Raw genomic sequence first — 72,089 nt, forward strand, 5'->3', positions numbered from 1 at the left:
TCACAATTTCTGTCTTTATTCCTACCTCTCATTCAACATGCCCCATTTGTAACTTTGGGGTTAATCTTTGCTACTTTACTACCCATCATCTCAGCACAGGGTTGCTGTGAGGACCACATAAGAAAACACATTAAATACTTTGTAGACCTTAAAGCAACATATAAATGCCAACTATTAATCACTTAACAAGTGTATTGCTTCCATTTTCTAAATCTGTTTCTGTCTTCCAACTTCCACCTCACTGATATATGTTCTCTGCACCCCCCAACACTGCAGTGCTAAATAATTCTCATCTTCACTCTTCCCTAGACCCTCTCAGTTGCTATTTATCTATTCTTTGCAGCAGTGACAAAATATCCTTTTCATGAATAGATTTGGTCATTTCATTCATCTGCTCAAAACACTCCCCATACTACTTGAGTAAAATGAAAATTTTTCTCCTTGGCATTCAACTCCCTAACCATCACTTCTCCCTGCCCCCCCATACACACATAACCTTTTCTTTTTACAGTCTTATCTTTTTCTCCTCCCAACATTCTATATCTTAATTTATATGGATACCTCATTAATAAAGTTTGATAGTGATGATATATCTCTGTTGGAATTCTTATTATTTCTGTTTTTTCCATTCTACAGGAAAGTCTACAGGAAGTTCAATAGGAGAAGGAAAAAGTGGAGGATTAAGATTCTCTATTCTCAGTCTAAATTCAGCAACCCAAATTTACCTTTCCTGTAAAATAGGTTTCACAAACTGATTTGAGCAATGAAAGCTTCAATTCCTTGTCTGTGTCTTCCCTAGAAAAATAGATTAGTGATAATTTCTTTCTCCATGCTTTCCCCTTTGAAAAAGGTTATTTGATTGAGGTTTTTTCAGAATTTAACATTTTCACTCTTCTTCTAAGATGGAGACATCTTGGTGACTACAAAGGTGAAAGTATGGAAAAATCAGGTTTCCAGATTCTGACTAGAGTAAAGAGTAAAGTATGAAGTGTTTTGGGTGGTAAGAGCACATTCTGGTTCGTCTGAGAAAAGAGTGGTGGAGATGATGGAATTTGGGGGGGGAATGGGAGGAACATAAATCATATACTGGGATAAAAAGGATCTTGGCAAGATTTCAGAAATTTACCTTTTCACATATTGTCCTTGGGAAAAATCAATTCCCCTTCTCTGCTTGAATGAATGTTAGTTAGTGGTGAAAACTTGGGAAGCACTTACTATTTTTGAGCCTCAGTTTTTTTCTCAACAGTAAAAAGGAAGTAATAGATGTTTTACCTTCCTTCTTAAGGTGATGCTATAGGGTATTAATTTCATACTACTCATATTGGATTTTAAAGCCAAAAACATGCAAAAACTTTTCTTTTTTCTATGGATATATAGGCCTTGTTTGTTGCCAATTTAAAAGAGAATATATTTTCTTCTAGATCAAACCACCAGCACTTCAATATATTGCTCCCATCCTTATAGAAGTATCCTCTCATGGCCTATAACAACCAGACATGGGTGAATGAGTTCATCCTCTTAGGGTTATCTAATGACTGGAAGATTCAGATTTACCTCTTTGTCCTCTTCCTGGTCATGTATTTGGTGACTATGCTGGGAAACTTCCTTATCATCCACCTGATCAGGTTGGACACCCGACTCCATACCCCAATGTACTTCTTCCTCAGTATCCTTTCTTTTGTGGATATCTGCTACATAAACAGCACTGTCCCACAAATGCTTATTCATTTTCTGTCTTCAAGGAAGTCTATCCCATTTTATAGCTGTGTGCTTCAGCTCTATATCTCACTGGCACTGGGTGGGACTGAGTTCTTCCTACTGGGAGCAATGGCCTATGACCGCTATGTAGCAGTGTGCTATCCCCTACACTACACAGTCATCATGCATGGAGGGCTGTGCATGGCTTTGGCAGCTACCTGTTGGGCTGCTGGTTTCTTGAACTCACTCATGGAGACAATCATCACCTTTCGACTCCCCCTATGTAAGAATATTATTAATCACTTTGTCTGTGAGACACTAGCAGTGCTACGTTTGGTTTGTGTGGACATTTCTGTCAACAAGATCATGGTGACCTTCTCAGGTTTTGTGGTCATTATGTTACCCTGTTCTTTGGTCTTGTTCTCCTATGCCCAAATTGTTAAAGCCATTCTGCATATCCGTTCTACTCAAGGACGTCGCAAAGCCTTTGGGACTTGTGCTTCCCATCTCACTGTGGTCTCCCTTTGTTTTGGGGCCACTATATTCACCTACATGTGTCCCCAGGCCACCTCCTCAGCAGAACAAGAAAAGATGGTTGCCTTATTCTACGCTACAGTGGCCCCTATGCTAAACCCTATGATCTATAGCCTGAGGAACAAGGAAGTGATGGGTGCTATGAGAAGAGCAATAGGAAGATTTTCTTGAGAAGCACGAAAATTCCAAGATTTATCCATTCTCTTCCCTATCAATTACAAGAAAGAGAACATAAGTGAAAGAAAGTAACAGGACTCTAATTTCTCATCATAGAGCTATACCTATTTGGTATCCTAGGGACTCTCATTTGTTATTCTTCCCTTCTGAAGGAGGAAGAGTCAGGTCTTGGGGTTGTCATGGCAGCACTTAACCACCAATATTGACATGGGGTGGGAAATGGGATTGAATTTTTGTGCCCTGCAGATTTCCCCTTTTACCTTTGTTTGAAGGGAACAGTAAGGAAATGGGGAATCTTTGTGTCCCCATTAGAGGCTTTCTTGGCAAAGATACTGGAGAGTTTGACATTTCCTACTCTGCACATTTTACAGAGGAGGAAATTGAAGCAAATAAGGTTAATTGATTTGCCAAGGATCACAATACTAGCAAACATATGAGGCCAGATTTGAATTCAGGAAGATGAGCCAACCAGATTCTAGGTTCGGTATTCTATTCACTGTGCCTCATAGTTACCCCTAAACATCCTCATTTCCTTTAACATACTTTCGTTTCATGGTCATTCAGTATTCTGATTGTCCTTCTCTGGGTTCTTTCCAGTTATCTATATCTTTCCTAAAATGTGGCACTAAATCTCTAGATGTAGTCTAAACAGATTAGAAGACAGGTGAACTTTCACCTTTTCTTGTTCTGGACACTCTTGTTCTGGTAATACAGTTCAAGATTCCTTTTTTTTGACTGTCCTATCGGATTGTTGACTCATATTGAGTATGCAGTTCACTGTCAATTCTTGATACATTCATAACTTATGTTTTCTTTCCTCATTTGATTTACCATTCAGATTTTTGCATCTTCTTGCCTATGATATCAGAGATTTAAAGCCAACAGAACTAGTACTTAGAGTGGGGGTGATCATGACACTGAAATTCAGAGGAAACAGACATTTTTAAAATTATTTTTGAAATTTATCTTTACAATTTGTTACATTTTTATTTTCACTGAATTTTCATTCTTCAAAAATATTGAAAATATCCAATTGAAAAATATCCGATTTTTTAAAATTAGAAAATAATGAGATGGCATAATTCCTTTGGGCACCAAAATTATTATTTGCCACTTCAGAACCTGACTTATGAGACTATAAAACCTATTACATTTGCTTCCTCGTTGAGCCACTGTGTTGAGATGAGAGAAATGCAGCTGCCCTGTCCATCAATGAGGAAGTCATCAAAACCTTAGCTAAACTGTGACAAGTTCAAGGTAGCCTCTTCAAAAGACCATCAATCATGTCTCTCTCTCTTGCTTCTCCTGTGATTTCTCCTGCCTTGGCCTGAAGATCACCACATCTGAGATTTTTATAAATTTCTTTGTCTATCTTCACCCCAATACCCATACTCTTCACATGCTCTTATTAAATTTAAGATTATGGACTTTCCTGGGTTAGCTAAAAAGCACCATAATAAAGGCATAGGCATTATTGCCCTGTTTGATACTTTTGTGAAATCATTCCCCCCTACCACCAAGTTTCCTAACTTCTAATATATACCATGATAACACATGACTCTCAAATGAACATATCAAAAGCCTTGATCTCTATTCTAAACTCTATTATTGGCATGATGATTAAGATGATGATGGCCAGTATTTAGATGATATTTTAACATGTGCTAAGTGCTATCTATATAGTTCTAATCTGGTGCCTACTAATAATAATGTTTGTCCTTCATTTTTGAAGAAGACCATGACATCAAGGGGAGGTGATGCCATGACAAGTGCTTAAATTATATTTGAGTGAGAGGAGTGCTATGCTAAGTCACCAGCCTCACCTCTGCCTCCAGACCCATCTGGCTACAGTGGTCAGATATGAATCAGGACAACTGGAGATGGACCTTGGTACTAAACCATGAGGATTAAGTGACTTGCCCAAGGTTACACAACTAGTAGGTGTCTGAGGCTAGGTTCAAATTCCTATCTTTCTGACTCTAAGACCAGCGCTCTATCCACTGAGCTTCCCAGCTGCTCTTGGTGCCTCCTAGATGCCTCCTCAACATCTCAAAATCAAGGTGATAAAAATGGAACTTATCTATAATCCACCCCATAATTCCATATTTCCTTTTTAGCGTACCACAAGTCCCTGAATTCACTAGGTTATTAACTTGGAAATCTTCCTTAATTCTTTTTTTTAGGTTTTTGCAAGGCAAATGGGGTTAAGTGGCTTGCCACACAGCTAGGTAATTGTTAAATGTCTGAGGACAGATTTGAACCCAGGTACTCCTGACTACAGGGCCAGTGCTCTATCCACTGTGCCACTTGGCTGCCCCATCTTCCTTAATTCTTCAGTCTTCTTTACCTCCCTTCACCCTCTCAATCCCATATCCAATCAGGTGATAAGTCTTTTCAATTCCCTCTCCACAATATGTCTCATTTGCATTCCAGTTTCTCTGTTCACAGGATCATTACCCTACTACATTCCAGGGCCATATTCTGTTGTCCTGATTCATATCTGGCCACTGGTACCAGATGACTGTGGAAAAGGAAGTGAGGCTGGTGACTTAGCACAGCACCCCCCCCCCACTCAAATTCAATTCATGAACTTGTCATGGCATCACCTTCCTGATGTCATGGTCTTCTTTGAAAATAAAATACTATCACCCTACTACATTAGGTCCTTATCTCTTGTCAGGACTATTGTAATAGCCTACTATTTTTTTTATTCTTCCAGTCTTTCATTTTTCTAATAGATTCTTCATGTAGTTTAATAAAATGCTCATCTTGTGACTGATCATATCACTCCCTCACTCAAAAAATTTTAGCAACTCCCTTTTTTCTCTAGGATGTAATACAAACTACTCCAACTGGTATTTAAAGTCTTCCATGACTCAGTTTCAACCTACTTTTCCAGACTTATTGAATATAAGTTCATATATTATGAATAAATATATGTATATATATGTATACATACACACACATACATATATATATATATATTTATAAAATAGCATTTTTCAATTTTCCATTCCATCTCTTGTCTTCATGTATTTGGTCAAGTTGTTTAGGATTGAAATTAAGATCCTTATCTTGGCTCTCAATATCCATTTTTTTTTCTTCAGGATTCAGATCAAAAAACCAACTATAGCATTGTGTCCTTTCATATCCCTAATTAATGCTCTCTCATTTTTTCAAATCGTCTTGGATTTAATACCTTACAGGAATAAAGTGAGGCTCTGGAGGAGAGTTTTTCTTTTTGTCTTTGAATCTTCCAACTTTATACAACTCTGCCTCACATCAATTCAATTCACACTCAAGTCAGGACAACACCAGTGATGTCAATTGATGTCTTTCAAAATCAAGATCAAACAGCAAAGTCTTGATAATATTATGCACATTGTAACCAAGTACATAATATATGTTGTATACTTCCTAAGGTTGTGTGAAACTACATTAATGGATTATAGAGTTCTTACCATCATGGATGTTAGAATATGATGGGAAAGATGTAATAATTTTTGTCCTTCATTCCCAAAGAAGACCACAGCATTAGGGAAGTGAAGCCCCGACAAGCACATGAATTGGATTTGAGTGAGGGGATTCTGTGCTAAGTTACCAGTCTCACCTTCTCCTCCAAACCATCTGGGTCCAGGGGGCAGATATGGGTCAGGATAACTGGAGATGGCCCTGAATGTGAGACAGTGTTAAGTGACTTGCCCAAAGTCAGTTGTCTATCCACTGCAAATAACCATAATACCAATATAGAACAGAAGGGCATAAGAAAGATATGAAGTAATGGAAGTCAATATACACAAATATTTTTATGATTATCATTAGTAATAAATCATTTTTGGAATCAATGCTCAGTTACTTATGTGTTACTTATTCATGACACAATTTCAAACCCAAGCAATCTTCTCTAAGACATTGCAGAGAAACGACCTACTCTTACTGGATTATTTGATCCGGGAATGGGTATATTTGTATTTACATTTGTAATTCACAATTACAAATAAAAATTTTCTTTACTCCCCTTTCCCAAATACAAAAAATAACAATAAATATTATTTTAAAATTATCATAGATTTAGAGGTACAAGATGCTTTACAAGACACTTAGACCAATCCTTTTATTTTATAGCAGAGGACATTGTAATCCAGGGAAGTTGGAGGGATTAGCACCATCCTCAGAAATAGCATTTGAATTCAGGTCCTTTGACTCCAATAACAGAATTCTTTTCACTGTACCACATTGCCTCCTATGACAATTAAAGTTATTAAAAATGTTTTTAAATGCTAAAAGCTATTACCTCTTCATCCTCTATTATTACCCCCTAAACATTTGAATAGAGAATCACCAGTAAACTATTGTATTTAGTAAATTACTTTCAGCTTCTAAGCCCTAAGTTAGTTCCTCACTTCTAAATGTCCCTTTTATGAAAAAAAGAAGCAATTAACATGGGGCAATCATCTTATTTGTCCTTTGACAAAATGCCCATTGACAGAATGCCCTTTCTCATAGGAGGGCATCTCCTCCAGTTAGTTGTTTAGGCATTTTTCTCAAAAAGAACCAGAGAATTAAATGACTGTATTAACTGATTTTCAAAGTGTAATATTTGTCCATGTGACTAAACCTTTCTCATAAGAACACATTCTCAACTGAAGAGAAATCATTTTTATTAGACAAGAATACTTCTATACAACTATGCTACAAAATAAGAACAAAGGAGCTATCACTAGGAGGCAATAGAGAGTTTAATTTATAATCAACTCTGAGTCCAATTCTATTTCCAATGCAACATACCCAATGTGGGGAAAGTAACAGAAAAGTAAACTTTGGCATTGTATAATGAAATGTTTCTAAAGCACCAGAACTATTCAACAGTGAACTAGACTGCTTCCTAAGGTGGTGAACTTTCCATCAAAAGAAATATTCAAACCTAAATTAGCCACAGACCTTAGCATCTAGGAAAACAGAGGAAAAGTTCTAATGACCAATAGCTTTTTCTAACAAGTGTAGTTTTCATTATAATTGAATTTGGTCATACTGCTACTTGCTGAATAACTTCAACCTCTTGCCTTCTTCTCTTGCAGCTGCTTGTGGAGCCAGAGAGTCTAGTGTCCAGGAAAACAAAAGGAATAATTTACTAATAGAATTATTAAGCAGCCAAGAAGATTGTAGACCCCTTATACTCTTCATAGTGAGATCACATCTGAACTTCAGTGTTCAGTTCTGGTGACCCTATCAGGGGAAAATCATTGCAGAACTGGAGAATTGTGCAATATAGTGGGTGACATATGGGGAACAGTACCAAGGAGAAATTAGGTGGAAAAAATATCAGGTAAGTAGATTTCAATATATGTCCATATGTTTTATATATGTTTAGTTTTTAAAGAAATTATATTCAGTTCTTAAGTGAGTCTAGAGAACTAGAATCTATGGAAGTAGGGAGAATATTAGAAGTAGAATTAGAATAGACCTAATTTTAAATCTAGACTCAGATACTTTCTGACTGTGTGACCCTGGGCAAATCACTTAACCTCTTTCTGCCTCAGGTTTTTATCTGTAAAATGAGGTAATAATAATAATAATAATGCCAACCTTCTCAGGTTGTTGTGAAGATCTAATAAGCTAATAGCTATTATTATTTGATAATAGCTAGTATCTATTTAATGCTTTAAGGTTTGCAAAGTCCTTTACAGCCATTACCTCATTTGATCCTCACAACAATGCTAGAAGATTGGTCCTATTAATATGTTCATTTTACAGATGGGGAAACTGAAGGAGCAGAAACTAAGCGAAGCAATATCTGAGAATTGGCAAGGATTGAACTACATCTAATAGCCATTAAAAATTCCTGAGAAGCAGTAATGTTTCAAAATTAAAAAAAATTTCTACATAAATCCCATAAGTCTGATGCTATAAATAGGTACTTAGCAGATAATTCCCAGGGAAAGGCCTAAAACCCTTCTAGGATCACAGGTGATAGTATGATTTTTAACTTTTTTGTGATGTCCTGGACCTTAGGTAGTCTGGTGAAAACTATGGGCCCTTTCTTCAAAAAAAAATGGTTTTAAGTGCCCAAGACAATATCCATAGAATTAAAAAAGAAACCCAATTATATGAAAATGTAGTCATGAAAACTATAAAAGCCCTAATTCATAGACACTCCCTCCATTATGAACCTAGAGACATTCAGAGCTTCATTTTATATTGGAAAATTTGAGTGTCTTTGACTCAGTGGGTCCTAAATTTAGAGCTAGAGATCATCTAAAGAGTTAAAGTTCATCTAGTCTAATACTTTGATTTTCCAGCTGAGAAAACTGGAGTCAAGAGATAATGAGTAACTTTTCCAATGTAAGATAAGTATTGGAAGTGTCATAATTTGAACCTAAGTCCTCTGACTCCACATGCAAAAAATTTCCCCTATAACATGAAACCCAGGTTCATATAACTGGTAAATTTTAAAAGATGGAATTTGAACAAAGATCTCCCTGACTTTGAGTCTAGCCCTCTATTCACCATGCCATGTTGCCTGTATTCTAGACTGATGAATACATAATCAATTTTGTCTTTTGATTATAATTACCATTAAGTCCTAATCACAATTATTCATTACTTGTCAGCTCATATTGCTTACCACAATTTCATCTGCTCTTAGAGACCAAAATTCATTAAAAGAAAGAAATAAACAAAACCTTCTTGCATTGTATCTTTTAGGTGTGTACAGACAAGTCAAGACTTTCCAAGACTGGATGATTGGTTGCATTGTGCTCAATGTCATCATCACCCTCTGAATCTCTCCTTGCTGAGGAAAAAGACAAGAGTGTAGGTTTTACTGTAAACAGCAGAGGGCAGCAGTGGGCTTCATCTGAAACAAACCATAGAGTAATCATCTGTTTTGATGAAGGAGAAAGCATGGAGAATAAGAGGGCGAAGTCAGGCAGGCTAGAGATGGGAATGCAGTCAGAGTGAGTCAGTCAGAGCATTCCTTTGATGAATCAGACAGGAAGAAAATGATAAGGAAATTTATAGATCCTGCTAGTACAAGGTACTATCCCAAGCCCAGGGCTACAAAATCAAAAATTTACTATGATCCCCCTCCCCATCTTAAAAAAGCTTACATTAGAGTTGGTCAATAGCATTATGTACACCTACTATGTCCAGGCACTGTGCAAAGCTCTGGGAATGCATAGCAAAAAGAAAAAGAAAGAATGGAAAGAAGAGTGTGTGTGTGAGAGAGAGAATGAAAAAAGAATGAAGAATAAAAGGAAGGAAGGGAAAAAGGAAAATAGGAAGGAAAAATAAAAAGAAAGGAGGAAAGGAAGAAGAGAAGAAAGGAGGAAAGGGAAAAATGAGAAAGAGAAAGAAAGGAAGAAGAAAAAGAAAAAGAAAAGAAAGAAAAATAATCCCTTAACTTAAAGGAGATCACAGTCCACTTGTAGAGATGTTGAGCAGAAAATATAATCAAGCATCATAGATTTCAAGATGATAAGATTTTACAGATGATCTAATGCAATCCTATCATTGAAACCAAACCTGTAAGAGTGTAACTTGCCTTAGGTCACAGAAGTTATGGTATTTGTTATTCTGCAAGCTCCAAGAGGACATATCACTATGACCAGGTCATGGTACAGTGTATCTAACTGTGGTTGATCAGAACATTACAAACTCAAGCTGGAAAAGGCCCTATCTATCACAGGAGTACAAGTAGTTCATGTGATCTTTTTGGGAGTGAGATGTCTCTAATTTTGTGCATCCCACATTTGTTTTGAGTTTTTGCAATTCTGCTTTGCTCATAGAGCATAGCAAATTCTTTGTTGTGGGATTTGCACTCTGGTCCAAATCCATGACTCTTTCTGCTCTACCACACATATCCACAGAAAAATAAAAGCAAAGAAATTTGAAGAACAAGAAAGCATTAAAATATTGGGAGATCAAATTATAAAGTAGGTACCAGATGAGGCTTCATAAGACCAGGGACATCATCTTAAATTTAGAGCTGAAAGGAACCTAGGAAAATGTTTAGCTAAACTTTAGTTTACTTATGAGGAAACTGAGACCTTGAGAGAGCAAATGGCTTATCCAAGGTCATACAGGTTGTAAAAAGCAGAGCTAGCATTCAAACCCAGGGAATTTTGATAATCCAAATGTGGTGCCTTTCTGCAACACTACTCTGTAATACTTTCTCCTACACAGAAAAGCTAAGATATCAATATCCTTCTTTAATCAACATAACAGAATATTGGCATTTCAGATACTCAGAGAATTCAGATGTGGATCAACTATAACCCAGGACTTGCCAAAAGTCTGTAGCTACTTGAAAGAGACAGTAAAACACAAATTAACTCTGCATTCCTCTAGGTTTCTAAGCTCTTAGATCTATCCCTGTATTAAGTTAGCTATGTATCTCTGATTTATTATCTTAGCTCCCCACAGAAATACCTTCTCCAAGTTAAAATTTAAAGCTATGTCCTCAGTTTTGAACATTGTTTTAAGAAACATATATTTGACTAACATTTCCAGATTTTTTTTAAAACCACGATTGAAGATTGGTATTATCTAATGTTTTATATATATATATATATATATGTATACATATATGTATACATATATATGTATGTATATAGACCCACATGATAAATTCTTCTCAGAATTCTATGCCGGGGGAAATAGTTTCTCTTCAATTGAAATTTTAGCCTCATCTTATTTTGATTTTATTTTTTCAATTAAAATAAAAAAACCAAAACTTTCCCTTTCCCTCCTACAGCTTTCCCTTTCCAACAGACTGAAAATCAAGACCCTCATAATAAATATTTTATTCCACAATTAAAAAATCAGATACTACAAACTATATAAACCATTATATTTCCCTTTTTACCCAGTTTACAATAAGCTCTCTTTGTGTTTTAAACTTTGGCCCTTACCTTTGACTAAAAGCAATAAAACCATATCCTTGAACTTGATTAGGCTGTACCTGAAAATGGTTGAGAATAAGGTATATCTTAATAATCAAATGCTAAGAATCCAGGCATTTTCTAAAAGCAGTCTATCAGTTACCAATAAATGAACTGGAAAAACACTTCAATAGCATATGGTTTCATAGTGGATAGAGCACTGAACCTGAAGTCTGGAAAATCTAGGTTCAAATATGGCCTCAGGCCCTTACTAGTTTTATGATCCTAGGCAAGTCACTTAACCCTGTTTGCTTCGGATTATTCATCTGTAAAATCAGCTGGAGAAGAAAAAGTGACACTTCACAATTTTTGCCAAGAAAATCCTAAATGGGATCAGGATGAGTCAGATACAGTTAAAAAGAATAAACACTATCAAAAGCTAATCATGGAGCCAAATTCAATTCAACAACCTTTTTTTTTCATACTGGTATTTCACAGTATGAGAAATTATAAAGTCCCTGGTTTCAAGGAGTTTATATTCTAGTGACAGGAAATAATAGTGATAGATAAAATTTACCCATTTGTTTATGTTAGAAAATAAAGACTCTATAGTTCTCTTTGTCTTGATTTAGTGATAAATGAGGGGATTTTAAGCACTGGCAAAGGAACTGCTAGTTTGTACAATTGAGCTGTAAACTAGTAGAAAAAGTCTTGGAGTTTTATTAAACGAGTTTGATCCCTTCCCCAAATAATAGCCTTTTACACTGGGTAAGATCTTGGAAAAATAAAATATGATCTGACTTAAAACAAACAAAACAATTTTATCTGGAGTATATATGAAGAAGGAAGAAAAAAATGTTATGCTTTTCTTCTTGCTTTTCTAATACAAAAAAACAAAGAGAAAGGAAGAAATGTCATCTGAATAAAGACAGATCTAAGTTTTTTTATGTTAAAATATTAAAGAGAGAATTTTAACATATGAATATTAAGTACATGACTTTACATATTGGTTCTCCATAATAAAATATTTATGACACATTGGCAAATGACCAGCCTGAATGTTGCTAACAAGTCGTTTCAGTATGACAAGTAAAAGACTAAGAGAGAATAATTGCTGAAGCAATCATTAACAGAGAACATTTCAAAGAGTGTCTGCTTATGATGGCACTGAACAAAGAGCTAGTGATGCTAAGAACTTGGGGGCAGTGTGGCATGTTTTTGTTGGGAGAACAGTGATTGGGAATCAGGGTAGCTTCAGAAATGCAAAGCAAAGAGAGTCAGCTCCACCCTGCCCCTTCCAATCTTGCTAGATAAAGTAATATACTTGGCCTTATTGCTTGACACCAAAAATTTAGAATCATAGATAGAGAAATAAGGGATGTACAAGGTCATCTAGTCCAACCTCCTTATTTTATAGATGAGAAACTGATACAGAAACTAAGTGACCTCCAAATTCATGCAAGTATTAAACAATGGATTTTGGCTTTAAAACTCAGTTCCTTTGACCCCATTGTCAATTCTCTTTCTGTTATGCCCAAATTGCCTGGGTGTTAGTAGCTGAAAATAATTTATTCCAATCTAAATAGAAAGTAGAACTGGAAGATTTGTCTCTGAGAGAAGTGGAAAACACAGATTTGGATTGATGGACTCTTGCTGGGAAACCTGTGGAGGGTCTGGCTAAGATTCAGAAAAGAATCAATAAATTATTTGGGCTACATGCTATGCACGAAGAAGGTTACAATTTCTTCTATGTCAAGAAGAGGTCACAAAGCAGCTACAATTTAGTAACTAAAAAGTAGGAATTCTTTGGTTTGTTTTTCACTAGCGCTACCACAGGCTATAGAATCAAGGGCAAACAGAAATCAAGATACAGAACCATGTCAGTAGAGTCCATTAGTCCATAACAGAAAGGTTCTGCAAAAAGTCACAGAAAGGAGATTCAGATGAAGAGAGATATTCTGAGTTGCTAAGGACTCAACATTTTTGATTTCTACTTCTACTCTTCTGGACTTGGGGGGAATAAAATTAAACCATGCTCCATGTGACTGCTTTTCAGATACTCAGTTATTCCATCATTCCCAACTAAGTAGTCTTTTCTATAGGAAACTGATATTTTGGTGGCATGGCCTCCATTCTATTCCTTTCTCTGTTTGATCTTATTAATATCCTTCCTACAATGTGACACAGTTTTCCTGAGGTTGTCTTTCCAAGGTGTTGTTTTGCTGTTCATTTTTGAAGAGGACAAATGATATCATGTTGTGATGATGACTTGTGTGTGAATTAGACTTAAGTGAGGCAAAATTGTGCAACTTCTCCTGACCTGGACACTTACTTTCTTTCCACTCCAGGTAGATCCTCCTTAAGCTTCTCATAACAGAAGAGATAAGATGTAGTGCCTGTCTGCAGTCTCTTATACCAGCACTCACCAGGCCATGACTTTACAATTACCTGGCTATTATGTTGAGGGAAAAAATCCCACCAAAAAAAACCCCACCAGGAAGTGTTGGTAGTATAAAGGAATCATCACCTAATTTAAACTGACAAGGATTAGAGATTAGAGATTCCCAAATCACATTTTGGTCAGGTCCCAAAACTCTTCATGAACAGATTCCAAAGTGAATCCATATTATTTCCCACTCACTCCCTTAAGAAACAAAGATAATGATCTTCTATACTTGCAACAGCAAATTAGTTGGCCTGAAAGTTATGAAGCAAAATCCAATCTCTATTTCTGAAACAAATTTTGAAACCATGATATAATCTTCTAGGAGAAGTGTAACAAGACACCATCCCTGATCTAAAGTTCTAAAAATGTAATTGAGATTAAAACAACTATGAGGTATCACCTCACACCTATCAGATTGGCTAAAATGACAAAAAAGAGAAAACTATCAATGTCGGAGAGGTTATAGGAGGATAGAGACATTAAAGCATTGTTGTTGGAGTTTTGAAGTGATCCAACCATTCTGGAGAGCAATATGGAACTATGACCAAAGAGCAATAAAACTGATCTTACCCTTTGATGCAACAATTCCAATACTAGACCTACATTCAGAAGAAATCATAAAAAATGGAAAAGTTCCACATGTTCCAAAATACTCTCTTTTTTTTTGTAGTGGCAAGGAATCAGAAACTGAGGAGATGTCCTTCAATTGGGGAATGGTTGAACAAGTTATGGTATATAAATGTTATTGAATAATATTGTTCTGTAAGAAACAACAAATGATCAGACTCTAGAGAATGCATGGAATGAATTACAGAAACTCATGCTGAGAGAAGGGAGAGAACCAAGAGAACATTTTACACCTTAACAACAGCATTGTGAGTTGATCAGCCTTGATGGATGCAGTTCCTCTCAGCAGTTCAGAGAGTTAGGACAACCCTAGGAGACCAGATATGGACAATGCTATCCCTATCTGGAGGAAGAAAAACAAAACAAAACCAAAAGTCCCTACAAATTATGAATGAATATAACATTTGTTTTAAAAAATTACTTGCATATTTCTTTCCTATCTCATGATTTTCTTTCCTTTTTCTTAATCTTAATTTCTCATACTGAAAATGACTAATCTGTAAACATATTAAACACAAATATGTATGTACAATATTTACTTGACTGTGGATGTAGATATGCATGTGGATGAATGATGAAAAACTTTCATAACATGTAATTGGAAAAATAAAATAAAAAATCAATTGGAAAAAAAATCTAATTGGGGAAATGGAATATAAACATGAAAAATAAAAAATAAAAAAAAATTACATGATATCATCTTAAGTGCAGAAGACATAAAGGCAATAATATTGAAGTTCAAGAGAAGAAAAGTAACTCATGGGGGGAAGGCTTGTTAAAGTAGGTAAGAAGATCTGAGTTTGAAAGATGCATAGAACTTAGACAAAGTAGTGAGGAAGTGGAAAAATATCCCAGGCAGAAGGTAGGAATGTACACAATGAATTCACTGCTTTGGCTGGAGATGAGAGTTATTTTTTCTATTGGAGAGTATTGTGAGATTAAAAAACTGAAAGGGAGGTTCGGGCTAGATTGTAAAAGGTTTCAATGCTTGGATAAAGAGTTTACACTTTATTCTGTAGGCAATGGGGAATAACTGAAGGTTTTAGTGATAGCAGAAAACAGTGCTTCAGAAAAATTTCTCTATCAAATGGGCAGATTGGGTGGGATTGTTTGGAAAAGAGAGACAAGAGGTGTAAGGTAAAAACTTGGTTTAGGATAAAGAAGACACAAGACCAAGTGACAATATTATGGAAGATTATGTAAAACTTGGTGATATAACATGGGAGATGAGAGAGAATAAGGAAGGCTGAAGTTTTGTGACTGGTGAAGCATAGGTTTATGAAAGTTTTAGTTGGAAAGGAATTTAGAAATAGTTCAGCCAAATTCTGATTTGTACAGATGAGGAAACTGAGGCCTAAGAAATGGAAATATGACTGCTTGAATTGCAATCTTGTTTTCAGAGCATAACTCAGTTCCCACCAGCTACAAAGAAAGGCTTCTGCATCTTGTTATTTTCTTTTAGCACTCTCTTCCTCTTGATACTTAGTCTATGCTTTGTCCTTGCTTATCCATGAATAGTACACCATAACCCTTTTCAGAAAGATAAACTCTTGACATATTTTGGTTTGGAACAATTTAACTGTTTCATTTTTGGAGCCTCAGAAGCTCATAGAATGCCCAAGAGTAGTTACTCATATAAACTAGCCCAGAAAGGAAGCTGGTAAAAAAATCTAATTTTGTAGCTTCCCTATCTTAACTTTTCTAAATCATTCTCATTATCCTGGCCAGGTTGCCATACCTGTTATGATTTTCTTTTCTAACCAAGGAATTTCTGTAAGGATTCTACAGCACTATCCAGTCTGATATTTCAGATCTTACTGTTTACATCATTCCTCACTTAGAATGTGCACAATGTTTCTCTTTCCTTACTCTTCACCTCCATTTTCAACAGGCTTTAAAGTTAAGAAGCACAAGAATCAATTCCTTAACCCCTGACAACCCAATCTTTGAGATACTAGTTCTCAGGTCCTTGATTTTGCCAAGCATTCCAGTTCACCCACACAGTAAGCTTCTTGCACAGGAAGTATTTACATACTCTGGCTAGAGTTTACAATCTCTTCTTTCCCCATTTTAAATCTTGAATTGAATAGGCTGGGTAATTTCAGTGATGCCTTCATGGAATTTTAACAAGGCTTTTATTATATATGATTTGTATTTTATTTGCACTCTTGGTTTTCCAGTAATGTTTAGTTAAAAACAAAACAAAACAACCTGGATACCTGGCAATTAGTCAGATCAGCATGTTTCAGAGGGAGCCTAAATTTCCTATAGATACTATGTTCCAACTATTCCCAAGAGCCCCCATTACTTAATACACCTAAAACCCTCCTCTGTAATCCTATTGCTTTATCAACACGGGCATTCCAAAGCACCCTAGGAAGCCATCCATTTTGTCATGGGCAGCTAGATGGAGCAAGAGTGCCAGGCCTACAATCTGTTAGACCCCAGTTCAAATCTGCCCTCAGCTTCTTATTAGCTATATGACCCTGGGTGAGTCACTTAACTCTGTCTCAGTTTCCTTATCTGTAAAATGAACTGGAGAAGGAAATGGCAAACTACTCAGTATCTTTGTCAAGAAAACCCCAAATGAGGTCATGAAGAGTTGGGTTTGATATATAGTGCTTTAAGGTTGGCTTGAAGGACACTTCACAAATACAATCTCATTTTATCCTCTCCTCAACCCTTGGAAGCAGGCGTTATCCCCATTTCAGGTGATAGAAAACTGAGGTGGACAAGTTATATGATGTATCTCAGGATTATACAACCACTAAGCTCTTAAAGGCACTCAGGTGTTTTTCTGACTTTATGTCAAAGTTCTTTATCTACTGGACCACCTAGCTGCCTCAGTATTATGAATTTCAATAACCAAAAACCTAATAATTAATCCAACAAGACAGGCTTCCTCTGGAACTGGGATGGGGGAACATCTGGCCCATGGGCATATTAAGGGTCCTGTGATCTGGCACTGCAATTGCAGATAGTACTCATAATTCAATAAATCTAGGTATATTTTAGGGTAAACTAATAAATGTTTGACCAATGTTGGTACAAATATCCAAATAACTTTTTAAAAATTTTTTTCCAAATAACTTTTGACAGAAAAAAGGTTCCCTACCCCGGCTTTACAATTTCCCATCTATTTTCACAGCACTTTTACTTCTCTACTCTCATAAAAATAAACCTGTTTAGAATCCTAAGATCATCGAATTAGAATTGAAAAGACTTTAGATGTCATTTAAATTATTCGACAAACTTTAAGTTACTACTATGTACAAGGCACTGTGGTTGCTAGTGGTCATGAAATAATTCTTACCCTCCAGGTGTTTACAATCTAGCCAGGGATGATAGGCTCATATACAAATTAGATACCATGTAATTGGAAAGGTGACAGTAACAGGATCAAAAAAAAATTTCACTTAAGAGGTGATAGTTGAGCTGAACTTTCAAGGAAACTAGGGATCCTAAGAGACAGATCAGGAGAGATTTAATTCCAGACATGAAGAGAGGCAGGCAATACAAAAGCATGACAATGGGGGATGAATTATCCTTTTGAAAAATAGTATGTACAGTTTGCCTGGGGCATTAAGGATGTAACAGGGAATAATGTGTTAACAAGCCTGGAAAATTGGGTTGGGGTCAAGTTATAAGTTCTACACTTATTTTTAAAGATGAAGAAATTGAGATACCAAGAGATAAGTGACTTGCTCAAAATTGTACAGATATTAAATGATAGACCTTATAAAACTTTGTCCCAGGCACACAACTTAGGTGGCTTTCACATTGTTGCACAAAGTAAGTGCTCAATAAAAGGATTGTTGAATAAATGAACTAATATGTCAAGGAATAAATAAATGCTAAGTATAGAACTAATGATTTCTGATTCCTATTGAATTTCTTGCTACCAATACTTGCCTTTGTCTATGCTGGGGAATCTTATCAATTAATGGTATCTCACAAAATGGACTCTGGGTAAACAGCTTGAAAAAACAGGTTAAAAATGAGCTTTTCTATATCAATTCAATAGGGCTGTGAGATAGGAGCAGGACAGGTCTGGGTTAAAGAGAAGGGGAGGACAGAGACATAGTCATTTGGTAGCTTCCCATTTTTTAATTTTTTTTTCTTTGCAAGGCAATGGGATTAAGAGACTTGCCCAAGGTTACATGGCTAGGTAATTATTATTAAGTGTCTGAGACTGAATTTGAACTCAGGTCCTCCTGACTCCAGGGTCAGTGCCACCTAGCTTCCCCTCTATCCACTGTGTCACCTAGATGCCCCATTTTAAGAAAGTGGGTCCCATTATATATAGCAGATCATCAAAGCGAATCATAAGAATTTGGTCTGTTTCCAATTCCATCTTTACCACTTAGATTTTTTTAATATTAATAAATATTATTTCATTATTTATTTTGTATGCACCCCAAGCTTCTCTTAGCATGGTCAGTTCTATTACAGAAATATCTTTGAAAAGTCTTTTAATCACCAGTTTATCTAAGATGGAACCCACAAGGATAAGGATTCTTCCTTTAATTAGATGACAGTCTTTAAAACCTGTATGACTGACCTGGATGAATCTTTTCAGCTGCTCTTTTCCGTGTTGTTCTCTAAGAATTCCAGCCAAGACAAACTTGGAACTGCTAATTGAGGCCAGCTCAACATAGAAATCTTGAGAAGCCACAATGTGTGTACCTGAATCTCAGGAATGTTTGGATCTGGAATTGAGATTGTGTTCTATAGAAATTGAGCTAAGCTATGAACCTAAAGCCTTTCCCATCCTCAGTGACTGAGGTGGCAAAGGGGAGGAGGAGAATTATAATCCCTTATAATGGGGACATAAATTTATATATTCACTTTTATACTTTTGATTATATATATATATATATACATATATATATACATATATATGTAAATATATTCCAGTGTAAAAGTTAGTCTAACTATTAGTGACTAGTGACACTGGAGAGACCCTGTAGTTGAGGATAGCACCAGAAGGTCTGGAACTATGTATGCAGAGAACCCAAATATCCCAAAATATCCATAAGGATATCAGATAACCTTGGAGGTGGGGTGAAATGTAACCTACCTGGTCCTCAGGTAATATAGGGCCAGAGTAGTGTTTTGACAACTATTTCATCTTTTAGAGGTAGCTAGGTGGTGCAGTGGATAGAGCACTGGTCCTGGAGTCAGGAGGACCTGAGTTCAAATTTGACCTCCGACACTTAATAATTACCTAGCTGTGTGACCTTAGGCAAGTCACTTAAACCCCATTGCCTTGCAAAAATCAAAAAGAAAAAAATGAAAATAGAAAACTATTTCATCTTTTCCTCCAACATCCCTGTAAGCTAGGTATGATTAATTGTCTCCATTTTTAATAGATTAAAAAAACTGTTGCAGGTAGAGATTATAACTTTCCCAAACATACCTCTATTAGTTTTTGAGGCTAGATTTAAACTCAGATCTTCCTAACTCCAGGTATAGCACCCTATTCACTGTGCCACCCTTCTGCTGATTTTTTTTCTTTCTGCAGTCTACTGAATTATTCTATTAGAGTCTAAGGGTTTTTTCTGTAATAGGTGGATCTGTTTGCTTAAAAAAAAAGCCAGGTACTAGAAACCTGTCTTTATGTTCAAACTCCCTACTGAAAAGCTTAACCTTGTTTTCTGAAGTCCAGGGGCTTCTTGGACTACACACCCACATGAGAACTCCATACTTGGGCTGGCTATGCATACGCACCCTGAATATTATGCAATAAATGGAAGAGCTCTCACCCCATTTCCGGACTTCTGCCTGATCTACTGCTGGTTAATTGCCTCTTTACAACTTTCCAGTAAACAGGCCAAGGAAACATTTCTAAATCTATTCAGGCTTCCAGAGAACTCTGCTAAATCTGGCTTTGGTCCCTTCCCCCACCTAGCTTTGCCTTCCAGCCTTATGACTCACTCATTAAAGCAGCAAGGATCAGAGATCAATCCTCCACCCCCAACACCAGGAAAAAACACAATGTGAAATACTTGCATGAAGCAAGAAATCCTGTTTCCCCCTTCTCTTACTCTCCAGATATAGACTACATGAAATCACTTGCTTGCCCCCTTCTAAGACCTTTATCTGCTCAGCTTCTGCAAATCTCACAGGTTGAAAGAATTCTCTGCTTCAGTCTTTATCAAGGATACTATTATGAAGATTGCCAAATCCACAATGCCTCTTGAAATGAACTAGTCAGGTGCATTAGATCAAAGAGTTGGAATTACACAGAATGTCCTACACCTTGTCAAGTAGGTCACAGGTCATTGAATCTATATATTTTCATATTTATTCCTTTGGTCTATAAGTCCTCAATTTCTCTCATAGAATAATACAGTAGAGTGGAAATACTACATTGCACAGTATACATGTGACTTTTTGCCCTTAATACCAAGGCCCTACCTACTTTCCAAAACTGTGAGAACATTATTGCAGCATAATCACTTAGCCTTAGAATTTGGAAACTTCAGTGGTGGTGGAAATTGTCAGTTGTTCAAAAGGCATGATTTTTATTACAAATGGCTACTTGTGCTAGAGGATAATGTATCTCCATTTGACTATATACAAGATTTCTAGAAAGAACCCTCTGAAATGAAGCTTGGACAGGACATTTTCTATCAACTGGCAAAATTTGTAGTAATGGTTAAGACTGGTAAATCTATTGGAGGAAAGGCAACATGAATCATTTCCCTAAGGCTTAACTAAGCTGTATGCTTGATTATGCTCGGAGCCCTTTCAAAAGGTAAATGTACAAATAGAAAAAGCATAGAATATACATTTAATAGATTTAGAAACATTTCTTAATAATTAAAGCTGTTTAAAAGTAGAATTTGTTCTCCCTCATTGGAGTTCTCCTTAGGTTCATAAATCTAGGACTGGATGGTACTTCGGAGGTCATCTAGTCCAACTTCCTTATATTATAGTTGAGGAAACTGAGTACCAAGAAAATAATATGACTTTACCAAAATCACATAGTAGTAAGTATTTAGAGATGGAATTTAAATTAAGATTCATAGACCCTAAAGTCAGGATACTCTCCTCTGTCCCATTCAAACATGTTAGTATGTTATAATGAGGATTCTTTTTCTGATAGAGGCTGAACTTGATCATGGTCCCAGTTGCTGGTTCCATGATAAATACATAGCCCTATATACCTAATCTCCCTCCTAAATACAATCTTACATTTTCAACTGCTTTCTAGATATCAGTACTTGGTATCCTGCCAATTCAGTAAACTCAACATATCTACAACTGAACTCGTCATTTCCTCTTCCTTCCATCTTTCTTCTGATAAAACTAAAATGTTTAGAGTTCTCTCTTAGAGTTCTCTTGACTTCTACTTTTCCCCTCACACATTTATTTAGCTGCCATGCTGTCAATTCTTGTTCTAAAATTTCACTCAAATTTTCCTGTTTCATTTACACATTCCCTTCATTCTATTTCCAATAACTTCTTGTTTTACCTCCTAGTCTGTGATCTCATTGACCTTGGCCTCTTCCTACTCTATAAACTACCTTTCACACTATTTCCGATGTAATATTCCTAAAATGTAGATCTTATTATATCCCTCCTCTGCTCAATAATGGTGATTGACTCCCTATTTCAACAACATCTGAATCTGACATCCTTGACTCTTGAGAATCTGGTTCCATTTTACCTTTTCTCTATAATTCTACTTCTTTCCATACACTCAACCAGTCATTGTCTAGTTAAATTTTGCTCTCTCATGCCTTACTTTGATTCTACCATCTCCCATGCCTGCAACAGACTTTCTCCATATTTCTGCTATTGAAGTTATTTCCTTCCTTCAAGTCCTAACTCCAACAACAATTACTCCAGAAAGACTCCCTGATTACCTTGGATAGAAGTGATCCATACTCTCCAAATCTTTCAATTGTGTATTTGCCTTCTTGCTCACACTAATCACATTCAAATTATGTGTGCTATTTTTCTACTAGTTTCTAAACTCTTTTGAGATTAGGGAGCATGGTGTTTGCCAATTTTATATTCCCAGGGACTTCCCAAGTACTTTGAATAGAGTGGGCATTTAATAAATGTTTGTTGAATTGATTTCCTAAACCAAGTATTAAGGATTAAACATCTTAACCCGCAGAGAAAGCAATGAGAATGAAATGGAATCTATTTAGATATTTTCTTCACTTTTAAGAAAATTATAGCAGATATGACAGGTAGAGAGATAGCATCCTCTAAATTTTAAACTTACCTGATTGGAAAAGAAAGCCAAGTGGGAAGAGCAAGAGCAAAAAAAAAAAAAAAACCACACAAAAATACAAAACATGGTCATGATCTAAAAACTCAGCTGGCCGGAAGTCTTAGAAAGTGGAATTTTATCTTCCAGAGTGTTGAGCCTAATTGAATGAGCATATGCTAACCTTCTACTGAGTTGCAGTACTCTTTTTTTGGGGTGGTGGTTTTTTCCCCCTAACCAGGAGAATGATAAGGATACCTTGCTTATCTTGAGTTCAAGTCATCAGGCTCAGTTGAACTACATGGCTTTTAAAAGTACTGGCAGATGTGATTGCCTAATCACTGTGAGATCTTTGAAAGATTGTAGTAAGCAGGAAAGGCACTACTAGATGGGAAAAGCAGAGATGTCTCAATTTTTTTTTTTTAAAGAGGAAGTTACTAGAACTACTAACTATAGGTCAATTAGCTTGACTTTGGTACATGGCAAAAGAATATATAATTTAAAGCGATATTTAATTAATTTTGAAATAAGAATTGTGATAAAAAAAAAGCCTACTTGGCTTAAAGAACAAGTCATGCCAGACTAACCGTGTTTCCCATTTCGACAGTTTACCATACTGGCTGAACAAGTGAATGATTTTAGGAAAGGATTTCACCAAGCCTTTCATTCTATTCTTAGGCAATAAATAAATACATCCATCCATACATGTAGTCATGTGAGCTAGATAATAGTGCAGTTATGTGGATTTGAAACTGGTTGAATTCTGGACCCCAAAATAGACTTTAATTTTTTCATGTCAGTTTAGAAAGAGGTGTCCAATGAAGTGCCCAGAGATCAGCCATTAGTGCTGTGCTGTTTAACAGGGATATCCAATGACTCAAATGAAGCAATAGATTAGCAAATTTGCAAAAAAATTTAAAAAAGTTAAGGAAGTTTACTAAGAAGATTAATGAAATTGTTAGGATCAAATTCTGGATAAAAAAAGAATAACTTTAAATTCAGGAGATATAAATATAAAGACACATATTTGGGTTTCAAGGTCTACTTCATAAGTACTAGATTGGAAAAGTGTGACTAGACAGTAGTTCATCTGAAAAATCATGACAGTTAAAAAAAGTTAATATTGTCTTAGGGTTCATTAAGGGAGAGATATTTGTCCAGGACTATGGTAGTGACTATTCCTTTGGCCTTTGCCTTGGTCAAACTGATGGTGGAGTATTACATTCAGTTCTACATGCCATTTTTGAGGAAAGACCCTGAAAATCTGGAACTCATCTGGAATAGGATGGAAATAATGGTAAAAGAGTTCAAGACTATGTTATGAAGTTTGCTTAAAGTAGTGTTTCTAAATCTGAAGTCAATGAAACACTCAGAGGTCAACTTTAGAATGCATATGATCTCAGGACAAAAAAAATCATCTTTATTTACATTAACCTCTTGCTGAAATTAATTTTTTAAGTTTTTAAAATTTTATTTTATTTAAAAGTATTATTCTAAGAAGGAGCCTATATAGACTTCAGATTGCCAAAAGGATTCATGACAAAAAAATGTTAAGTGCCTTCTGATTTAGTCTAATCCTTCATTTTGTATATGAGGAAACCAAGGAAAAGAGATTAAGTGATTTGACCATTTGACCATTTGATAACCTCTATGATCCTCCAAGAATTACATCTATGATGTCATGATTCTATGACCAAGGGTCACATAATGAGTTAGTGACTAAGCCAGCACAAGAACTTGAAAAAGGCTGTTTTGTATTGGAGCAACTCAGGATTCTATGAAAGATTATTAGATTCTTTCATATGGCAGAATGAAGAGCAATAGATGGAACCTGCAGAGAGAGAGAGAGATTTAGCCTTGCTGTCAGGAGAACATTTAGACAGATTCTAAAATAGAACTATCTTACCACAGAGCAGTTTTTCCTATATCAATATCTTCAAGCTAAGGCTGAGAGATCACTTGTTAGAGCAATTCTTATTCAGAGATGAGTTTATTTAGGTGACCTTTATGGTTCCTTCCAATACTGAGATTCTGAAATTCTGAAGAGATTGCCCAACTAATCAATAACTGTCACAAGGTTTCTCAACAAATTTATTATAAGAAAATATCGAGAACAAGGAGAAGAGCCATCCATATCTGAGGGGATTCTTTGCCAGTCTGTTTAGCAGAAACTGATATTTTAAGTCCCTAATATTCTTTGGAACATGCTAGGGAGTTTGTCTCACAAATATTCTCTTTTTTGTTCTAAAGGCTAGTCTCTTTTGAAAGAAAATACAAGATTGTCATTGTTACTACCATTATAAGCTTTTGTTATAAAGTCATATATTATTAAGAAAAAAAGATCCAGGCTCTGGGGTTAACTATTCTCCTTTTGTTAGAGGTGAATCTAGTGGTCAGACAAAATAACCACTCTAGAAGAGTCTATAAATACTCTTCAGATTTAAGATCTCTGGGTCTAATTGTAAAACACATTTTCTAGATAGAATGTGAAACTTAAAGTTTCAGTAATAAGATCATAGAATCATAGCATTAGAGGTGGAAGGGACCTCAGGGACCAACTTAGTATCTACCTTTACAGTTGAAGAACTGGAGTCCAAACAGGGAAAGTGAGCCAGCCAAGGTCATACAAACTCTATGCCGCTAAAAATTCAAACCCAAGGTCTATGAATTAATTAAAAACACATTCCACAGTATCATGCTTTCCCATAGCATTTTTCGTAAAGATATTGAAAATAATGCTGGGAAAAAATTCAACAAAGGAATTTGTCATGGATAAAGAACTAGTCTTGAAGCTAAGAAGCCCTGGGTTCAAGTCCTGTCTCTGATATATTTATTGACTATGAGACTTGATTAAGTTACTTAATCTTTCAGTGCCCTTAGGCAATTTGCTGAGACAGAAAAAGTGTGGACTTGTAGTGGTACAATGAATTGGCTCCCCAGGTGTTCCCTATGTCATTGAAATCACAGAACCAAATCCTATACCTATCCTCATGTAAATACTACATTTATGCTTTGAACAGACTTCATGAAAGTCATAACAGAGCTATAGTATATCCAGAGAATGTGCAAAGAAATTGCTCAAGAGGAAGAAACTCTGTTTCCTGGACCGTTTGAAAGGACAGGGAATCTTCATTTGGCAAATACAAGCTACAAAGGTTCAGAGGTAGAAGAGATTTTAGACCTAGTCTAGTCTAAATTGTCTATCTGGGTTTCTCTTCCTTAAAAACAGGGAGTTAGGAGTAAGTTCAGCTAATGTAAATCAGGTAGGTAGTTAAGAGATGTGCCTTGGAAATGAGCTTCATTTATTTTTATTCTTCCCATCCTGGGACACATTTTGAGTTACACTCTGGGGCAATATAAAACATGACCCTTGGCCATCTAAGAACTGATATTTGTCACCTGGTCATATAAATATAATAAAGGCAAAATGGGAGAAAGTCCTAGACTACAATATTAGGGCATTGCCACTGCATCTCTACTACACAAAAAAGGAAAATTCTATTTGCAGTCACCCATTCTCACTACACTCTATTACCAAGAATGACCAGTCTGATAGAGATGCAGCCATGTACAGTGGAACAGTAGCAAGATCTCTGCCACTTTTACTTACTTCCTGCATGACCAAGTCATTGACCCTTCCCAGGCCTATTTTGTTATTTGAAAAATGAGGAGTTTGGACTTGTTTACCTTTGAGTTTCCTTTCTAATTCTCTTGGTCAATGATGAAGAATACATCAGTTTTATACCTACTTATTCTCCCCAAAATTATGACTTACTGCAACTCCCACCCGAAGAAATATCAGTACAATCAGCCTCCCACTCCACTTATTTAGTCTCTTAATCCCTGGTGCAGTTGTTTCAAGTGAATATATCCACAAGATACAAGGTGTTTGCTCCCTCCTACCTTTTCTTTCTCCATTTCATGGCTCATTCTTCCTAATAAATTGATACTTTTCTTTTTTGCATTTGGGAAAACTGAGTCCCAAAGAGATTAAATAGCTGGTTTGAAGTCACACAGGACTGAAGTTAGATTTCCTTTTCATCCAGTGTTCTTTTTATGGTACCATGCTAGGTCCAGGTGGAAACAATAGAGCAATGTATTTAAAATAATATTAGAGATTGGGTGGATATGGAATATATTTTCTAAAATCTCAAACAGAAATCTGTGCATTCTGTCAAATGGTTTACTTTCATAGATGATATTTACTATCATTCAAGGTCTTCAAGAAGTGGTTGGATGGTTACTTCTCAGGACATTTTATTTCCTGCTACTGTTGATGCTTCACCCTCCAAGCCAGATCATTAGAAATCATGCCTGAGAGGAGCGAAGTCATTCAAGCTCAAGACACCTTCATCTTCACTTGGGTCATCCAATGCATATGACTGTATGGTATCCTTTTCATTAGCCCCTCTTTTTTAACCTCCTTTTTCCCTGAGAATGGAAATCAATTAACACTATGATTGCTTTTGGAAAGGACAAGTCAATGGATTACTCTATTGTTCCACTTACCATTAATTCTTTCACTAGCTGCTATGTGTTATACATCCCCCCCATCTCCCATTAGAATGTAAACTGCATGAGAGTAGGAGCCCTCATTTTTGTATGTGTATAATGTAGTAGGTACTTATTAAATGTTTATGATCCATTCATCCTATAAAGATAATTAATCTTTCAGGAAAGAGTGAAATAGAAGAGGACCATTGAATTCACATCCCACTCAGAAATTCTGTTATACTATGACATAACCATCACTGTCCATAATATAGTTACTAGTGCCCTCAAGAAGATGGGCCTGCAGGATTGTGTTGCTGGCATAATTCATAACTGAATCACGAAACAGATACATTCCTCAGGTCATAGCTGAGATAGAATCTCCCCAAATCCCTGGGGGAGTGACAGCAAGGCAAGAACCAATAGCTGCCATGACAATCTATGCTCACTGCCTACATACAGCCCTTCATGGTACCCAGGCTCAAATTGGCCTGGATTCCTCCCTGAAGGCCAGTTATGTTATGAATAATGCTAAGTGCTAAGGAGTATGAGAAAAAAATTTCAAAGTGCCAAGTTTATTAGAGTGAGAGAATTTCCTCCCCACAATTAATATAACAACATACAGCTTCCCTAAAGGCACCCTTCATCTCCTCCCCAATAATGCTGGTTCCCAAAGGAAAGGAAGGCTGAAAAAAATGATGGATTTTGAAACAAAGTATTGAAGCTCCGGCTTCAAATTATTGACCTGGAAGCATGGGGACCAATAAATTTCATAGAAGTGAAACCCCTTGGACCAAGTTCTAGAGTAAATCTCCCAGATAGGTTACATTTCCTTAATGATGGCTCCCAGAGTCTAGGTCTCACCTAAAATCCCTTTGCTTTATACCCTTATTGTGTTTATATATGGCTGTCTGTCTGTCTGTATTTTTATGTGTGTGTGTGTGTGTGTGTGTGTGTGTGTCTGTGGACATGCACAGCCACACATGCACCAATGGGCAATTAGTGGAAGCTTAAAAATCATTTTTTCTCATTTTTGTTTTCAGCCTTTCAGAGAGGTCCTGCTACAGAGCTGCAAGTGAAAGCTTTCCTGTAGAAGTATCATGTCCATGGGCCCAAGGTGATGACCCTGAGTAGCAGTTATCTTTGGCGTCCGACCAACTGTAGTTTGGCAGTCTTGACTCTACGTGCTTCTGAAAGATTCCGCTTTCGAACATCAGTGTTGGTGATGTACTCCACATATAACAAAGGGAACCAGCCCCTCTCCCCATCTGACAGTCTCATACCCTCCAGCCAACCTGGTGGGAAAAAGGGGGAGAGATGATAATGTGGGTATTGGGGAGAGGAATCACCAGGACCAGAACCTGGACAGCTTCTCCCTCATTCTCAGCCCTGGAATTTTTTCTCAACCACAGAGTTCCTCAAATGGAGGCCACCCAGCAAGGTGAATCATCCTTACCCCTCCCCACCCACTCTTTCAGACCTGAATACAAAAATATTTTTCAGTGGTAGAGTCCTCAGGCATTAAAAAAGTCTATTAGCAGGTCTACTAAAACCTGTTCATCTCTTAATAAACCTTCTCTATGAACAAATCTCTCCCTCCCTCCCTCCCTCTCTCTCTCTCTCTCTCTCTCTCTCTCTCTCTCTCTGTCCCTTATCCTCCTTCATATTCATTCTTCTTACCATCACTGCTCTGCTGAGTCACCATCACCACATCTGCTTTCTCCAGTGCCAACTCATCATTCTCTCGAGGTTTATAGGAACGTAGACACTGAACCTGTTGGGAGTCTAGAGAATAGAAAGTGTTGAGGAAGCAAAGAAATGGAGGTGGTTGTCACAGAGAGATGGTCAAAGATGGCTGAATCTTCCCCCTGAGGCCCTTCTCTGAGTCACCATCCAACCACCATCAGCATGCCCCCTTCCTTCCTCCCAGTAAAGAAATGTGCCAAACAGGAAGAAGGACAAGATTCATAATCATGCCGCAGACTCAGTCCTGATTGTGGTTTCTCTTTACTCTTTCTTAAATGGGCTAGATCTTTGAGCAGCTCTGAACTGCTGTCTGGTCCTTGTCTGATCCTCCAGGAATCTCTTTGCTACCCCATTCCTCTTGGCTTAAGGGGTCTTTTCATTTCCCTCTTCCCTCACCCCACAACCAGGATTCATCTTATACCTGGGTGACAGTTCTGTCTCTATTCCCACTTCTTACTTACATCCTCCCTCTAATTCTCCCTAGTTTTTACCAGCCCCCTTATCCTTACCATGACATTCCAAGAGGTCCAACTCCTCTCTTGGAGGAGCCAAAGCTGAGAGCCAGCGAAGCTTTTCACTCCTGAAAAAAAGAAAGTTGGGTCATAATTCCATCTGGAACATGAGGGTTGGGCATGAAGGAGAATTGTAATGAGAAGACTGGGTAAAGGGACAGTGGGAGGTTGTGAAGACTATTTAGTTAGAGGGTATAGGGTAACTTGTATAAAAATGCCCCCTGTAACTCTGCTTAGTTATAAGTTCAACAAATACTTGAGCCATAATAGAATTAGTCAGCTCCCAATTGCTCAATGTGATTTCCTTCCCATCTTCCTTTATGATTGTTCCTTCTGGCTGAAGTAATTGTAGTTAAACTTTCAATTATACATACATGGGCTATGATTTTTGTGGATTTCATATTTTTCTAGTCTTATTATCAACTTTGTTGACTACATAATTTTCTAGTCTTATTATCACTTATTTGTCTCTAAAATATATCCTGTGTTCCTGTTCATTTACGATATCTTCAGATCCTTGAATATATTTCAAATTTTATGCCTCTATGATTTTGTTCAAACTCTTCCATCCACTTGGAATGCCTTCTATCCATTTCTGCTTTCAAAATCTTGTCTATTAAGGCTCAGTTTAGATAAAATCTCATCCTAAAAATATCCTCTAATAACCAAAATGAATAACTTCTCTCTTCTTCCCCTGTAATGTATATTGGAGTTAATTTTATCTTAAGTTAGGAGATGATGCCTTATTTATCATTGTATCCCCCAAAGTTGCCAACATATAACAGGTACTTAACAAATATTTGTAAACTAAAGAAAATGTTGATTAATATGGACAATTTACTATAGTTGAATTGTTGCATGCTAGGGACTGCAAACTAATGCTATCATTTTTTTCTAAAGAGAAAATGTAATTTTAAAAATAGTATCTGAAAGATATCAGAAAAATTACAATCCATTTAAAGTACATTTTGGAAGGTTAGCTTGAACCTTCTGGATTATCCATGTCATTGTTTTTTTAATAATAATGTGGCTAATTGAGAGTTGATTGTATTAGTATTCCCAAAGAACTCTGGCAAAAATAATCACTAAACAAAGTAGATGTACTTGCTTTGGATCACCTATTAATGTAATATATTCCTATAAGACCAGTACTCCTATAATTTCCAAAATGAAGAGCATGTAGAATTATTATGTACAAATTGAAAGCCTATGCTGATCAAAGGGAACTGAGTGTATATAGCACATATGGACACCCAGAGAGCAAAGTCATTCCACAATAGGTTAAAGAGTCAAGAATATGCAAACAGTTTTCAAAAGAATGATTGCAAATTTTTAACAACTATTTGAAGGAATGCTCCAAATGATTAATAAGCAAAATGAAAGTCAAGATCTTTTACTTCACATAGCCAAAGGAAAAGGGAAGAGATGACATAAGAAGGAAGCAGTCAATATTTCAGGGGTTGTAGGATATAACTACAGTATTGGTGGAGCCTGAATTGGTTCCACAATGCTGGAAATCAACTTTGTTGGAGTTTCATAAAGAAAGTAAGATAAATGTCATACTATCTGACCTAGAGTAAACTGGTAAAAAAAAGGATATCAACAGTGAAAAGTAAGGGCTCATAGAAAACAAAATATTCACAAAAACACTTTTTATCATATAAAAAAATAGAAACAATATAGTATCCTCTTATTGAAGTTTACTGAAACAAGTGTGGCAGATGAATGCAACTGAATGTTATTGTGCTATAAAAAATGACTAGGATTGAAACAGAGACGTATGAAAGGTTTATATGAAATGATCTAAGCAACTTTGTGAATGCTCTTTAAATCAGCCCCTGCCTCATCACCCCTTCCTATTAATGCCCACTTTCCTTCCCTCCCAGTAACTGATCTCCATCTCACTGAGTCTCTGTACGAAAGAGGAACTCGGCCTGGTTTCCCTGTGTGTTGTGACGGAGAAAGAGGCGGAAGAGGTTCTTGTGTGGTCCATGCAGCTTCATTTCACACTTCTCCCCCCGAATAGATGAAAAGGGGGCATGATCAAATACCAGGAAGCGGTTACCCCTATAAAGAAATAAAGGCTGTCAATCTCATTACACTGACTTCATTCTTTCTCACAATTCTCAATCCCTCTTCTACAAACCTTCCCTAACCCAAAGATAATTGTATGATCTGCAGGATGGCAGTCATTTAACTAAACAAATTCCTTACTAGAAATCTGAGTCAGGATTAGTTTGGTTTGTACTTTTCCCCAGGGGTTCATCAACTCCACAGATCAAATGACCCCTGAAGTTAGGTCTGGGGTATCTTTATAAGCTCTGAGTCAACCCTATTCCCAACAAGATGATTCAGACTTAAACCATCCTTACCTCTCATTTCTAAGATCAGGCCCAAATTCAAAGCCTAAATTTAATCTATCAGTCAATCAACTAGCATGATGGAATACAAAGAAAGGCAAAACAAAGAAAAAATAAAGCAAACTAAAAATAATCCCTGCTCTCAAGTGGCTTATAGTCTAATGGTAGTGATAGCATGCAAATAATTATGTATGAATAAGTTCTATGCAGTATATGGTGGGGGAGTCTCAGAGGGGAAGATACTAGCATTAAGGCTTCTTTCATAAAGTAATCTTAAGCTAAGGTCCAAAGAAAGTCAGGGAAACTAGAAAGCAAAGATGAGGAGGAACAGCATTACCAGGCAAGAAGTACACTTAGTGGAAATGCTTTGTCAAGAGATAGAGTTACTTCAAGTGTAAGGTGGTAATAGTAGTGCCAGAGGAATAGGGAAGGGTTTAAAGGAGATGTTCTTTAGGTAGAAATAGCAGGACCTGGTGAGGAAGAAAAAAAATGAGATGTTAAGGATATTACCTAGGTTTTGAGATTGGATGACTATGAGAATGATGGAACACTCAATAGTCATAAGCAAGTTAAGAAGAGTTGAAGGCTTAGGGGTATAGATAATAAGCTCACTATTGGAATGTTAAGCATAAGATATCTATGGAACATTTAGTTATAGATGACTAATAGGCAGTTGGAGATATGAGACAAGAAATTAGGAGAGAAATTAGGACTAGACAAATAGCTATGAGAGAAATGTTCAGAGAGATGATAATTGAATGCATAGGAGTTGAGATCCTTAAGTGAAATGTTATATATAGAATGAGAACAGAAGAGGGTTCAAGACAGAACATTATGGAACACCATGGTTAAAGGATATAAAATGGAAGGGGATTCAACTAAGAAGACTGAGAAGAAGCAGTCAGATAGTTATGAGGGGTATATATTGTAGGAGTTTCATTCATTGCAAAAACTTAAGTTTTAGCATACCATATAGCTAAAGTTGCAAAGAGACTGAGAATAAAGAATGTACAGAAATTTATTGTTGATGCCCTTCTCAGGAAGATAGGGAGAAGAGATAAAGAATGATAACTAAAGGAGATGGGCATATCAAGTGAGGCTTTTCTGAAGATGGTGAAGACATATGCATGGTTAGAGGCAAAAGGGAAGCAACCAACAGACAGAGCAATTGAAGAATAGTGATACAGTAGAGATGATGATAGAAGAATGGTATTGAATGCAATCACTTGACAGTACTAAGAGAGTTTGTCTTGGCAAGAAGAACAGTCACTTCTTCATGTGAAACAGAAAGAAGGAAGAGTTAGTGGCATAAAGTATCTAAATGTGAGATGAGCTACAGGGGGAAAAAAGGGAGCTCTCTATTTCTTTAGTGAAATATAAGGCAACATTCTAAGTGGCTAGTCCAGGAGTTAGGGAGGAGAAGTTATGGAAAGTTTTGTTGAGTAAAAGAATAAATTGATTCCGGAATTACAGAAGATCGCCTTGATACAGTGAGGGCTTAATTGATTTTGGGTAATATAAATTTGCAGTGGACTAAGGCAGATCCCTGGGTTACCCTCTCCCCATCAAATAGAATCCTAGTGTCTCATGGTTCTAGAACAATGCAGTTTCAAGACCTTTCAGATCAAGATTGACTCAAAATGTGACTAATTGGAGGGGACCCCCTCCCTAATCTTGGGCACTACTGAGCCATTCCTAAAACCAATGAGGATGTAACCAATTGAATTTTTGTTCTTTAATAACTGAATTTTAGCTCAAAATTTTGACTCCATCACAAGAATTTATTTGATGCCTGTATCTCCTCTCTCTTTTATGCCTTCCCACAACACTATGAGTTACCAATAGGTCAATGAAAAGGATACATACTGGAATATGTCACCCTTCCATCTCTACACACTTCCCAGGTCAACTAAAGCAATCAAGTATGCCCCACAACCTAGTTTCCCTCCCTATCTTCACATCCAAACACTGACTCTCGAGGTCGTGATAACAACAGGCAGTCATTGAAGAGATGCAAGTGGACAGGTCGAGTAGCCAGTTTCCTCCGTAGTCCAGGTGCTACACTGGACTCAAGGGCAGTTAGCTCCCCACTCTTCACCAACCATCGTGACTGTGAGATCAGTGGGAAAATCTATGTAGAAGGAGTAGAGAGCAAGGGAATTGTCACAGTTAGGACCACAACTATATTCTTCAATTTTCTCTTATTTCCTCTATGCATATCCTAAATAATCATGCCACTTCCATTTTCCTTTTTCCAGTCACGCACACCTAGGGTCTTTCTCATACTCCCCCTCCACCCCCAACTAGATAGAGCACTGAACCCAGTATTTTGCTTGTTTGTTTGGTTTTGTTTTTGTTTTTTTCTTGGTGTTAATGGCAGGATGTTTCCATATTTGGGATTGAGGAGAGGGTAGAGAACTTAAATAGACATTTCAACCTGTTAACCCTTTCCAAAAGAGAAATAAAAAACATGAGGAAGAAAATTAGGGGCCTGCTTATAACCAGGAATTGAAGGATTAGAAATAAGCAATTTTATGACCAAAAGGAGGATTGGATAGAGTTGTGGGAAGATAAAAATATTTAAAATGGGGGTAAAAGAATTAGATCAAGTTAAAACCTAAAGATAAAGGTTTGTAGACTGGTACTTAAAAGATCATTTGGAAACTTAGAGGTCCAGATAGAGATTCAGGACTGGGTGTTAGAAGTTGGGAGCTGAAGGTGGCAGTGGGAGATTGTAGGGGCTTACTTTGCACTCAAATTCAATCTTCTGACTTAGATAGATCAGTTCCTCTGTCCATCGCATTCTCTGGACATTGTTATTGCAGTCTCTGATGAGCTAGAATTTGATCAAAGATAGGGAAACAAGAAGAATTACATGGATTAGAGAATTTGGCCTTTGACTTTGAGGTTAAGAAAATCCTCTGTCCCATAATCTGAAGAAATTCACCATCACAGTTTTTCATTAAAGAGCTAAAATTGAGTCCTTGGTTTCTTGTACTCTTTAAAATAGCAAGAAAAGGATAAGAGGTAAGAAATGAGGGTACATTCTCCTGACACAGGATCTCTGTGGTAGAAAGTCTTTTTCCCCCCACCTTGACTATTGAATAGGAAGAATTTGGTGATGGTAAAGAGTAGGAGTGTGTATAAGTCTGTATGTGTGTGTGTGGTGTGTGTGTGTGTGTGTGTGTGTGTGTGTGTGTGTGTGTATGTTTGTGTGTGTGTGTGTGTGTGTGTGTGTGTGTGTGTGAGAGAGAGAGAGAGAGAGAGAGAGAGAGAGAGAGAGAGAGAGAGAGAGACAGTCAGAGACAGATGTGATGAGATGTGATGAGAGGAGATGAAGCTTCATGGAATAAGAGAATGGCAAATGCAGAGCACAGAGAACTGGACTGTTTTATACAAGGACACTCAGTCTTGTAGCCTTGTTTCATGGAACTGGACAAGGAAAGAGATCTTTATGGGTAAAGGAGAGTTTTAAGTAGATTGAGTGTTCAGTTTCCTTTGTAAGTCAGGATAAAAAGGACTTAAGGGCTATTGACTTTCCATACTTTACTAGTCTTCAAAATCATGAAACTGTGGAAAGAGGTGAAATGAAAATTTAGGGAATACTCACCTCTTCCAAGACATGGTGTGCTTCTGTGGCCTCTGCTTCTTCTGGAGAGCCAGGCTGTGTCCTCTTAAGAATATTCTGTGGTAAAGGAATGCCATAGATCAAGGTAGAGATGTGGAAGAAGATAAGATAACATGTAAAGCAGTAAAGAGAGACTGGGAAGAAAGTCAAAGGTTGGGAGAGGACAAAGTGAGGCACAGACTATAGGGAAAAGTGAGATGGTTTATATCACTCCCAGAGTCAGGAGTGGTTTGAGATATGAGTGGTACACTGAGAGAAACTCAATAGGGAGACTAATTACTGAGGTTGGATCTTCAAGATTAAAGGATCCTGAAGTAGAATGGGGTCAGGGAGGAGAGGAACCCTAAATTACCTGGAGCAGTAGTTTGAGGCGGGTGATACGCTGGAAGGGCAGTATCAGAAAAGACTTTAAGGAAAGACGCTGGCAGATAGGGTCGCTTTCTAGCTTTTCTAGAACTTCCCGGAAATTGTTGTTGGTATTCCTGTTATCAACACAGAAATTTAGTAGACAGAAACAGAGAGGACAAATTCAAAGTAATGAGGACCACAGTGAAGGTCTCTGCCAGAAGGAACTGAGGTATGATATGGAAGGAATAGGGGGCATAGACATGCATAATTTGGAGGTCCTAGATAATTCTGGAAGCTCAGGGTTTCACAGTAAGCACAAAGTGTGCTGTTCACAAGCAGGTATAATTTGGAGATGGGGATTTGTTCAATAGGATTTTGAGGATGAACTATGCCAAAATGAAGCAAAGAAAGTAGTCTCACAGCAGGCTTTGGAAAGTGCGCTCCTGGTAAGTCTGGTTGGTGACATAAGGTAGGTAGACACGCCGGAAGGCAGGTTCATGGTTCAGGACTACATCACAAACATGGAAGCCAAAGATGTTGTGCTCGAAGTTCTCTTCCAAATCTGAGAGAAACCTGTGGTTCCCCCACCAGATGTGAGAAGTATGAGTTTGAACAGAGTGGTCAGAGTATTTATCCTATCCTGCCTTTCCTTAAGCTGCTGATTTCCCTCTTCCAGATTTATTTCTATTTCTTGGAGTCTTTCAGATATGTTGGAGGTCAATCCATTATTTAAATTGCTTCATACTTTGCTCTCCTCTCTGCCTATCTCTGGATGCATCCTGATCTTTGAGGAACAGTATGATATAAAAGGAAAAGACATTTAGTTTCAGATGTTGGCCCTAACATGTACTAGCAGTCTGACCTTGGGCAATTCATTTAATTCAGTTTTCTCTTCTGTAAAATATGTATAATAATAATTATGCTTCCTTTGTAAAATTTAAAGTATAATAAAAATTTGATCTCTTATTAAAGCCTCAAATTATTTCTATGATCAAGATAGGGAAACTTGCTAACTGGAAAGAACATTAATTTTTGCAAATCATTCAGGTATAGGAAGATTCTGGAGGAGGGAAATCTCACGTGGTGCTGACATCCCGCACATCTTGTAGACGAGAGAAAAGCCACTGGTGTTCCTGGTTAGACAGGGTACCCCGAAGCTGGGTTGAGAGCTGGAAATGGTCTACAGCCACATTAAGACTTCGCAGGTAGGAAGCTTCTGACATAATAAGTTCAAATTTGGCCTAGGGAAAGATGGGAAGGGACTAAGCAGAAAGGAAGGAAGCTGAAGAAAACCATCAACTGAGAGGGGGAAAATATGGAGTTGATAAGGAAGAAGCCTCTACCATTCAAAAATAATTCTATGAAACTGTCTTTCTTCCTTAAGATTGATTTCAAACAAGTACAAGTTTGAGAAGTTTAATAACCTTCCACATGAACCCAGTATACCAGAAATTAAGATAATCTGAAAACAGCTAAAAAGCCCCTTATATTGCTGTTGCTATTATTATCCTTAGATTACATTTGAGGATACTGAGGAAATCAGAGGGTAAGTGACATGCCCAGGATCAGGCAGCTAATAAGTGTATGAGACTGGATATGAACTCAGGTCTTTCTGATTCCAGGACAACCAAACTACTTCTGACTCACACAAATAATGTGACTTAATTGGCCAGCAATTACCCCAATGTACAACATTAAGATCATTTAATAAATACTTCTTGAATTGAATTCACATGTTCTTTAGTCCACAAAGAAGTAGCAGTTTGAGATTGAGTCAAGCAAAAGGAATCAATTCCATGACTACTCCAATCCAAATTCAGAAACCAAGATCAGACTTAGCCTATTAGGATGTCTTCTGCAGTCCAAATGTCAACTTCTGCAGAACTTTCCCAGGTCTTTTCACTGCTAGAGCCTTCCCTATAAAGGTTACTTTCCATTTACTCTGTATATGTCTTTCTTTGGTTTGTTTGTTTTTGTTTTTGTCAGGCAATGGGGTTAAGTGACTTGCCCAAAGTCACACAGTTAGTATGTATTGAATGTCTGGACCAGATCTGAACTCAGGTCCTCCTGACTCCAGGGCCTGTGCATTATCCACTGTCCATTTACGTGCCCCTATATCTTGTGTGTGTGTGTGTGTGTGTGTGTGTGTGTGTGTGTGTGTGTGTGTGAATACATGCAGTATGTATAAATTTATATGTATATATTTCATTCATTTATTTATATGGCATCTACCTCATTGAAATGTAAGCTCCTTGAGGAGAGAGTCTCTATTTGTATTTCTTTGTATCTCAGTGCTTAGCATAGACCCTGTCATATCATAAATGCTTTATAAATGTTTCTTTTTAGATAAATTGATCATGAATTGGCAACTATAAGAAGAGAATCAAAAGGAAGATGTTAAGAGCTTGAACATAATCTCAGATTCTTCCGAGAGGATATCTCCATTAACCTAAGGGATGGGGATTTTGCTCCAGTGGGTTAAGAGCAGGAGGGGGGATGATATAGATCTTTGTCTCCACAGCCCCTAGCCCCCATCCCAATCCTCCTTTACCTCCTGAAGTTTTTGGTTCTCATGAGTCATAGAATGCAGTATAGTGCTGTTGCGCACTCGGGGGATGTCCTGCCATAAAGAGGCACTAGAAGCAATGGAAAGGCGCTGAAGATAAGAGTCTGAGGTAAGTGGAGACTTTCGGGGTTGGCGAGGTGAAGCTGGACTAGAGCCTTCACTCAGACTGTCTAGCCTCTGTTGGCTTTGTATCTCTTTGTTTAGAGCCACATCACTATATTCCTGGTAAAGCAGGTGGGCTAGAGAAAGGGAGCATAGAAAGGAACAAGAGGAGAAAATGGGATATGGTTAAAAAGAAAAAAAAAACACAATACATTTAGGATGAACTCATTAAACTGATTCTGAATTGAATTTCAACTCTGACTCCCACGACACTCATGTCAGCCTGCAACATCTCAAAGTACTCACAGGAATTGATGAACTTGGAACAGCGCCTGGCGACACTACCCATCACTTCCCTTGGTTTCTTCTCTCTGTGAGGTAGAGATGGTCTATGGGTCGTTGATATCATTAAGAAGAGACATTCACTGGGTGGATGGGCCAGCTCGACATTATGGTATTTATATTTGTGTGATACAATTTATTTGCCCTCTCCTTAAGTACCATATGTAAGCTATACTGAAATGGAATATGGGTCTCTTTAGAATGTTTCTGAAGACTTTGAATCCAACAGAGTATTTTCATTGAGATAGTTCATAGGAATAGGACTTGGGGGGAAAGGGTTAGGTAGACTTACCTTTAAGTCCAAGGATTAACCTTTGTTTAAATGTTTCCTTTAGAACCCTGGTATCAAAAATTTACCTCTTCCTTCAACTAGGGTTGATAGGGATATTGAGAATTTTGAGGACTCAGAAGGAAGAATATCTTCAGCTTCTGGACCTTAGTCATCCACACACTAAGATTGTGAATGAGGTTTCAGTACCCTGAAGAAAGAGGATGTGTAGATGTATATGTTTGGGGAAAGGAAGGGTTTTCTGGAAAGAACTCACCGAAAAACAATTGTGTCTGGGTGACAGGAATGTTTTTCCATGAGCGGGGCTTCTCCATCTAAAAATAGAAATGGGAAAAATTACTCAGGTTACAGGGATTCCAGGACAAAATTTCACAACAAAACAGTACGGAGTTAAGGTCTATATACAAGGGAGATACTGTTTTTAAGTGATGCCAAAAAGCCCACTAGTTAGGGATGTGTGAGAGGGTATACTTGCACAGGTCTGAATTGAGTAAGAAGATTACTGGGTTCCCCCTGCCTCAAGACTCAGACATAGACACAGACACAGACATAGACAGAGACAGAGACAGAGACAGAGACAGAGACAGAGACAGAGACAGAGACAGAGACAGAGACAGACAGACAGACACACACACACACACACACACACACACACACACACACACACACACTACACTTTGGGGATTCCTATTCAGTTATAGGTTGAACCAGATGACAAAGGAAACCTATTCCAACTCTGAGATCAAATAATCTCAATATTTATTAATTTCCAACAAGTAGCCATCTAGACCTGTTTGAAGTTCAATTGTAATGGGAAAGCTACTTACAAAAATTCTTCTTCAAGACAAAATACAAGATCCTGAGGATTAAGAAAAGAAGCAAAGAGAAGCCAAGTGTTATGTCTGAGGGAATGAAGAAGAAAACCAAGGATACTGTAAGGGACAGAGATTTGAACTAGGATGAAGGCAAACTTAGTAAGAAGCACTTTGGAAAGGAAAAGAGAGGAAGAGAGCCAGATAAGTACTTTTACTTCTATATTGCTATGAGAATAAGGAAAACTCAAGTGCATTGTACACTGGGAATGTCATTGGTAAGTATCACACAAATATAAATACCATAGTGTTGAGCTGGCCCAAATGAAGTCCCTAAGGTATTCAATTCACCTAAATACCTCTGGGGTGGTTAAGGAGATGAATTATGTTCTTTATTCCCTGGGGTTTATAGGATAAAGAAACCATGGAAATTGAAGAGAGGTTTGGGCTCATGACAAATGGGAAATTGGTCAAATAGCAGAGAGGAAAAATTGGATCAAAACTGAAGAATAGAGGAATGAGAAGGGAGTTCTGATTCACTTGAGCCAGAATCAAAGAAGGTGAGATATCATGTGTGTTCTAGGTAAATTAAAGGTGAAAAATCAAAGCTATCCAAGACTAGGATTAGAACCTGGGGAGATCCCTATGAAAGAGGACCTGGTTGGGTGACAGGGGTTAAGCTAAGTAGTGCAATAGATAAAGCATTTAGTCTATAGTCTAGGAGACAAGTAAAATCCAGCCTCCCATACTTCCTGGATGTATGACCTTGAACAAGTCATTTAACCACTATTTACCTTAGCTTCTTCATCTGTAAAATAGGATCTACCTCCTGGGGTTGATTTATGAGATAATGTAAAGCATTTAGGTTCATATTTTACTTCACATAAGTGCTATTAAGACCTGAGTGGGGGGCATCTAGGTGGCATAGTGAATAGAACACAAGCCCTGGAGTCAGGAGAATCTGGGTTCAAATCCGGCCTCAGACAATAATTCCTTGTTGTGTGACCTTGGGCAAGTCACTTAACCCTATTGTCTTAAACAAATAAAAATAAAAAAACCTCTTGAGTGTCATAATTTTGTGGGTTGGGAGCTGGTAAAGGAAGAAGCTAAAGATCATGTGAGAACAGAGAAAAGGTATTGAGGATATTCTTAAAAGAGACACAGGGAACCATAAAGTCATGGGAAATGGGATGTGAGAACAAGAAACATGTGGTAGAACACATGGGACTATGAGGAAAAAAAGGCATAAGACAAAAGAGGACAGAAGGCTATATTAGGGAAGGAGGTCTCAATGAGACCTGTGGTATTTTCTTTAAACACCTCCCCTCCACCCCCACCCACCAACCCCAGCACATGCCTCTTCAAATCCACTTCCCATGACTGGTCTAATATTTAGGATGAGGATCTTTGCATCACTCACCTAGGGGATCACCAGGGAAGACAGATGGTCTGCGCAGGCCTTGCCGGTTCCATCCCTTGGATTTGTTCTGTCCCTCAGTAGGGCTCTCCGAGTGCTCATCACTTACTTTCAAAAATTTCCCAGGATCTTTCCTGTGGGGCCAACTGGATGCTTTCTCCAAAGGTGGATGTTTAGTTTTCCCTGATGACCGCCCATGGCCTCGATGTGATCTCCGGGATGCATTGCCATCTCCCTGAAAAGTTCCTCTGCTCAAAGTCCTCCTGATGAGGGTTTCAATCCCTTCTGATTGCCCATGTTCATTCTGAACTCTTTCCAGGGTAGAATGGTGTGGTACTGGGTCCTGGGTCATGGAAGGGGTTGGGGAAGAAGGACTCAGACTAAGGAGGTTGATCATGTTACTGAAAGCCAGAGGCAGAGACATCTCACTTTTCCTGCCAGGAGAGGTCAAGGAATCTGTCGACCTATCTGTAGTTGGAGGCCAGGAGGTACGTCCAGCAGAGAGAGGAGAAGGGACTTCCCAGTTCCCTCCAGGCATTTTGGAGGAGCCAGATTTTGACCTCAATTGATCTCCTACATTCACAATTGTCCCAGGAGTACTGTTGCTTCTCCACTTAGCCTTTGGAGGTAGTGGAGGTGGCTTGGTGTCAGGTTCCAAAATGGGAAGAGGAGGAAGAGGTTTGTTTTTCTTACTTAGCGTGGTAGAGGTGAGAGTATGGTGGGGTGGGAAAGTGGTTGGGGTGGGGGGTAGTGGCTTATTGTACCTCAGCCTTGAATTCTGAGTATGGTGGGAAGTGTCTGTGACTGGAGGAGAAGGCAGAGGTCGGTTCTGTCTTGTCTTTACAGGTAGAGAAGGTCCTTCAGGGGAGCTGGGTAGTACTGAAGCTAAGTCAAAGGTAGGAGGATGGCTATGTCGTTTTGGAGCAGGAGGTTTCCTGTCACATAGCACCGCCAGGGGAGAATGACTATGCTGTTCCCGTAGTGGGAGGGGTGGCAGCAGTTCATGTTTTACCATGGATGAGGAAGGAGGGGAACCATGGATAAGTCCCCCTGAGATGGAAGTTTCCATTTGTCTATGGGTGGTACCAGGCTTCTCTCTATTTGGGGTGAATCCTTGAAGATGGCTCAAGGAGGAAGGGTCAGGAGAGGGCTCTAACTTAGCCTCCCCCTTCCTTCCTGAGATTTCCACACTGTGAATGGCAGACTCAGAGCACCTCTGAGACATGTCTGAGTGATGCAAGGAAGCTGGAATCTGGGCCAGATACTGAGGCTGCCCTCCCCCATAGGAGCTTGGAGCAGGATTACTCTCATGGTACTGGATAGTTCCCTCATAGGATTTGGGGAGGTTTCCGATGTTGGCCCAATCAGAATTGGCATGTGGTACCAGGGGAGCTTCTTCAGGAAAGGGTATGTGGATAATGTTCGAGGCAGCAGTAGGGTCCAAGTAGTGAAAAGAGAATTCTTTGTCAATGGAAAATGATCTAGAGAACTCTGGTAAATCATATGGGAGTGAAGAATCTCTTATAGGAAAGAAGGTAGAGGGGCAGGAAGATGAAATGGTTGAATTGGGATCTACTTTGGTCGAACTGAAAGGAGTTGAGATTTCTGTCCTAGGAGCTATAGCAATTGGTTCTGGAGGTGTTGGTTTCTTCCCCAAACCAGGAATTGCTCCATCCCCTAGATCATACTCTTCTTCCCCATTATTTTGCTCTTCTTCTTTCTCAGAATCATTTTCAAAGAGACTGTGGGGAGAAATGGATTGAGATTCTGATGACTCCTGTCCAGGTCTCAGAACAGAGTCTAGGCAGGAAGAGTACATGGTGAGCTGACTAAAAGACTCAGTTTTTATCCCTTCCTGAATCTCAGATCTTATGACAGTGGAAACAGGGTCTCCTGGGAAAGAGTCCCATGAAATATCAGAACCTGGGACAATTTGCATCACTGGGAAGGAACCGTGATGTTTTCTGATCTCCTCATTCTCATTTTGCCTTACCATTCCCTCCATCTCCAACCTTTTTCCAGTCACATTCTCCTGTTCTTCTTTACCTCCCTCCTCTTGCTTCCACTGCTCCTCTATAGTTCCTTGTTTTACCTTACTTTCATCTATTATCTTCCCCTGTTTCCCATCTAACTTTTGGTTCTTATCATAACTATCTGCCTTTCCCTGATCCTCAACCAGCCCATTTCCTTGAGTTCTTTCCTCTCCTCCTTTCCCATGACTGTGCTCCACATACTTATCTCCTGGGTACCTTTCATGTCGATTATTATCTTCAACCTCACTAGCAAATGTCTTTTCTTCTCTTTGTTTTTGTAGAACCAAATCAACCTGTCCTTCTATATCTTCCTGTCCATGTTCTCCAATTTGTTTTTGGATATATGTTTCCACCCTCAGTTCCTGCTTTCCTGAAAGTCCATCAGTCCTCTCCAGTTCCCCCTGATTTTCTAGGTCCCTCTGTTCCTGTTTCTCCTGTTTTCTTGAATCCCTGATCTCCTCTTGTCTCTGACATAAGAGCCCTTCTTGCCCGCCATTTTCCTTCCTTTCTTGAGTCAGGGGCTCCCCCTCTTGCCAGGCAACTCTATTTTGTGCATTAAAGATCAGATTGTTGGGTTCTTCTGAAGGAGAATAGGGCCTAACTTCAGTGGAGGAGGGAGGAAAGATTTCTTTTTTCACTACCTCACTGGCTTCTGACTTTTCTATTTCCTTCAGAGAATTAGGGAGCTCTGGACAATATTCTACCCCAAACTTGCTACTTATTTGATTGGGGATAGGGCCAGTATTCAGGCTAGCAACCAAGGTAGTGCAGACAGAGGTCTTTGTGTTAACAAAAGATGCATGTCTTTCTTGGAAGCCCTGTGATGCTAGCCCTGAAAGTCTCTGAACTCTTAACTCTGCAAACACAGCATCTCCAGAGTCAGAATCCAAAGATGGAGAATATTCTAGGGATGGAGGGGATAGTGTCTCTTCAGTTGTGCTTGGATTGGTTAGATCTCTCTGTTGAACTCCAAAGACATCATCCTCAGGGCTCTCCCAGGCAGGGTACTCAGTCTCTGCTGCTTCAGGCTCTGAATGAGGGATACAACTATTCTTCATGAGGGATGCTGGAAAGTTGTGGAGTTCCTCCACAGCAGAAGTTGGGGTAGAAGCTCTACGAGGAGGCCCTTCAGCCTCCATCAGGGCTGATTCCTAAAGAGAAAGAAAGGTCAATATTTTCCAATAGAAACTAAAGTTGTGGAAGCCCATGCTGTTTTTAACTATCTGAGTTTCGTATCAATTTTGCTTTGGATGTACATTTACACTTGCATAGAGAAACTCAGAGGAGGAAATTTCCTCTGCCACTGCTATACTTCTACAACTCACAATCTTGCAGAATTACCTCTGGCAATGGGAGGAGGTCAACTGACCTGCCCAGTCAGTTACTGACAGAGTCAGTAGGTGTTAGAGGTGGTTCTCAAGTCCAAATTATTCTGACACTAAAACCAGCCTCTGAAATGCTGCCTTTCTTTGGAACCATAGGGAAGAAAGGAGACATCTGTTCTCTGTTCCTTGAATGGTCATTTTTAAAGGCTACAAGTATCTCACAAAGCATATCTTCATCATCTAATTCACAATAGAAGTATTCACATCAATCATATTAATTTCCTCCTACCCATTTTCCAATAAAAATCCTGTTCCCTCCCTGCAATTCCTCTATTTCAGACTCTGCTTACCTCTTGCTAAAAGTATTATAATAATTTCCTGTTTTCTTTCTATTTCCAATCTTTCTATTCCTTCCTCTGATCCATTCAAAACACAGCTACAACAGTACTCATCCATTCCAGTTAAGTTTTAATTAAGAATCTTCAATGGTTCCTCATTTCCTAACACTCAAACTGATTATTCTGTCTTTTAAGGCTTCCTAAGATCTGAATCTCACTTCACTTTCTCAGCTACTCATCCCTTTCATGTCACCCTATGCTTCACTTAAATTGGAGAGCTCTCTGGACAGAGTCTGAATTTTTTTGCCCCAGAATCATTGTTCACAATATCCCTTCCACCTACCTAAGACTTTTATCTGCCAACTGTCTTCTAAAATTTTATCTTCAAGACTTAGACTTAGTTCAAATATCTTTTTCTTATTTTTCCCCAGTGACAGATGATCTGTCATTTCTACGAATCTTCATAACATGTTAGTCATCTCTTCCCTATGGAATTTATCATTATTTACCTTGTCATTGTATATTTGTGTACCTGTGTCCTTGATGAGACTCATCAGTAATTTTATAAGGCTACAGAGTCATTTAGAATGATGTCTGTGGCTTATGCACCCATATGACCCTCCATATAACCCAATGCAAGGTCTTGTACATTTTAGATACTCATTTAACAACTGTTGGAACAATAACTAAATGAATCATATGGACAACCATATATACTTGGATAGGCAGCAGTGTACCACAGGTCATTCATGGCTACTTGTGTCCCTATCCATCCAACAGGCATCATGTGTGAAAGACAAATGTAAGTAACCACTCATACTATTTAGCGCAAGTGGATATCTACCATCTAATATTTAATTTAACCACCTATTATGTGCAAGGAGACACACTGGGCTGAATATAAAGGAACAAAGTCAAAAATATGAGTTCTGAAAGCATTTCATATAATCTTTTTTTAATACTTCATTTGAATGGAATTCTTGTATTTCTGCCTTTGCTTATTGTCTTGAACCTTGCTTGAATTCCATCACTCTGGAGGAAAGTTTCAAAGCTTCCCTTGGACAGAGGGTCTCTTGACCTCAAATTTTCCTGTACTTTCTTAATTGATTCACTAGTAAAATTTAATCATACCTTTAAGAACTAAATAACAGTTAAGTATTATATTATTATATCAGATTCCTAAAGCCATTATCAGATATACTAAAAACCTTAGAATAGAGAAACCAGAGAATCTGAGACTTTCCTGAGAGTCCAAATAGCAGGGCTAATTGAGCATATCATTGACCAGAGCAAGAACCACTTAGGGGATTTTAAATACAGGGTTGAACATGGTTGTACAACCTTCTCAGGCTAGCTCATACTTGAAAGTTAACTTTGCTCACCCAGTCTGCCAGCTCCCTGCCCAGTGAGGACCGGACACAAAATGACAAGCCTCGTCTACCAAACAAACACATATAGGTTAACAGGACCCTGAGTAATTAGAAATATGACTTTGTATAATCATTAGGCAGAACTATATCTATCCAACAGATAGCATCACCAATGCAGATAACAAGGGCCCATCTTCCCTCTCAGTGAGCTTGCGTGATGCACAAAGTTTCAATCAGAAATATTGGAGAGTTCATATTCCATAGCCAGTTCTGAGGCACCATTTGTAACAGCCATATAGCTATATCAACAGCCAGAAAGACAGATAGACACTTATTAGATAATGGGTAGAATCTGGTCTCTGTCAATGTTACAGAAACATCATATGATATTGTCCCATTCAATCCACTGATATCATATGAATATAATGACTGATGATTTTTGTCAACCCTATATGGTATAGCTCTTTTATCCCATCAGAGAATCAATCAATACACATTTATTATATGTTTAAGGTATTCTAGGTATTTTCAATACTGAGGTGTTGGATTAAAGAATTCAAAGACAAAAAGGAAATAATTTTTACTATCAAAAAGTTTCCATTTTATATAAAGAGAAATATACTCATAAAAATATAGACAAAAATAAATGCTGAATATCATATTAATAAAAGTCTGAAAAAATCTATAGTTTGGGGTCAACTGTGTAATAAGATAGCCAAAAAAAAGGTTAATGCAATCCTTGGGCAGATGAAAGAGAGGAATAATGATGGAAAATAGGAGAGAACAGACTTGCTCTACTCCATTATGACCAGACCAGATCTGAGCCATTGTGTTCTATCTTGGGCATACTAGTTTAGAAAGTGCACTGATAAGCTGAAGAGCATCCAAAGGAGAGCACCGAATTGGATACAAACCTTGAGTTCAAAATATAAAAAAAAATCATTAGAATGTGAACTTTAAGGGAATGTACTTTCTCACTTTTAAAATCCATTAGACCAATACCAAGAACAGAACTTGACATATTGTTGTTAAATCATTTCAGTTGTGTTCAACACTTGGGGAACTCAGTTGAGGAGTTTTGTTGACAAAGATCTGGAGTGGTTTGTCATTTTCTTTTCCAACCCATTTTACAGATGAGAAAACCAAGACAACCAGGGTTAAGAGGCCTATCCATGGTCACATGGCTAACAAGTTTCTGAGGCCAGTTTGATATAGAGTAGATACTTAATAAATACTTGTTGACTGATGTCTGAAAACTAGGATTTATGTAGAACTTTAAGGTTTTCAAAGTGTCTTACAAATAGTATCTTTTTTTTTATTCTCACATGAATTCTGAGAGGACATATAAGGATTATCCTAATTTTCCAAATGGGAAAACTGAGGGAGACAAGTTCATTGATGTATCCTGGGTCACATAACAATAACAATAACTAACATTTGTATAAAGTTTACTGTGTGCAGGTGCTGTGCTAAGTGCATTATAATTATTATCTCATTTGATCTGCCCAACAATCCTGGGAAATGGGTGCTATTATTATCCCATTTTACAGATGAGGAAACTGAGGCAGACAAGTTTAGTGACTTGTTTGGGGCCACACAGCTAGTAACTGTATGCAGCAGGATTCAGACTCAGGCATTCTTGACTCCAAGTCCAGCACTCTTTGCACCATATCATCTAGCTGCTTCTAAGGATTGATCAGGTGAAGAAATCAGGGGTATTTAACTTGGAGAAGAGAATAGTCAAAAGTAGGACAAAATTATGGTCATGTGAAGACTTAGCCTTGTTTTACTTGACCCTTGAGGGGAGAATGGATGGACATTGCAGTAAAATTCAGGCTTGATGGAAAGGGAAACTTCCTATTGATTAGAACTGGTTATAGGAGTCAAGAGACAATGGTTTCCTTTAACTGAAGGGCACATACAAAGGCTGGATGATCACTATTCCAGGGAATTATATTAGGCATAATTTTTTCGATTAATACATTAGATTAGATGGTTGGCAAGATCCCTTCCAACTGGAAAATTCTGTATTTTTGTGAATCCAATCAATCTGGTATACTATATGTGGCAGAGTTCCCATTTACTCCATAGATGCTATATGAAACAGTAGAAATCAGTTATATACACTACAGCACTGAGTCTTTATTTAATTCTTTACATCATTGTTATCCAGTCCTCTGTGGGTTACATGGACTCTATCCATTCCATTATCACCATTTTGTCCCAAACCTAAGCACCAGAAAGTTCTTTATGTCCCTTATTTTTTATCCAGTTCAATTATACATTTATTATGTGAATTACAAAGGTTCTGAGCAAGGTAGGGGTGCAGTGAATAGAGCACCAGCCTTCAAGTCAGAAGAATCTGAATTCAAATCATGCCTCAGACACTTGATAATTTAATAGCTGTGTGATCTTGGGCAAGTCATTTAATCCTGATTGCCAATCCAGGACCATCTCCAGTCAGCAGATTCATATCAGCCCACTGGACCCAGATGGCTCTGGGGGAGAAAGTGAGGCTGGCGACTCAGCACAGCACCCCCCTCCATTCAAATCCAATTCACTTGCTTGTCATGTTATCACCTTCTTTGTTGTTATAGTCTTCTTTACGAACATCATCAACATTACAAAGTGTCTATCTATTCAATATATATTGGAATTGAAAAAAAGACCTGTTTCTATTACATGCAAATCTATGTATTTATGCATATATGTATGCCTGCCTCTCTCTGTCTCTCCCTATCTCTCTCTGTGTGTGTGTGTGTGTGTGTGTGTGTGTGTGTATGTGTGTCTGTCTGTCTGTCTATCTAGCTAGCTATAAGAGGCCTTAGAGGTCAACTAATCCACTGAGATATATCCTGAGACTTGTCTAGGTTACACAGTTAGTGACGGGTAAAATATGGACTCAAGCTCTGTGACTTTAAAGTCAGTTTTATTAAATGGTGTCTATATACCCCCTAGAAACTAGAATAATCCCTATCTGAAGGCACTTACAGGGATTCTTTTCTTACCATTTTCCAAACATATTATGATATGGGCTCTATAAAGTCCAGAGAATTTCACCTGGGTATGGCAAAACTGCAATCACACTATCAACACTGTATGTCCCCATGTTCCTGAAGACCCTAGAAACATAGGCTACCATTCTATCTTAGAAGACACCATATCTGAGATGACATTACTCATTTCATACATATTAGGAGTGTCCCTAAGCATATGAAGTCAGTGAAAGTGACTTGATTACTATTAACTTGCAGATATCACAAAACTGGAGTTCTTAGCCTTTTTTTGTATCATGGATATCTTTGGCAGTTTATAAAGTCTAAGGATCTTTTCTCAGAATAATGTTTATAAAAGCATAAAATTAAATATATATATATATTATTCATACATATATATTTACAATGAAATCAGTTATATTGAAATAATGATGTATTTTTTTCCATCTAAGTTTATTGATCCCTTCCCCCCCTCCATGAAATTTATCAGTGATCCTCCTGAGTTGGTGACAGGGGAGGTGGATCTCAACTTGAGAGCTCTGACAAAAAGTACATTCACTCCAATAACACTATAGGGGGAAAAAAGTTTCTTTTCCATAGATCTTGGGTGATATATCACTTATCTACCTTATAAGCACCTATCTTGTATCCAGCCTATTAGATATTTTGTGTTGATGTGCCTCTAACTACCTCATAAAGATCATGTGTAATGGGATATCCATTTATTCTGTATAATATGTGACAACTCTTAACACAATGTGATATAATCCTTTCCATACATATCACTTATGAAATTCATACCAAAGACACCAAAGGTTTCCTTATAGGTACCATATACGACACTTCTTCAAATCTGTCCCTGTAGTGTTTAATAGACAGGGTCATATTTTAGACAACCAGGTGACCTGTTTCACCAGGATAAGTATGCCCTCCACAAGCACAGGTTATATATTCTCTTTGGTTTGCAGTTAAATGTGGTGGGGATTGAGGAAAGGATAATCACCCTGATGGCCAGACTGGGGGAAGGGTAACCCCTTGATGGCCAAACTTCTAATGATGAATCTCTTCAGTCTTTAGTGGAGATGATGCTTGGAAGATATTCCACTTTTGGAGTTTGCAAGTGAATGCTTTTCCCTAACATGATGGAATCTTTCAGATATTGTGATTAGCTAGTGTAGCCTCTAAGAACCCAAGTTATGCCCCTATCTGTATGAGGCAAAGTCTTCAGAGTAGGGCTCTAATGGAAGACAATAACTACACAACCCAGATTTTCTGGAACCACACCCACTTACAAGAAAACAGGGTGTACATTTATCAGCTGCAAAAAAAAAATATCCTTTTTCTGGCTATATATCCTAATTATAAATGGCTGATGATTGATTGATGGTCACAGTACCCAGAGAAAACAAAATGATAGCCATTACACATATCATAGATATGATATACAATGTATATTTACTTCTCAGACCCAAGTGGCAAAATATCATAGAAACAATATAAAATTGTCCCATTTCATTCTATTATATATATATATATATATTTACAAATATACTTTATATGTCACATTGATCATTATAACTATGGTGCCAAGGATGACTTTATTTACATGTTCTCTTTTCTATTAGAATATAAGTTTCTTTAGGGCAGGAGATTGTCTTCCCTTTGATTTCTTGTACTTATACAATGACTGGAATATAGTTAGTGATATCTTAGTAATGCTTACAGACTGGTTGGTTGATTTATCTCACAGACATTTTATATACCACATAGTTATATACTTCTCCCCAGTAACTTTCATGAAATACTGTATTTAACACTGCTGGATTTATCTACCCATGATGGCCTTGACACTCTATGAAATAAGCCCCCCACCCACCCGGCATCTGACATATGCAACCTATCATGTTCATCTGCAAACCTAGATTTATCTGAATTTACCACACTGTCCAAGTCTTGAAGGTGAATCCTGCTGAACCAGCCTGCCTGGTCCCCAGTCAGATCCTGACACAGCCTTATCCACAGGCAAACACTGATAATACGAATCCTTCCACATCTTGGGGACATTCTGATCTAACCCTCTTCTGAGCCAGGATCTATTGTATTTCTACAATCCTCTATCCTCAAGCACACTTCATACCTGCAATGCTGAACTATTCCCCTCGAAGCATCCTTTTTTCACAACTTTCCTGGGCTTGAAGAGGGATTATTTCTATTTGGAACCCCTAAGATGATTTAACTAACTGGTTGCATGTTAAGGCCTGGGCCAGAAGTCCCTCCTTATCTGAGGTGCAGTATTAGCAGGAAGTTTGGGATATAGGCAACAGGGGTACAGAAGGGGCAAAGTAGTGAAAGTGTTTGGAAAGAGTATAGTATCAATTAATGGATAGAGTAGGAAATAGGTAGTAGGGGCACTGAAGAAAGGGCAAAATAGTGAAAGGTATGGAAAGAGTATAGTGTCAATTAATGGATACAGTGGTGTCAAGAAGACCTGGGTTCAACTCTTGACTCAGACACTTACTTGCCATGTGACCTCCCTGTGCCTCAGTTTCCTCATTAGTAAAATGAGGGGATGGATTCCATCATCCAAAAGGTCTTTTCCAACTCCTAATGTATGATCCTTATGATCTAGGGAGAATATTAAAATAGCTATCCCTATCTCAAACAAGACCTTACTTAAGAGTGCAAAAGAAGGCACCAGACCGAAGGGAAGCAAAGGAGGAAGGAAGTCAGAAACAGAAATCCTCCTCCCACTCCCACCACTACCTCCTCCTCCTCTTCCTTCTCTCAATTTCTCGGGGCTAACAGCACAACCTTACCTGGCCAGAGTTCACTTTCATGAAGCAGGAGGAGTTATGTGTCTGGAAATGAAAATCCAAGGCCAACTGTAGGTTGAGTGCTGGACACTTGGCAGGCTTATTGGCCCACGGTGTCTTCTTGGAAGTGGGCTACTGAGTAGGCTGTTATGCTTCTGGAGATGAGGCTTTGGAGGAAGTGCATTTTGGGAGGAGCTTCCAGAACTTGGATTTGGGGAGGGGATTACAGGAGGGGGAGCCTCTCATTTCTAGTGGAAGCATCCTTAGTGAGAAGCTAGGTTGTGTTTGTGTGTGTCCTGGGGATTTGGAAGGAGGTCCCAAGTGTGATTGCGGGCAAGGGGATGGCGTGCTTCGGGGCGTCCCTATTATGGGGGTGAGCTCTCTAGTTTCTGGGGCCCCGGGTTCCAGGTAGATGCCCTGATTTCTGGGGCTGCAGGGGAGTGAGGAGGTCGGCGTCGGGCCACCATTTCGGAGCTGGGAGCCGCGGAGCACTTTCCTCCAACTGGAGCTTTTCCTTTCCGTTCCCCAAGGGACTCACTCACACACCTCAAAGCTCCTTGCCTCTCTGCCCAGCCCCCCATTTCCGGAGTCTGCTCCCTGGGACCCAGCTGGGAAGGCCTCCTCTCGCCACCCTTCCCCACTCCCCCAGAGGTCCCACCGGAGCTCAGCCCGAGCAGGGGGCAGGGGGCAGAGGAGGAGGGCACCCACCTGGTCAGTGTCACATGGTCCGGGCTTCTAGGTAGAGAGCTCGCCACCGGGGTCCCCGCTCCTGCCCGCAGTCCCCCGACTCAGGCCCCAGGCGCCCCACCCGCCCAGCCTGCCCCTCCCCTCCCCAAGCGGGAGGGATCTCATTCTCCTAGGAAGTTTCAGGTGAGGCAACCCGGGACACACCTTCCCGGGGGTGGGACGGGCCCCATCAGGACTGCGGCCTCATTGGCGTCAGCCCTGGAAAGTGGCTGGGGCCCCCAGAGGAGCCCGGGGAGCCCGGGGAGCCCGGGGAGGGAGCGAAAGAAGGGCTAGGCGCGAGCTGGCAAGAGGAGGGAGATGGAGGCAGGCGAGTGGGAAGAGCGCGGACCCCTTGGCAAAGAAGACCGCAAAGGAAGGAGCGCACTCGGGGGTGGGGGTGGGTCGGGGGCTGGGCCACGGAGGACCGAGCTGGGAGGGACGCCCAGAAGACACTGAGGAGGGAGGGGGAGGAGGAGGAGGAGGAGGAGGAGGACAGAGCTGGCTAGCTTCTCTCTCACTCTCGGGGGTCTCTCTGTGCCCTGATCCATTTGGACAGTCCGCGTTTACCTGTAAGTTCTCCTGGAGCCGAGATGGTTCCTTCAAGCTTCTCCTTGTGCCACCCTCTTCGGGACTTTGGATTCCTGTCTGGATGTGTGAGAAGTCTTTTGCCTTTGGGGTTTGGGGAGTGTGCTTGTGTTTGGAGCCCCACACTGTATAGCTTACCTCTATGCACGCACACATACATGGAGCTGTGTCTAGCTACGTGTGTACACAGGCACGCTGTGTTTTCCTATATGCGCACATCTATCGTGTGGATGTATCTCGGGGTCTCTGTATATTCACACTGTTCCTTTCTCTCAGAGTTTGTTACTTAGTTATCTGTGTGTCTTTCTACACCCACTTTTGACCTGCTTTTTATCTGTCTCCTTCGGATTGTACTTCTCCACGAAGCTGAGTTTTTGCCTCTCTCACAGGGCGTCTCTATGTCTCTGTGTGCCTCTACTCTCCCAATTACCTTAGATTACTTTGCATGCACTCTGGAAATTCCTTCTATAGATCTACATTGTTGCCTTGATAGAATGTGGGCTCCTTGAAGGCGGCTGGGGGGTTCTTTCATTTTTGTCTTTTTTACATGGTACCCTGGCAATTCATAGATTTGCTTATTGGTAAATGCTTATCGCTCAGGTGTTTGATACATGTCTCAAGGTATAGTTCTGTATCCCTCATGTGCATGCTAGTATTTTTGCTTGTGCCTGATTTTGCGTCCTGTATTTTTGTCTTGTTTCCTTATCTGTCTGTGAGTTTCTGGAAATGTTTGGGTCTGCATCCAAGTCTGAACTTGTTTCCCTCCCTGTGCCTATGTAGCTCTTTGTGTCAGGGTATGCCAGTGTCTCAGTATTTGTATGTACCAGATTTCCCCATGTATAAGATGCTTCTGTGTTTAAGATGCACCTTAATTTGGGGTCTGAAATTTGGAAAAAAAAAAGTATTACATAAAGTTATTGAACCCAAGTTTTATTCATCCTGAAATTCAAGGACCTTTCTAATCATAGCTTTCAGGAATCTTTTGTCAAGTCTGCTGCATGTACATATGCTTAGTCCATTCTGTTGCATGAACCTGAAGCACCAATTGTATCCTCCTTTGAAATTAGTCTCTTCTTTTTCATCAGCAATTCTTGCCTCCTACTGAACCATCTTTGTGGACACAGGAATTCCAATTTCCCTCTGTTCTTCAATCCATCTCTCCAATTCCCTCTCTAAATTAGGCCATTTTACTGACGTGGCTCTCATGACCTTCTGCTGTGGCATGTCTTCTTCCCTAGCCAGTCTCCAATTGTTTTCTCACTTGGAAGAGGACCAAACTTATGTTCAGCAGCATGCTTTCCATTCACTTTTTGCAAACTTTTAACTTGAATTCAGCACTGTACAAAAATCTTTTCTGAGCCATTCCTGAGCAGAATGTGGTAAAATGTAATCTAGTAGACAAGTAACAAATGTAAAACAATGAGCACAAAGACAAGTGCAAAAAAAAATGGGAAATCCAAATAAAAAAAAATTACAACCACTGTATAAGATGCTCCCAGTTTTTAGACCCCAAAATTTTCAAAAAAGGTGCATCTTATACATGGTATTTCTTTATGTCCTGCTGGTTGTATGTCTTGATGAACTGCTTTTTTCATCATTGTGTGACTCTTGTAATAATTTTGGAGTGTTTGTATTAGATCTTTCAATTGTGGGCACATAAACAAATTGGTATTGTTATAGATAGAAACTGGTGGAGGGAATTGCTTAGTGAGGAAATTCCATTTCATCTTGAATTGCCTGGGTACTAAGAAATTAATGATCCGGCTTGGAGTTCCACAGCCAGGATCTGGGTCTTCAGGGAAGGTTTTTCTATCCACATAATGCCTCTCATTTGTGGAAATGCATGTTTATCTTGTATTCCCTTATTCTGACCACAGCCTCCTAATCTGTCTCTTCTCCTTCTTCTTCCACTTACTGAATCAGCTTTCACTTGTTTTTTCCATCAAAGAAGCTTCGTATCACTTTGTCTTTCCTACTTCACTTCATTTGTGGTCTTGTCCCTACCTTTGATTCCATGATCATTTACATCAGTTTGGCATTTATACCCAACTCAAGATTGGTGTCAAGACTCTGCCAATTCAAAGAAAGGGTTTAATTTCGATCCCTCCTTCTGCCCAACGACCACTATCAATTGACATAGCCCAAATTTATCTAGGTCTTTATGGCTGGTCAGCACTTATTTCTTTTAAGTTCTCAAACATCCTTCACATAATTTCAATTTTAGCCTGCTTCACTGTCTTCAATACCCTAAATTTTATTCTTACCACAATTGCTTTCTTTGGGATCCTATGCTTTCAGAAGCAGGGAAGGCATTCCATATGCTGATGCCAATTGCAAAACAAGAACTCATATATTTATGTAACACTTTTAATGTTTGCAAATAAGTTTCCTTAAATTTACCCTATGACGAAAGTATTACAAGTATATGATCCCCCTATTTTTTCAAATGAGTAAAAAGACTGAGAATTTCAATGACTTGCCTATATTTACAGAGGTACAATGTTTGTAAGGAAGACCACAAACCCATTTCTTAGATCACATCCTCCTCAATCTTCTTTACTTAATTTTTTCCTTCAGGCATTCTTGACCATCTCTTTCTTGACATTTTCTTATCCTTTAGCTTCTATGACATTAGATTTTGTTCTTTTTCTCCTTTTCTGATTCCATTCATTCTTCCTCTCAAAATATAACAAATATGAGTGACTCCCAAGCCTCCCACTTGAGATTTCTACTCTGCTTTCACCGTGCATCCTCTCTTATAACTTGAATCTTCTTAAAACTCTTCTTCCATTTTGAAAATTGTCTGCTCAAAAAATGTAATAGTAATGTCCTATTTTCTTAAGAGCTAGGTTCAGATCTACTATCTGGACCTTATGTAAACTCACTCTACCTTTTCAATTTATCTTCCTATTCCTATGCCATTGTCCCCCTATGTGCCATAATAATTCCAGCTACATGTATCTGTATTCCTTTTATATAGAATATTCATTTCTACTTCCCCCCCCATTTATCCAAATAGAGCCATTGCTTATAGCCTTACTTTTATATCCCTCTTTCTCTATGAAGATTTCCCTGATTATTAACAATTTGCATACATCTTTTTTTCCCTCTGAATTGAGGTTAGAACTAGAAGAACTTTGCTCCTTACATCTGTGTAAGTTTTTTTTCAGGGTAAGTTATTTTCATAGGATAAGACATTTTTCTCTAGGTTTCAGTTTCCTTTCTATAAATTTTGGGGGGGGGTAAAGCTGTATGACTTCTGAGTTACCATTGGCTCTCTATCTCTGGTCATGTTGCCATTTAGCAGTTTTAGTGATTGCACACAATTTAATTCTTATTTTTCTCAAGTTGTATATGAGTCTTTTTCTTCCAACAATTGTGCCTATTTCTCATAATTGTTTTGTTAACCATAATTCTTAGCCTTTTACTGGGAATAAAGGCTTAGCATCTAGTAAGTACTTAAAATTATGATGAATGAGTATGAGGCAGCTAGGTGTGTAGTGGGTAGAGTACCAGCCCTGGAGTCAGGATGACTCATCTTCCTGAGTTCAAATCAGTCCTCAGACACTTACTAGCTGTGGGACTCTGGACAAGTCCCTTAACTCTGTTTGTCTCAGTTTGCTCATCTGTAAAATGAGCTGAAAAAGACAATGGCAAACCACTGGAATATTTTTGCCAATTAAATGCCAAATGGGTTCATGGGTTAGACACTAATAGACACTAAAAAAAAAGAGTGAATAACAACAACATCATGATTATGAGCCCCATTTGGGAGTCATTTTTCTTTCTATAAAAGAAGTGTCCAACACATCCATCACCTATAGATGATGTGTAACTATTTTGCATCAGTTGTATGGTTTAATATCTAAAAGGATTGGCCCTATCGGAACTCTCAGTTTTGTGTCAGACTGTGGGAAAAAAAAAGGAAAAAGAGAAGGAGAAATAACTTGCTTTTGAAAAGGGCTGCCTGGAGAAAAAGGAAGGAGACTTGGGAAAAAAAGTATTAAAATATAGATTCATTATGCATTAGAACAGAAGTTGAAAGTTACAATCCAAAAGGATCTAAATTCTTTCACAGGAAGAGAATGAGAATGTTAGAGCAGAAAAGAAGACATCATAGGATTTTTAATTGGAGTGACAAGAGTCCCTTTAGTCCAACACTTTATTTTACAGGTAAGAAAAGTGGGAAAGGCTCAGAGATTTTATGTGATCTAAATTAGTTTTAGAGCCAAACCTGAAAACCATATTTTTCTAATTCTAGAGTCCAAGCTTGTTCTTAGATTCTTAGCCTGGGGCCATGACTTTTTGCTTTTTTTTCAGTAATTTGATAAATATTTAAATAGAATTGATTTTGATTATAATCTTATGCATTTTATTGAATGCATTTTAAAATGTGATTTTGAGAAAGGGTACAGACTTTACAAGACTGCCAAAGTAGTCCATAACACAAACACACACACACACACACACACACAAACACACACACCACACTCCCCAAACTTAAGACCTCCTACTTTGTACTCTGCCCCAACACCAAGTGAGTCAAGGATGAATAAAAGCCAGTTTCAGTTTGGCAGTAGCCAATGACTTCTCTTGTTAACAGGAGTGACACATGTGTCTGAACTTTAAGCCTAGAATATATGGAAAGAACATGTATTATTCCAGATATCTCTGACCCTATCCTAGAAGGTAGGACAGAATGTAAGACAACAATGACATCTGGAAAAAACCAGATGGCTGCTTAAGTTAAACTGCAACCAGGAACTGGGTGGCAACATAGTCTTAGCACAATGTCCTACTTAAATAGTGGGTGCTTGATAATTATTTGTTGGTCATTACCTGTGCCTTAAGTTCAACTCCTTTAATGTTATTCCTATGAAGATTTCTGAATTTCTTCATCTCTTGTCAATATTTATGCCTTTATGTTTTAATATCCATTTAAGACTGATATAATATATAATACTGTTGTGGAAGATGGCTGTATACTTCAAGAACTATGATAGAGAGTTCAAGTTCCAAACACAGTGATGATGATGATGATGATGATGAAGAATCAATGATGAAGCATAATTCTTGTCCATGTGAAAACATAATTTTCAGGGAGACTATTGACTGGGTCAGTTGCAAGAAGATTTTTTTTTAACCACAGTAACTCTAAAAAGGGTTATAATGGTCATTAATGGAAAGAATGTTCTTCCTAATACATTTGCAGCTATTTGATAAAGGAGTATATCTTTTTTATTTTTCTTTTTTTAGGAGTATATTTTTCAATAAAGAATATATCTTTCTACAAAGCTTTAAAATCTGAATTATCCCTATTCAAAGAATAGATTAAACCTTAGTATAGTCAAACAACAGCCACTGTCATTTGATGGCAGCTATTCAAGTTGTAAGTCTAGTTTGAAAGAGATTTTGATTACTCTCAAAAACAGTTGTTCCAAATTTTTTTGTTGCTATTTTAGATTTTTGTTGCTTTTTTGACTTATGAACCTAATGATGTCTAAATTCCTAAAAGGGGTCATATCTATTTTTTATTTCACTGGTGGACTTTCTTACAAAAACAACCTTTCAAGCTTTATTAGTTATGTGTGGTGTGTATATAAATACATTCTTCCCCAGTTCCTTCATACTCTTGATTCCCTTAGCTAAGAAATAAATATGGAAGTGACTTCTGCTTTTATAGAGTTGAGTGCATGTTTGGTGGTTGTCATCCTTAATACTCAAAGAGGTCCAAAATGTCATCACAATATTGGGGTCAAGGTACAATATATCCAGCTGGGCTGATCAGACTACTATGAGTTAGGAAAATTCTCCTACAGGGTGGGCATAAGTAGTCCATATGCACATTTGAAGTGGAGATGCCTCTAAATTTCAGTCTCTCATGTTTCTTCCAATAATTCAGTGCTCTGTGGACCTTCAATTGGGTAGGCAGCATAATACTTCTTTCTCCCTACTTTCCTTAAAGTTCAGAGCCTTCCAACTTCTGAGCTAGCTCTAGCAATGTGTGTACCAACCTTATAAACTATGTTTACATCCCTGTAAAGTAAGTTTACTATGTTTACATCCCTGCCAAGCTAAGTGAATTTAACCACTCTATTGAAAATTTTTCCCTTTGCTTTAACCAATGTTCCATGTGTGGATGATGCAGTGCTGGCTTGGTATTGTCAGGTCAAAATTAGCAGAAGTGGAAGGATAATTTGTCATCAGTGATGATATCTTTGTTGAAGTATCCAACAACATCAAATGAAAACAACATGCTAAAAAACTTAGGAGCAAGTACAAAACCCTGCTTCATCCTGCTGATGGCTGGGAAAGCACAAGAGCATCATCCATTATCCAAAACTCATGCAAACATGTCATCATGATAACTGATGAAATTCTCTCAGGAACCAAATTGATTATGATCTTGCACAAGCCCTCACAACCACAAGCCTACAATATCAAAGACCTTGGTCAGATTAATAAATGGGATAGACATCTGTCCGACTCCTGACATTTTTCCTGGAACTGTTAGTCATCAAAAACCATATTGACTATTTCTCAAACCTTTCTTAAATTGCACTTTATCTCTAGTAGATGACCACCTTCTAGGTGAAAGATAAGCTTGTAAAGGAGAACTCTGGCAAGAATCTTACTTACTGGTAATGACTATGAGAGAAACCCTTGTTACTTGGTATCTTGTTATTGATAGGATGGGACACCCCTTATATAATATTCTGGAACCAGCCTCTATTCCCAGTCTATACTCTTAACCTCTCTGCTTTACCCAAAAAAGTACTTTTCATCTCCACTCTTATTTTTTAATCTAGATTTTCAAGAGTGTAACGTGTATGTGTATTTGTATGTATAATCTTAACATCAAGAAGTCCTTGGCAATCCAATTGGAAGACAATGTAGTAAAACAGCATCAAATCCAATCACTAAATTGCAGTTAAGGATCCATATTGATGAATATTGACTTAGAAAAGCACAATTCACATTATATTTCATTGTAATTTCTATATTTTTTGTTAAATATTTCCCAAATATTTCAATCTAATTCTGCTGCATTCTAGTGTTTCAGTCTGCTTTGGATCACATCTGTATCAAAGAGTATGATGGGTAGGAGTTGGGTTGAACCTTCTGGAGTCTGCTTCTGGTTTTCTTCCTTTCCTGTCCATCAGTGATCTACTCTTTAGCAGCCCAGTCCCTTCTTTGCCAATTATATGATCCATCACAGTTTAGTAATACAGATGTCCGCACTCAATTTTGATGAAGTGTTGGAATCTACTCGTAGCCATTTCCCTATGCACAGTTTCTATTCCTATGATCTAGTTTCAATGATTAGAACTATTTCCCCCTTTATCTCAAAACCCTTACTAATCTTTTCAATACACATTCTTATTATTAAGCTTCATCTTTTTCTCATCTTCCATATCCATCAATTTATCAGTCAATAAATGTTTTTGAACCACTTACAATGTGCCAGACACTTGGGCTAGAGATATAAATGCAATGAATGAAACAATTTATACTCATGAGGTCACATTCCACAGGGAAAGATAACCTGATCATGCATATATATGACAATAGTTATCCCTCCTCATTTTCCCATCTGCCATTTGAACTGGGTTCCCAGAGAAAATTGGCTTATTCTTTTCATGATTCAAAGGCTAACTCTGAGGAGTTGTGGCTTCCCAATGTGAATCAGCCTACTGGAATCCACTAGCTTTTGCAAAGGGACATATGCTGAGAAACTTAGAAACAGAAGTTACAAGAACTTTATTCATAATAGTAGTGTATTCTACCTTGCAAGATCTTTATATAGACAGTGTGCTTGGATTTAAAAACATAGATATACAGGAAAACTTGTAGAGGAAATTTATGGTCAAATAATCAATAAACATTTATCAAGTACCTAAGTACCTACACTGTGTCAATCCCTGTGACAAGTGCTGGGGATACAAAAGGTGACAACAGACAGCCCCTGTGTCAAGGAACTTACAATCTAATGATTGGCCCTGGAGGACTTTTCTCCCATTCAAGAGTCCCTACTGATTTTGCTTTGGGGTATAACATTCAAGATGGGTGGATTGTTATCTGCTAGGCTAGCTACTTGTAGGACATGGTATCTGTGGATGGGTCATTTGACTATTGAGCTATGTCAAACAAGTCACTCCTCTGGGTTGGACTCAGCTTCTGTTGCTACTGGTTTGGGGGGAGGTCTCTGCTACAAATTCTAGTTGCTAAAAGGATCTCTGATGACAGTCATTCTTTTCTAAGGACACAAGATAACTAGTTTGGGGCAGCTAGGTAGAGCACTGGCCCTGGAGTCAGGAGTACCTGATTTTAAATCTGGCCTCAGACACTTAATAATTGCCTAGCTGTGTGACCTTGGGGCAAATCACTTAACCCCATTACCTTAAATAAATTTAAAAAAATAAAAAAAAATAACTTCCTCAAAAGCATTTCTGAATGCTTATTCACCTAAGATCAAGAAAGAATAAATACAAAGAAAGAGGTACCTAGTAGTAATAGTTTTTCTTACTCTAAAGCTTCCAGCAAAGAGAGGGAGAGAAAATCTTCTCAAGCATTTTGTCTGTGCCCTCAATTTTTTCTTCTCAGCTAATTAGAAGACTTTATTACCACAGGGTCAACACTTCACTCACTCATGGAACAACAAGCCTCAAAGAATGGAGTGAAAACAGGCAGGGATTGTTGTGAATCTTCCATGTAGCTCACTGCAAAAGGTAAATCTTCACATATTCTAAGATCTGAGTTCTCATTGGATAAATATACTTAAAATAAATACAAAATACTTAAAATACAAGATAGTCTGAAAGAAAGGACTAGCCATTGAGAGGATTATGAAAGTCTTCTTGTAGAAGGTGGTACTTTGTACTGGATCTTGAAGGAACTGAGGGAAGTTTGGGTGAAGGGAGAATTAATTCAGGTTATAGGGACAACTATTACAAAATCAGAGAGATAAGAGTAAGGAAAACAGAAAAGGTCCATTTGGCTAGGTCATAGAATACAAAAGAGGGAATAATATCTAATAAAGCCTGAGAGATAAAGCAGAGCAAGGTTGAAGAAACCTTTAAAAGTTAAACAGAAGAGTTGATTTTGCAAGCAATGAGAAGTTACTAGAATTGATTAAGATTGTGACATGGTCAGATCACTATTAAAGAAAAATAACTAGCATCAGAATGGAGGATAGATGAATCCATTAAAGAGTCTTGAGGCAGGAATACCCATTTGGAAGTTTTTGCAATAAATTAAATGATAACTGTGTTATAAAGAGAAGTGGTTGGATATAATTTGTTAAGGCTAAAATATGTAGATTTGGCAATTGGATTAAATATATGAGTATATGGATATAGCTATGGATATATGTATATGCATATGTGTGTATGTATGCATGTGACAACTTGGTAGTGCAATGGACAGAGTTTTGGGCATGGAGTCAGGAAGACATCTTCCTGACTTCAAATTTGAATTCAGATACTTATAAGCTTTGGTGTCCTCATCTGTAAATCAGCTGGAGAATAAAATGGCAAACTGCTCCAGTCTCTTTGCTAATAAAACTCCAAATAGGGTCAAAAAACTTAGATATCTCTGAAGATAGATGTTTGTGGTGAGCAAGGCTAGGAATTTAGAAGACTGGAAGAATGGTGGTAGCTTTAACAGAAATAGGGAAGTGTGGGTTTTTTTTTTTTTTTTTTTTGGGTTGGTGTCAGGGCATGGATGAGTGCTATTTTGTATCTAAGAATTTTTTTTCCTGTCGTTTTAGTGCCTAATCTAGTTTCTCATAGTTTCAGGGCCTGTTCTTATTGGTACCTATTTCTGAACTTTACACTTTTCTCAAGGCATTTTCTAATTCTTTAGTGTATCCTGAACCCTACTTTCAGAACTTCAGAAGAAGAGTTAATTCTAAATATCTGGATTCACAAAGGTACCCTTAGAAGCCTCTAAACCTTGCATGCACACATACCCAAGAGGAGTCTTAAAATTCTTCTATGCTTTGAGAATGTACTATTTTTGCTTTGGAGCAGTAAAAAAAATGTTTTGCCTAGGGCAAGTAGCATGAGTCATAGCCTCAAATTCTTCTTGTTCAGTCATTTTCAGTTGCCTTCAACTCTTTGTGACCCTATTTGAGCTTTTCTTGGCAAAGATACTAGAATGGTATGCCTCTTCTTTCTCCAGTTTATTTTACATAATGGGGGAACTGAGGCAGATAGAGTTAAGTGACTTGCCTACGTTCTTATAGCTAGTAAGTTTTAGGCCAGATTTTAACTCAGATAAATCTTCCTGACTCCAGACCCAGAACTCTATCCAACCTTAACCTTTAAAAAGAAAATTTTCTTGAGGATACTTTGGTACACTGGTTCTTGTGCTAAGAGATCCTGGGCACCAGGAAGCCATTGTTGAACTGACCATCACTTAAACAAAGGGAGGATTGAAAGAGGTGTACTATCAATCCCCACTAAATTTTAGTACCTTCAGGCAGAACCTTTACTCCCTTCCTTCCCAACTCCAATAGCAGAAGAATAGCTTCAGACTATGACCTTAAAAGCTTTCAGTTCATTCAACTATCCCTGGCACAAGGACAGAGTCATGGGATAGGAATGTCCAACTAAACTGGAAGAATCTGAGAGATTTCACAGGTCTGAAGAAGCAAAGGGTCAAGGTCAGAGGCTGGGAGATCAGCATTAGGGAGAATAGTTGGCCAATTTCTTATTGTAGGGCAGAGGCTGCTTCCTCTGTTATGGCTTATGATGGGTGTGGGTGTTCCAGGCTCATAGGACTTCATTGTCATCATAAGGAGGTCAGAGGGTGACAGGTTACCCCTGCCCTGATTGAGTCCTTCCCTGAAGCTCTGAGATTATTTCACACATGTCAACATTAGTTTTGCCAGTTTTAGCCCTTGTTTGACTCTTACTTGACTTGGTCCTCCTGAACTATAATTCTGGACCTTTCTCTTTTCTGAGTTTCAGATCTCATGGATTTAACCTTTTTTGTTGAGATCATTAGCCTACAAGAGGATCACTTCTGATCCCAATCTATCACCTGTTACCCGATTGGATTCATTTTCTGGCAACAGAATAGAGTCAAGTAGAAGCTGGGCTACTTGGATATGTCCTCTTATCCAGGGTTCATTCTACTCTGTTAGCATTTTCTTTCTCAAAGCTTATTCTCTGTTAAAGCTTGAAGTGTCATATTTATGCTAATAACACCATTATTTTTATGAATAACTTGGGTGAATAGTCACCTTGACTATTATAAATATTCAAATTAACTATAAAGGACATATGAAGAAAGATGCAATGTACATCTAGGGAAAAGAAAATATAAACAGAAGTATATAGAATTTTATACACACAGATACATATACATGCATACATGTACAGATATTTATATATATATATATATATATATACACATACTACACATATTTACACGTATTCATGTCTAATGGTAGCCATCTCTATGGTGAGGTGAGGAGAAAAGGAAAAATCTATATGATAATTTTGTTGTATATTTAAAAGAATAGTGACTTATACATGGTAGATTTTTAATTTCTTATGCAAAATCTTTTTTTCTTGTTATGCTGTAGAAATGCTTGTTATATTACATGAATTAAGAATAGATTTACAAAGGAGTGATAGATTTGGTTTCAAAGGAAATAGGTTCAAATTCTTATTCTTCCATATATTCCCTCTGTAACCTTAGGCAAGTCACTTCTACCTTTGGAGAATTTCTTTCCTTATTTGTAATATTAACTTCTGATATCTTTTGACTATAACTTCTGACATCTTTTCTAACTCTTTCTATATAACCCTATAATCTCAAATCTCTTTTTTTTTTCTCATAGTCTGTGCTATTTTCTCAGGGTCTCCTACCATCTACCCAAGCATATTCTCTACTATTAGGTGCTCAGCTTAAATCTGAGGTGGCTTGCTATTTTCTCTTGTGGTTTATTCTCACATGTAAGTGTTCAATCATTCTTTTGGGGTCTGGGTATCACCTAGGGGCAAGCCTTAGATATGAGCCTGAAGGACAGAACCTACTTTGATAAAAATGGAACAAATCTAGAAAGGATGAAAACCTCTAAAAGACTATTATTTCTTGGAAATAGTATTGCGATCTTAAAGAAGAGACTAGCAGTACACAGGACACAAGGACTTAGGATAATGGCTATCACTTGTTTATTTGGATCCCCCAGAAAGGCATGTAAGGAAATAGCAGCAGTACTAGGACATGTAGGTTATTTAAGGGGCCCAAGTTGGTGTCAGTTTGGACCAGTAATGAAAATTTGGAGAAGTTGGTAGGAGGGTTCAGAAAAGAATCAGGTGGTGGGTTGGAGAATTTTGAGATTATGGGTTAATAGGTTGTATGGCAAAGAAAATACTGGACTGAATGTCAAGAAAACCTGAGTTTGAATCTTGCTTTAGACACTTTCTGGGCAAGTTACCTAATTTCTCAGTTTCCTCATCTGAAAAATGGCAATAATAATAATAATAATAATAATAATAATAATAATAGTCCTCCTCCTAGGGTTATTATGTAAAGCAAATGAATGAACATATGTGAAACACTCTGTAAATCACTAAATACTGTGTAAATGTAGCTGTTTTTATCATTTTCACTCCTGTCTTTGGTTGTTTAATTACAGAGTCCATTAATAAACCCTCTTTGGCAGTACAGGTCTTTCTATGACTATCCTTCTACTTACTTCTTTTATGTTCTGAGCAAACAGGTATGATATGGCCAATTGCCTGGCATGTCATTTTGGCAAGCTGAAAGTGAAACATACCCTGGCTTCAGAGTCACATAGAATTAGGTCTGAGAGAAGTCAGCTAGGCCTTTGGGTCATATTGATTTCCTGTGGTGGTTCTCTCTAGAAGAGAAGGGTCAATGACTTGTTCTCTTAGTTGAGTAACTTGTTTGTATGTAGTGAGACATATAATTCCAGAGATCTCAGACTTGAGAGCCCTGAAGGCAGAACTGAAGCTGCTTCCTAGGCTTTCTACTTGTTATATGACTTTGAGTAAGTTGTTTAATCTCTTAGAAACTCGTTTTTCTTCATCTGTAAGTATAAATAACAACACTTGCTCTTTTTGTTTCAAAGAATCATTGTAGAGAAAATTTTATAAGACTAAAAATGCTAGTGATTTTTGCTGATACTGTTGCTCCTGTGTTGCTTAGAGGTAGTAGCAGGGTATCATTAATATCCTGGTCCCATGTATCTCTATTCGTGACCACTAGCCTTATAGTCTGCAATCATTAAGATCTCTGTGGCAGGTTCCCAGATAACTGTATAAGGGACAGCAAAGACCTCTTCTTCCTACAACCAGTCATCTATCTCCTTTGTAGTACACTCAGAGAGCAGTTAAATTTCACTGATTACTGAATATGAATAGAGGAGAGACATATTAGGGTAGAATCCAGAATGGTATAGCTTAAAGTCTTGACTTTACTAGTTTATAACTGGGTGACCTTGGGCAAATTATAAATCCTCTCTAGTATTTAATTTTCTTTCTTTAATACCTGGTGGTTAGTTTAAAGTTGATTCTCATTTTTTAAACCCTCTGATGTTATGATCTATTAGAAGATTCAGAATTAAAGAAGAGGATCTAGGTCTTGGGAGGCCTTGGCAGGGTCCAGTCTCAGAAGATATTGGTTTCCAGGTATAATGCCAAGATTTGGACTATAGCATGCTGAATTAGGTTTGGAATTAGATTGTAATGAGAGGGATTGATCACAAGGAGCAAAACAAGAGATAGATACTGCAATCAATATCTTAGGGATACTAGTAGAATATTTGAGTTCCTCACTCTTGTAAAATTCATATAGCCCCTCCTCAGCCCCTCCTGAGTCACTTAGTTTCCATATTTCCAACTCTCTTAATGTACTATTTCCAAGGTGAGGTAGAGTAATCACTTCATATGATACATTTTTGACATTCATTTAAAAAAATTGAGTTCTGAATTCTTTCCCTCCTTCCCCTTCCTCCCCCACTTTATCGTGAGGGCCAGAAATTTGATACATGTGAAATTATTCAAAACATATTTCTATATTAACTATTGTTACAAAAAAGCAAGAAAAAGAAAGTGAAGAAATTATGATTCAATCAGCATTCAGACTCTTATTGGTTCTTTCTTTGAAGGTACATAAAATTTTTCATCATAAGTCCTTCTGAATTGTCTTAGATCATTGTATTAATATGGAAAGCTAAGTCATTCATAGCTGATGATGGTGCAATATTGCTATTATTGTCATACATGATAAATTGAGACCTGAACCAAAGACAATTAAACCTTACAAAATCTAGGTTGTTAGAGTTCACTGAGTACCAGTGTAAGATAGTACAAATTTGTCTTTGAACTCTTAAAAAAATTTGCTTTCTTAAAAGTCCAAGGAGTATTATACCCCAATATACCATTTCCTGGCTATAATGAATACTGAAGTTATATAATAACTTTCTCCCAAGTTCACCATACTGGACAGATCTTTCTTGTCACCATACTGGACAGATCTTTCTTGCTAGGCAGTATTCTTGTAGGATAGGAAAACAAAGTGGTGAAAAATCTTTCTTTTTCATAGCTCTGGCCTAGAATCCTTATCAGTGTTTTGACTTTGTATCAAAAAGGGAAAGAATCATAGTATTGATCTGACTCTCTAATTCAAATGAAACATTCAGAGATAGCAGGACTGGGGGAGATAAGGAAAGAAGGACAAACTGCAAGTATCTGGCTCATTGTAGGTAGCTAATAAATATTTTGTCTATAACTATCTTTATTTGTCTATGTTTAATCTATCATCTGTTCATCCTTCCTATCTATCTATCTATCTATCTATCTATCTATCTATCTATCTATCTATCATCTATCTATCCATTTATCAGCAAGGGACATAAGGGGCTGAACTTTGATAATGGCTGTGAAAGTGCACAGAAGGGGACATAGTCAATAATATTAACAGCAGTTAATATAGCTATATAGCTCTTACATTGTGTTATGCACTGTGCAAATTGCTTTATAATTATGATCTCATTTGATTCTCCCAACAAGACATGAGATGGGAAGTAGTATTATTATCTCTGTTTTATTTATGAGGAAACTGAAGCAAAGAGAAGTTAAGTGACTTTGTCCAACTAAGTGCCTGAAGTCACATTTGAACTCAGATTTTCTTGACTCCAGATTGGTAGCCAATCTGGAGTCAGAAAGATTTTTCTTTCTCAGAACAAATCTGACCTCAGACATTTACAAACTATATGACCCTTGGGCAAGTCACTTAGCTTTGATTGCATAGCTCCCATTCTGATTCATATCTAGTCACCCAATTGGCTTTAGAGGAGAAAGTGAGGCTGGTGACTTAGCACAGCACCCCCTCACACAAATCTAATTCACTCTTGTTATGATCTTCTTTGAAAATTAAGGGTAGGGGGCAGCTAGGTGGTGCAGTGGATAGAGCACTGGCCCTGGAGTCAGAAGTACCTGAGATTCAAATCCAGCCTCTTAATAATTAATAATCCAGAAACTAGTAATTACCTAACTGTGTAGCCTTGGGCAAGCCACTTAACCCTAACCCCATTGCCTTGCAAAAACTAAAAAAAAAAACAAAAAACAAAAAAAAAAAAAAAAAAACCAAGACAAAAGAAAAAAAAAGAAAATGAAAGGTAAAGGCCATCTGGGTGGCTCAGTGGTAAAGCACCAGCCCTGGAGTCAGGAGGACCCAAGTTCAAATTTGACCTCAGACACTTAATAATGACCTAGCTATGTAACTTTGGGCAAGTCAATTGACCCCAATTTCTTGAAAAAAAAATGAAGGGCAAACATTAGCATCATCCTTATCAACATCATCACATCAAAAAAATAACATCATATACCCTCCTACTATTACCCTCTTCATCTCAACTTTTTCCAGATCTCTTATTTCTAGTCATGTAAATTTATAACTTTGGTATCATTCTAACTTCATTTTCACTCAGCTGATGTTTCTAAATCAATTGCATATGGATCTTTCTCTCCACTTAATCATCATCATTCCAATTCAGGATATTCTTGTCTCTCAGGGCAGCTAGATGGTGCAAGGCTAGAGCACTAGCCTTGGAGTCAGGAGGACAGGAGTTCAAATCCAGTCTCAGACACTTGTCTCTTACTAGCTGTGTGACCTTAGGCAAGTTACTGAACCCTGATTGCCTTGCATCCCAATTCATCTCTAATCATCCTGATTCCTGTCTGGCCACTGGACCCAGATGGCACTGGAGGAGAAAGTGAGGCTGGTGACTTAACACAGCACCCCCCCACTCAAATCAAATGTATGTGCTTGTCATGGCATCTCATCTCCCTGATGTTGTGGTCTTCTTCAAAATTGAAGGACAAAACATTATTATTATTATTATCACCTCTCACCTGGGCTGTGACAATGCCCTCCAAGCCTCCATTGATCCTAATGCATCCTCCACACAGCTTCTAAAGAAATATTCATGAGGCATAACTTTTACACTGGCATTCTCCATAATATAGTTTTCTTATGACCTCTCAGATCAAATATTAATTCATTGTTTTATATTAAAGCTCTTCAAAATATAAACTCCAGAATTTTGGGAGTTTCTTCTCTCCTGATTCTCTCTACCCTCTTTTTTTCCTTCTGGAGTTTCTGGGTCATGTTCTTTACCTTTCTGTGGGATTGCTTTGAGCAAGGTTTCCAAATAAAGTGGGGAATGGAAAGAAGATGCAGCTTCTAGAACATACAGTTATGGGAGCAAGGAGATTTTGCAAACTTTGCTAAATAGGACTGAATGACAGAAAAACAGTGAGAGGAGGCAAGGTGACTGTACCCAACCATCTTCCTGTTGGACCACTCCTGATCAGTCTCATTTGCTAGATTTTTCTCCCTTTAATACCATATGAGGAGCTGTTGAAATAATTCAATGTGTTTAACCTGGAAGAGAAAAGCCTTAGAGATATGATTGCAGTCTTCAAGTATTTGAATGACTATCATGTGGGGAAAGAATGGGATTTTTTTCTGTTTAGCCCCAAAGGGTATTACTAGGAATAATAGTTAGATGTTGCAAGGAAGAAACCAGTGATGATGATGATGATGACAACTTTTATATGGCATCTTAAGTTTTATGAAGCACTTTACAAATATTATTTTATCCTCACAGCAGCTCTGGGGGTAGTGATTTTACAGAAAAGGAAACTGAGATGAAGTGACTGGCCCAGGGTTCATAGCTATTAAGCATATGTGCCTGCTCTAGCTATTGCAATTTTAGTTTTGATTCTGGGGGGGTGGGAAACAGATCAAACTTCTAAATTGAGATGGTGATTTCCCCTTCAGTGGAGGTCTTGGGGCAAGGTATGGAAAGTGGTCATTAGTTTTATTATATTTGGGATTCTTTACCATATATACATTGAACAAATTAGAATCAGTTCCCCTTTAAATCTGAGATTCTTTGATTCTGTTATTCAGTGAAAAAGCATAAACATAATCCTAGCATTTAAGGAATTTACAGTGTAGTTGTGAAAATGAAACATGGGGAAGTTAGAGAACTAACTAGGGCAATATGAAAACTTATGCCAAAATCCTAAAACCATCTTAAGAGGGGGGAAAGTTCATAGATTATAGTAGTCAGGGAGAGCCTCATGGAGGTGAAAAGACATGAGCTATTTTTTTTGAAGAATAGATGAAATCAATAGATAGGGAAAGATGAGACAGAGAATTACTTGCTATGAATACCACCAGTCCCCATCCCACTGTCTTCTCCTAATACCCTGGGTTACTTGGTACCCCCCCCCCCCAAACATTTAAATAAATACATGCAAGTTCTTGCCTACCCACCCACACAGAGCTTCTCAGTATATTTTTTCCTTTTTTTTCTGGAGTAGAGCTGATGTCTGGAGGTACTAAGAGAACAAAGAAAAGGGAGGATTAGAATGAAGGAAACCATTAAGTACAAAACTTTAACTCAAATTTATGACAACAATAACCTGGGTGAAATTCCCATTGGAAAAGAAAAAACCCTTCATTGTTTGAAGTGGTCCAAAACTCTAAACCCAATAGATCCTCACTTCTCTACTCCCAGAGGTACTATAGCTCAGAATGTAGCATGCTCACTTACACCTTGTGGCTTTAATCCCACCCCATAGACGGTGCCCTTGACCCTTGAGGTTCAACACCAAGTACAGATTCAGATTCTTCCTTTTCAGACATGGATGAAATGTAATGGAAGCTATGGCACCATCTTGTGGAAATAATTTGTAATTGCTTGGGACCAGTCTACTGATAAGTAAAAATAAATTCTCCTGATTACTGGATAAATTAAAGGTTTTTTTTTTTTTGTTTGTTTTTTTTTACAGATTTGAAAACAACCCAGAGATATGAAATGACTCAACCAATGGTCATAGCTTCTTAGGAACAAACCTTGGACTGTAACTCAAGTCTTATTCTCTGTAGACTCACACCACACCACCAATAGTTTTGAGGCTATTGTGACTAGTTTGGTTCTAATAATGTTTAAAAATGTTTTAAAATTTCTGAGTTGGTGCTGATTGAAGGAGCAATCAACCTCTGAGGCCTCAGTAGCCTGCTGGAAATTAGAACTTTCAGGAGGCCAGTTGGATGCTGAATAATTGAAACTTTCTCACTTGTGCAGATATTTTTCTGGGACCAGACCTTCAGTTGGTTCTGGCTCCTTCCTTTCAGATTCAGAGC

The 72,089-nt window shown here is 38.0% G+C and overlaps 2 protein-coding genes across 3 annotated transcripts; one reads left to right on the plus strand and one right to left on the minus strand.

Annotated features, from left to right (window-relative positions):
* Positions 1-1,476: 1,476 nt before the first annotated feature.
* Positions 1,477-2,403, plus strand: LOC141493759 (olfactory receptor-like protein OLF3). Its single transcript, XM_074195096.1, has one exon. The coding sequence runs from the start codon at positions 1,477-1,479 to the stop codon at positions 2,401-2,403; it is 927 nt and encodes a 308-aa protein (XP_074051197.1).
* A 25,225-nt stretch (positions 2,404-27,628) lies between these two features.
* On the minus strand, positions 27,629-52,863 carry LOC141492804 (rho guanine nucleotide exchange factor 5-like). Of its 2 annotated transcripts, XM_074193476.1 has the most exons (16): positions 52,788-52,855; positions 52,083-52,246; positions 41,208-44,388; positions 39,232-39,289; positions 38,651-38,715; positions 38,228-38,481; positions 36,757-36,917; positions 36,097-36,249; positions 35,681-35,810; positions 35,311-35,385; positions 34,447-34,536; positions 33,674-33,831; positions 31,246-31,407; positions 29,338-29,408; positions 28,763-28,867; positions 27,629-28,377 (listed from the first exon to the last, which is right to left on the minus strand). In XM_074193476.1, exons 2-16 carry the CDS (start codon positions 52,101-52,103, stop codon positions 28,220-28,222), a joined length of 4,842 nt encoding a protein of 1,613 aa, XP_074049577.1. In that variant the 5' UTR covers positions 52,104-52,246; positions 52,788-52,855; the 3' UTR covers positions 27,629-28,219. The 2 variants fall into 2 exon arrangements, with proteins under 2 accessions (XP_074049577.1, XP_074049578.1); XM_074193477.1 differs by lacking the exon at positions 52,083-52,246 and having other exon boundaries at positions 52,788-52,863.
* Positions 52,864-72,089: the final 19,226 nt, after the last annotated feature.

Source organism: Macrotis lagotis, chromosome 7 (genome assembly GCF_037893015.1).
Source record: "Macrotis lagotis isolate mMagLag1 chromosome 7, bilby.v1.9.chrom.fasta, whole genome shotgun sequence".
Classification (NCBI taxonomy): domain Eukaryota; kingdom Metazoa; phylum Chordata; class Mammalia; order Peramelemorphia; family Peramelidae; genus Macrotis; species Macrotis lagotis.

Bases quoted from the DNA above. Each gene is read 5' to 3' on its own strand.
- LOC141493759 (XM_074195096.1), top strand. From the start codon at position 1,477: ATGGCCTATAACAACCAGACATGGGTGAATGAGTTCATCCTCTTAGGG.
- LOC141492804 (XM_074193476.1), bottom strand. From the start codon at position 52,103: ATGAAAGTGAACTCTGGCCAG. The intron at 38,716-39,231 runs GTGAGTTCTTTC...TCTACCTCACAG, and splicing joins CCAGACACAATTGTTTTTCG to AGAGAAGAAACCAAGGGAAG. The intron at 29,409-31,245 runs GTGAGATGGAGA...TCTTTTTTTCAG, and splicing joins CTCTTTCGTACAGAGACTCA to GAGTGAAAAGCTTCGCTGGC.